Source organism: Macrotis lagotis, chromosome 1, assembly GCF_037893015.1.
Source record: "Macrotis lagotis isolate mMagLag1 chromosome 1, bilby.v1.9.chrom.fasta, whole genome shotgun sequence".
NCBI classification, from domain to species: Eukaryota; Metazoa; Chordata; class Mammalia; order Peramelemorphia; family Peramelidae; genus Macrotis; species Macrotis lagotis.
The window spans coordinates 496174396-496246484 of NC_133658.1; the positions used below are offsets into that span (position 1 = coordinate 496174396).

The window sequence follows — 72089 nt, forward strand, 5'->3', positions numbered from 1 at the left end:
CTATAGTCATTTGGGCCCTGGTGAGCTACAAAAAATTTCCAGTTCACCCATTTGAGACCACTTTATCTTGGTCTGTGTATATAGTCTAGCAGAATAGCCAGCCTATGGCTCATGCCCTACCCTGTTCCATTTGATTTCAAGAGGGTGAGGTCAAAGAAAAGGGCAGATATCAGAGGTGTGCTCTTTCTTTACCTAAGTGGAGAGTTGGGGAAAATAGAATTAGGGGCTGGGGTTTTCAGTCTAGCATAGCACAAACCTTCCAGGTCAGCTCTTCTTCCTCATCTTTTGTCCTCTGAGATGCTAAGGATTCCCAAAGTCCATTGTAAAGGTGACCTGTCTCTCCTACCCTGGGTGACTCTTCCTAATTTTCCAGTTTGAAGTACTTTTCTTTCCTAATCAACTGGATTGCTTTCTTTAGTTTCCTTTTATCAAGACTTCCTCAAGAGAACCTACTGATTTCTATATTTTTCATACAGGATGATATTAAGATAATGGATATCCCTCCAAGGATGCCCTAGCAACCAAATCACATACCCTTACTAGAGGAAGCTTCTACAAGAAGTCCCTTTTTTTCTTTTCCTATTTACTGACTTCCCACTCTCAGAATTATCTCTTAAGGCAATCCTACCTTTTATTCCAGTGGTTTCATGTCTATTAACAAAACATTGCTACTTCTCTCCCAGTCTCTAGTCACTTGAAGGAAGAAGTTTCCCCAGGCTAACAATTCCATGTTGAATGATTCCTCATATGATTCTTGGATAATAAAGGAAGCTGCCTGTTTAGAAAACCCTGAACCTATTCATGCATCAAACTATGTGCTGGGTTATAACCTTATCACCAGGGAGACATATTCATTTAGGTTATCAGGAATGACTGCTTTCTGTCTTAGAGTAGCAACTGCCTCTGTGAGGAACACTGATTGTCTGGAGCAATTGAGGAATCCCTCCAGTGAGATACACTTGTTTGATGGCTACGTAAAGCCATTCTAAATAGAACAGCTTGTCATCCCTGTCCTATCTTCAGAGTAACCCTTGTATTAGTCAGTAGTGAGTGGAAAAGCAGATAAGTCCCTAGAAAAATCCATTCATCTTCCACAATGGGGATAGTTTGGGCACCTTTATCTGTAATCTGAACTGTCCAGGCTTCTAAATAGTGTCCAGAATTCTGCCAGTGTCTGTCACTGATGCTAGTCACATCTCTTTCACCATATATCTGTACTCTTTACACAGTTGTCATTTTACAACTGGGAGGTGGAGGTTATCAGGTAGATTCTAACCTTTTGGTGCTATTTGTGAGTCTGTCCCTAATACTTCCTCTCCTTCCTGGAAGAGAACTTCTACTACTATGAGGAGAAGCCAAGGAATAGAATCTTTGGTTCCCTTAGGGTTGATTCCTTGTTCCTCAGTAAACCATCTTTTGAGAGCCTGGGAGGTATGAAGGGAAAGCTCTCTTGACTGCTTGGGATGCTGCGGATGACCTTGGTGTCTTTGTGTCTGATCAAGTTCTAAGTGCTCCACAGTGCCTGCTTCAGGTATTTTCATGACTTTTGGAACAAATTTTTGTCATTAGCTCATTCTATCAAAGGAAGTTTTCACATGCTGGGGGTAGACATCTCCCTAACTAACCCTTGGTTACTCTCAACCTGATTTAGCCTGTCAGTCAAAACATTTTGTCAGATTGTATTGTCTGTGCATCATACAGCTTCTTGAAGGCACAAGTTAGAGCTGTGTAACAGATAGAGAACAAAGTAGTCTTAAAATGACTTTATGGGTGTGTGGGGTGTTCAGGGAAAACCAACACCTCTGATGTGAGGCATTTGGCTACTGTACTCTATAGGGAAGATTCCCAGTCTCCTAACATTTTCCTAACTCCTCCTTCCCCTTTCTTTCTCCACAAATTAATTTCTGGAATGTTATTTTTCATCTTCTACTTTTGGCATCAATTTCTGGCATGAAGGAGTTCAGATGAAAAATTAAGGAGAGGGGGGAAGAGGAAGGGGAGGAATGTCTATGCTCTGAGACTTTCTGAGCTTGATTTTGTAATTTTAGACAAAAAACCAATATGATACAAATGGAAGTCTGCCCTAATACCTTTATAACCAGCAAAATGAAGGTATTTTCTAAGATAATAATGAGGTTGGAATGCAGAGAAGAGAAGTAGAAATGAAGACAAGAGAAGGAGAAAAGTAAACCTAAATGGTACCATTCTAACAACAGGCTGAAATGGGTACCTGAGGTCATATCAATTAAGCTGGTTTATTTGTTTTTTTAATTAGTCAATAATACTAAACTAGGGAGAGATAAAGCAGAGAAAGAAAACTATCAACCAATATCCTGAATGAAAAGTTGACACAAAATTTAAAATACAAATAGGCTACAACATATTTAAAAGATTATCCACTATGACCAAGCTAGATTTATATTAGGGATACAGGGGTGGTTCATCATAAGGAAGACTATAAACAAAATAAATCATATTAAACCATAATAACCAAGTAGTAAAATTTCATTATTATATCAATATATGCTAAAAAAAGTATTTTGACAAAATCCAACATTTATTTCCATTAAAAACAATACTAGGAAGAATAGAAACATGGATTTTGCTTTAATATAGTAAATAATGTCAATCTAAAATTAGAAGCAAACAAAATATGTAATAGAAATGTTAGTGCCCTGTCCAGATATATTAAAAGTAAATCTTTCTAAATTTACTGCTACTTAATATAGTGCTAGAAATGCTATGTAAAATAATAAGGCAAGAAAAAATATTGAGAGAATAAGTATAAACAAAGAGAAAATAATTATCCCTTCTTGCAGATGATATGATTGCATGACTAGAGTAGAGGTACCAAACTCACTGTCTGCTGGTGGCAAATGGACAGAAAAACTCCAAAGTACAACTGAATGATATTAAAATGTAATTAGGAAATGTTTAACAAGATAAATAAAAAAATAATACAGCATAGATAATGTTAACTCAGGGTTTCCTAAGTCAATGTATAGTCGAAAGGGATCTATTTATATTTGAGCTTGACATCACTGATTTAAAGAACCCTAAAGAATCATATTAAAATGAATTGAAGCAATTAATTTAGCAAAAAAATGCAAGATATAAAGTAAATCAATATGAATTGTCATCATTTTACTATATGGTCAACAAAACCCATCAGGAAGAGGAAAAGAGACAAATTCCATTAAAAAACTATACAATGTATAAAATATTTGGGGATCTATCTGCTAAGACATATATAGGAACTATAAGAATGCAACTTCAAAGAATCCTTTTATAGAAATAGGTCTAAATAATTGGAGAAATATTAATAACTTATGAGTAGGTCATGACAATATGATAAAAATCATAATACTACTTTATTTATTGAGTCTTGTCAAAGTAGTAATGATTGAAGTCATAAGTACTAGTTTAAAAATAGGTTGGTCAGTGAAATGATATAGTGTTTGATAAACCCAGAAATCCATGTTACTGGAGAAAGGATTAACTTTTTGACAGAAATTACTGGAAAAACTGTAAAGTAGTTTGGCAGAAATCAGTTTTACATTGATATCTTATTCTGTATACACTAAGAAAAATGCCAAATGGATATATGATTTAGATATATAGGGTGATGTAAAAAACAAATTAGAGGAGGAAGAAATTCTCTTTCTGATCTATGGACAGATAAAGAATTAATGACCAAAAAAAGAATAGAAAAAAATCACAGAAACAATTCTGTAATTCTGTAATTAAAAGGTTTTGTAAAAAGAAATCTAATACAATTAAAATTAGAAAGGAAACAGGTGAATGGGGGGAAATCTTTGTAGCAAATTTCTCTAATGAAGGTCTCATATCAAAGATATAAAAAGAATTTCAAATGGAAATGAATTCTTTCACTTACAGAGAAATGCAAATTAAAACAACTCTGAGAAAGCAATTCATCAGAATGGCAAAGTTGACAAAAAAAGGAAAATGACAAATGTTGGAAGTGATGTACTATTTGTCAAGCTATAAATTGGTTCAGCCATTCTGAAAAGCAATTTGGAACTATTTCCCAAAAGCCACTAAAATGTGGAATACTCTTTGACCAGAAATTTCATTACTATGCATGTATTCCAAGGGGATCAAAGGAAGGATATAACCCATATATGCAAAATTATTTATAGAAACTTTTTTTTTTACTGTAGCAAACAACCTAGGCAGGGCATAACAATTGGGGAATGTCTGAAAAAAGCTGTGCTCTTCGGTTTGGGAACAAATTATGGTGTGTGTGTATATACATATAATGGAATTAAGTTATTAAATTATTAAGTCATGATAAATGATGAAATGAATGGATTCAGAAGAATGTGGGATGACTTCTATGAACTAATGTATAGTAAAGTGAGCAGAACCAGAGCAATTTATACAATGATTATAGGTTTGTAAAGAAAAGCAGCCTTGAAAGACTTAAGATCACTAACCAACGCCATGAAGACTCTTTCTCATATCTTAACAGAAGTAATGATGATTCTTCCCCAACCACCAAAGAAGGGACTTCAATAAAAATTCTTTTTAAATGTATAAAAATAACTGAAGAAAATTCAGAGGGAGGATAGTTTCAGAACTAAGATGTTGAAGTTGTTATAGACTTTTTTAAAAAGCAGTTAGTAACAGAGATTTCCAGCTTCAAAACCAATCCCTTTTTTCAGTTCTTTGTATATGCAAATGTTTGTATTTTTTATTTTTGTCAAATTAGAAGTTAATTTTATCAAAAATTAAAAATCCAAATCATGTATATATGTATTATATAATATATACATATTATATAATATATATATTTCCCCTTGTACATAATTCTTCCTTTGTCTCTCAAATTTCTACAAACCTGATGATAATATCAGAAAATTTTCAGGGAAGAGGCTAGAAGGAAACACAGACAAGCAGGATATCTTTGATTATATACTTAAAATCAGTATTTAACATGCTAAATGGCAACATAAAAAATGTACCTGAAATTCCTATGAGCTAAAACCTAGAAGCTGGTAAGTAAATTTTGCCAAATTAGTCTGGAAGGATACTTAGAAGGGCATGGCATGTGATAATCCATGGAATTAAGAAGTGATGTACAGAACTGAACAATAACAACAAAGGATAATGATGAAGTCTGTGTGTAAAGGAAAGATTTCCAGCAGCACCTCCTCACTTTGACAAATGCTTTCATTCTTTACTCTTTTCAGAATCAAGACTACATTTAAATGAAAAGAAGTCAGAGTTTTGTTTTTTGTTTGTTTTTTTGAACTTCCTAGATTTCATCTAATATAGATAGCTCCAGGTGAAGAAATGTTCTCAATCAATGCAGATTGGCATATTTTCTCCAATTTAGAGTATAAAAGAGTTGCTACAGGATACAGTGTAGTCAAGTGAGTTTGCTCTAGTTCAAATCACCAGCATATGTCAGAAGTAGCACTTGAACCCAAATTTTCCTGGCTCCCTGACCAGATCGCCATCTTTCAAGAGACAAAAACATGCAAAGGATTTGATACCTTTCCCATCAAAAATACTAAGAAGGACTTGATGATCATGACCCAAACTGTCTTTCACTCCCTTTGTAATTTTCTTGTAACCATTCACCCCATTTTAGCTTCTCTACTTTAATAAGGGAGAGATTTTGGGAAGAGGGTGAAAACTGTACAAAAATATTACCTCTATAACTCATATCATAATGATTAGGCATCTTTGTCCCAAAGAGAGCAAAGAGGAAAAGGACTCCATATGTACAAGAATATTCAGTTTTACTGACAAAGAGCTGGAAACTAATCAGGACACCAATTAATTAAGGACTGACTGAACACATAGCATATGAATATAAGTTGTCAGGGCTAGACTGGCAGAGAGGTCAGGAATGGTTTTTTAATGCCATTAGTTGGAGCCACTAGCAGTGTGCTTCCTCAATTATCAGTTGAGAATCAATGAAGTCAACAGTCTTAAGTAGCTTTTAAAAATGAGTATTTTGAGGTTCTACAATAATATCTGGTACCAAAATATCTCCCCAAAGGTCTATGACCCACTCTCGAACAAGGACAATGAGGATTCAGGGAAAATGAGCTCAAGCACAGACAGCACATGAAGGAAGTAACTCACAACTGATGGCTAGCATTCCTTTTCTCATATTTCACTGAGCTGCTCAAGTTCTCCTTGGGCTGTGTTGGGAACTTTGCTTGGTGCATTGAAGCGCTATGAGTCTAGTTTGTCCTTTACTTCCAAAGACACTACTGTTAGGACACCTTTTAAGACACTAACAGGGGGCAGCTAGGTGGCACAGTGGATAGAGCACTGGCCCTGGAGTCAGGAGGACCTGGGTTCAAATCCAGTCTCAAACACTTAATAATTACCTAGCTGTGTGACCTTGGGCAAGCCACTTAACCCTATTGCCTTGCCCCCCCCCCAAAAAAAAAACCTAAAACAAAAGACACTAACAGATCCAACATCCTCTGGGTCCTTCCAAAGTGGAAGGTCCTTTTAGGGTGGGTGAGAGGAGGCAGGGCAGGGGCCTTGTCAGATGGCAAAGCTGAGACCTCTCCTACTTCAGAATGTTCCTTCTCTGGGGTTTCAGCTACAACTCCAGAAAAGTCTCCATTCTGGAAAGCTTCCCATTCTGGCTAATCCCATGCCAGGAATAATGGCATCACAAAATTCCCAGCCATTTGGAACAGACTTATTACTTCATCAAATGATTTTCAAAGACTTTTCACGCCTAGTCTTTAATGCCAAAGATAGGTTGAGACCATTTCCTCACCTAGTTAAAGTACAGAAGCTAAAATGAGACGAGTGGTTTTTCAAGTGTCATTGAAGATTTTTTTTTTAAATTAAGATGCATGAAAGAACCTGATCATAGCAAGTTACCATGGTGACAGGGAAGATCGAGACACAAACCCTGAAGAAGAGTCGTGTACAAGCAGCTAGAAGCAAAACCTCAAAGAAGAATGCACAGAAGAGAGGGAAGCAAAGACAAGCGGGACATATTGAGTGGAGTATATGCTTAAAACCAGTTTTTTTTTGTTCTACTATATACGTAAAAATGCTTATTTTATTTGGTGTTCACGGACACGATGAACACATTTTTCTCTCCAAACTTTTTCAAAGATGCCCTTAAAGGATTCTCTTTTCAGAGACCTCGAATTCACGTTAAAACACTTGCTTGCAGGGCCTGGCATACTCTGCACTGGCCTGCAGCTGGCGGGGGGAGGGGGCGCTGCCCCGCACCCGCTGCAGCCTCCGCCTGAGGCCCGAGGGCCGCCGGCTCCCTCCTTACGTCACCGCTCCGCGGTCGCCTGGGAGACGGCCCCTCCAGGCCGCGCGTCAGAGCCGCCGGTTGCTCGGCAACGGCCCTCTCGCGCGCTCTCCCTCCCCGCCCCCCGCCCGCTCACCACGCCCCCTCCCCCGCTCGCTCGCGCTCTCCCCCTCGCGCTCTGCCGCACGTCGCTCTGGCGTCAAAGCGACGTCAATGGGAGCGCATTAGTCTGGCCCGGGCCCCGGCCGGCTGGCGGGGGGGGCGGCGGCGGCTAACGTGAGGGGGCGTGGCCCGGGGTGGCGCGGGGGGCGGGGCCGGGCGCGGGCGGCGGCCGCCCTCCGGGGAGGGATGGCGCTGTCAGTGCGCGGCGCTGAGCGGGCGCTGCCGGGCCGGAGCGCCAGTGCTGAGCGGCGGCGGCCCGCACCTCGGCCCCCGTGCGCGCGGCAGCCCCGGCCGCCCCCGGCGCGGCCCGCCTGACGCGCTCCCCCGCCCCGGAGGCCCGGGCTGCCCGCGGCCTCGCGCCGACGCCAGGGAGACCCCGCAGGCCGCCCAGGTGAGCCCCGGCCCGGCCCGGGCCGCGCCCCTCCCCGCGCGGGCTGCCAGCATGGGCCGCCGGCCGCCCGCGGGACGGCGCCTCTCACCCCGCTCGGAGCCCCGGGGCCCCGGGGGGGCCGGGCCGGAGTCCCTCGGTGAACGGCCCCCGGCGCTTATTGTACTTGAAGCCAACCCGCAGACTCTGAAACGTGGATTTCTTTGTGGCGAACAGAAACCTTAGAAGATGCTGTTATTTGGGGCAGATTCATGCCTTTGTGAGGGAATCCGGGTTTGGAAAAGGAAACATTTAGAAGCCGGAGCTTAATGTACGGACAGATTGGGGACCCGGAGAACCGGGCTGAAACGTCACGGATCGCTTGGGTGCCTAATCCGCCTCTTCTCACCTTTTTCTCCTTGTAGGCGCAGGTCGTACCGGAAGGAGATTTTGTGAAAGTTCTCTAAATCTCCCGAATCACAGTCGAAGCCATGGTGATCATGTCAGAATTTACCTCAGCCCCCAATTCAAGTCAGACACAGCAAAGGCCCCTCCGGGTTGGCTTCTATGATATTGAGAGAACCTTGGGAAAAGGAAATTTTGCTGTAGTGAAACTGGCCAGGCACAGAGTCACCAAAACCCAGGTAGGTTTGAAGTTTGTGGCTGATTTCATAGGGACTGACACATTTAATCTCTTTCTTTCCAAGAATTTCTCCCTCTTCCCTTGCAAAATAGTCCGAGGACTATTACATTCATATTATACTCATTTTACTGACAAGGAAACTGAAGTCGCATTACTCAGACCATTAGAGCTAGTACTGCCTTTTTTTTTTTGCACAAATTGTAGCATATATGCAGTATTAAATATTTGAAAACTTCTTTCAAGTGTATCAATTAGCACTTAATTATAAAGTTATTTCGGTTTGTTTAAATTCTTTGGAGATGATCTGTCAGTGAACAAGAATTTAATGTTTTCTATATAATAGATTTTTTTCCTATATGATAGACCCTTTGTGTCTTAGAACAGCAAAAAAACCAAAAAACAAAACATGTCCCTGCTCTCAAGGAGCTAGACAGACTACATGCAAACAATTATAGATGAAAACTATATAACACAGAGAAGGCATTAAAGGGAGTTTGGGAACTCTTTTTATGTTTTAGATTTTTGCAAGGCAATGGAGAAGACATTAAAGGGAGTTTGAGAACTCTTTTTTTTATGTTTTAGATTTTTGCAAGGCAATGGGGTTAAGTGGTTTGTCCAAGGCCACAGAGCTAGGTAATTATTAAGTGTCTGAGGTCAGATTTGAACTCAGGTACTCCTGACTCCAGGGCCGGTGCTCCATCCACTGCGCCGCCTAGGGGCCCTGGGAACTCTTAAAAGATGGGGTTTTAGCTGAGACTTGAAGGAAGTCAGAGAAGCTGAGAAGGAATTCCAGGCACCATTGAAAATACCTAAAGAGGGGCCACTAGGTGGGAGGACCTGAGTTCAAATACAGCCTCATGCAATAATTACCTAGCTGTGTGACCTTGGGCAAATCACTTTAACCCCATTGCCTTGCAAAAAACAAAAACAAAACAAACAAAAAAGAAAATACCTAAAGTTGTGATATGTTTTGTATAGAGAACATTTAGGAGGTCAATCACAGGTTTGAAAAGCATGTAAGGGGAGTGGGGAGTAAGATGTCAAAAGACTGCAAAGGTGGGAGGGAGCCAAATTTAAATGTTAAACAGAAGACTTTATACCTGTGATATTTTAAGCATTTACAAAATTACTTTCTATTTTTTCTTCTCAATTATCATTAATTACTCAGTATAAATCTCAATTATATAAATTGTGCAGTACTGCATTAAGAGTTTTATGCAGTAACATTTTTTCCTCTTTCTCCAATCTACAGGTTGCAATAAAAATTATAGATAAAGCAAGATTAGATCCAAGCAACTTGGAGAAAATTTATCGGGAAGTTCAGATAATGAAACTTTTAAACCATCCTCATATTATTAAGCTTTATCAGGTGAGAAATTAATTTGAAAAACATATGCATAGCAGATAGCGTTGCACCCTATGGTTTTAGTTGCTAGTGGTCTTATCTTCCAAAGAGTTCTTAAATTCCTTGAAGCAAAGGTGTCAAACCAAGGGACCACAAAACTCTGAGAAATGTTTAACCAAATAAATAAATAAATATAAAGTACAGCATAGATAATATTTACATTTTAAAACTAAGTCAATATGCAGCCATAGGGATTCTTCTGTAAAGCTTAATGGTCTTCTTTTTTTGAAACCACTGCTTTAAAGGAAAGGAATGTTTGTCAGCTATTAGTTTCAACAAAGTATTAATGACAATAATGTGGTCACTCCTTTTGAAATGAATAAAAGCAGACATAATATTTCTCTGTAAAATTATGCGACCATTTAAAATTTTATTTTGTTACTGACCAGAATTGTTCAAAGTTAATTTTAGTTTTGGCTAGAAATTCATGTTTTATAGTTGTCTGATTTGCATAAATCATTTTTAAGGAAAATGTTTTTTGTTTTTAGAATGTTTTTGAGTTTGCCCTTTTTATATTCAAAATTGTTGTTTGTAGCTATGGTAATTCCAAAATCTTTATTATAGTATATTTTTATGACTTAAGATTGTTATTTATATTCATGATAATTCCAAAATTCTTATTATAAAGTATAATATATTCTATTATAGAGAAAATAGTTAGCATATATTGATAGGAATAAGGACTGAACTCATAATTTCAAGGATATATAGGTAAAATTCCAGGTGAGGAATCTCCCTCAATCAATGCATCTTCTTTGTAACTGATAGCCTTAGAAAAGAGTTGCCAGACATCAGTGTTTAAGTGACTCCAACACCCTCCATCTCCTTTTTTTTTTAGTACTGAAATTTTTCTGTTTTTTTACAATACATAAAACAATCACATTTTGATGTGTTTTTGTATTTTTAACCATGTTTTGTTAAGAATTATTTTTCAAGCAAAGATTTATGCTACAGAATTTCAGGTTTTAATTTGGTTCTTCAGAAATTTTAAATATTAGATTACTGGCAAGTTGGTAGAAACAGAAATTGTTTTTTACAATTTATAACCTAGAGTAAAATCTATTTGTTCTCCTAAAATTCCATACTTGTATCAAATTTATCTATCATTTCATGCTTCCAAATTAGTGAGGTTGTAGATGTGATATTAAAAAAAACTCCTTCACTTTTCTAAAGTGAAAACATAGACAGGAGTCCTCAAGTTATTTGTTAAAGATAGGACTTAAGGGGCAGCTAGGTGGTGCAGTGGATAGAGCATCGGCCCTGAAGTCAGGAGGACCTGAGTTCAAATCTGACTTCAGACACTTAATAATTGTCTAGATGTGTGGCCTTCGGCAAGCCACTTAACCCTTGCAAAAATTTAAAAAAAAAAAGATAGGACTTAAAACAAAAAAACAACAACCAAAGTTTTCCTGGCTTTGACACCAACTTTCTAGCAGTTTTTTGGTGCATGAAGAAAGGCAAATTTGAACATCCTGAATAGAAGGTTACATATATCACAGACATGTAGAATAAAACTAGAAAATTACATATGTAAATTATGATGAATTTTTGCTCAAATAAAAACAAATGCATTTTCTTTAACTTATATTTAACTTATATTTATTTATTTATATAACTTATATAATTTATATAACTTATATTTATATATTTCTTCAACTTATATTTAACTTATATTTATATGCAAACATTAATATTCCCCTTTTAAGAACATTCTCACACAATAGCTGAGAATATTTCAACCAAGAGCGATGAATTTTTAATTTTATCAAGTGTAGGAATATCTCAAATATTTATGTTCTAATCTTATGTTTCATTTTATTCATTTTTGTTGAAATGAGACTTAAATAATATTTATTAGAATAAAAAAATCAATTTCTAATTGTCCTGGCAATATTCTGTTTTTTAAAAATCATAGAAATCCTTGATTAGCAAATCTTTATATTTGACTTAATATATGTGTAAGTTTCTGTTAATTGTCTTACGTAATATCGTGACCTTGCCCAAGGTCATATCACTAGGTAATTATTAAATATCTGAGGACAGATTTGAACTCAGTTCCTTCTGAATCCAGGGCCAGGGCTCTAATCACTGTGACAAAGCTGCCCCAGAAGGCTACTTTTTAAAAAAAAATTAATAACAATAGTAGAACATTAGTAAGGCTGCTATGAAACTTAAAAAAGAATAGCCGTAAGTTCATGGAGTTGCTCTTGATATTTCTAATGCAACAAAAGTTGATTAGATTTGCCTTACTTATGTTTCCAGGATTCCCTATAACTTATGTTGTTCCAGTTGCTGGACCATAATATTTGTAAATATTGGATTTTTCCCTTGCCCCTTTGTCCATGTTTATTGTATTGAACAAGTGCACTTAATGCAATAAATAAATAGTCTAAAAATGACAGATTTTTCTATGTTGAATTTTCTTTCCTTGTCCCTAATGATGTTCTCTCTACCTGTTGGTTGAGACCTGGCAATTGGAAATAGAACTCTGTGACATAACAGTGACTTTTTTGTTGTTGTTCTGATTTCAACACCAGCTGGCACTTTTCCCAGAACATTTCAGAAATGCCTCACTCTTTCCCTTTAGTATTCTTGAACTTGATGTATTTTTTTCTTTTATTCCTTATTTATTTTACTTTTTTACTCTCCTTAAATGAGTAAATTGGGAAAGCAAAAGCAGCATTTCCTTAATCCTTTTTAATCCACATAGATTTTCCTAGGATGTTGGTTCATCTGTTAAGATTTTTCTTTTCCTTACATTTGCTACTTTGTGCATAAGGAAAATTTTCTCAGTAGGTGTTTTTAAAGCGAGATCTTCATTGTTCTCTATAAAAGAAAAAAAATTACATTCTTCCCCCCCACTTTCCCTAAAGAGTAACAATAATATGTGTTTATACTTAACTTTTTTCAAAGTTATTATTTTTGAATCTTTTTTTTGTTTACTTTATAATTACATTTCTTGTCATAAAGATGCCTCTAAATTTTTATAAGGAAAAATCCAATTCCAGATCAATAAATGGAGACTTAGATGTATTATTGACATTTGCTATTGCCATTGACGCACATTGAACTGTACACTTGCACAAACAGTAAGCTGCTGTTGTTGGCAAAGACTTAGTTTATTATGTCAGCAAAACAAATGGGAATGAAGTATTTGATAGCCATTTTAGTTTGTTTAGGCTGTAAATATCAACCCAGATAATCTCCTGTTACCTGCTTCCTATCCATGATGGGAGCCCTATCCCTATGTAAATTAGGCTAGTTTTTGCTAACTACTATCCCTAAGTCTTGGTTGGCTCAGGACAATGAAGGCTCAGGCTATTGTCTTCAAAGTACAAGCAACTGAAACTGGAAACAGCCATGAATAGCCCTAGGCTCACTCTGGTGGAGAGCTCAGGCAAGGAAACTTCACTCAGCTCAATCAAATCAAGGTGCCCTCAGTTTCTTATGTTTTGCTAGTATATCCCCTTTTGTTAACTACTGAATGACCTACAGGTGTTTCACTTGTATCTGCTTCAATTCTTGATTTTAAAAAAGGAACACAATATTTAGCAGCAAACATCTTTCCAGTGCAGTCTTCCAATTATGGACCTGCTTTTGTTGATTCTGCATAACTTGATTAAATATGCTTTGTCTTCAGAAGTGACAGCATTGTAGATTGTGCTATTGCAAGCATTGCTAACTGATCTGTTGTATTTCTCAGGTTATGGAAACAAAGGATATGCTTTACATTGTCACTGAATTTGCAAAAAATGGAGAGATGTTTGGTGAGTTACTTTTTCTAGTTATTTTTGGTAGGAAGAAATTTTTAACTCATGCAGAAAAACTTTTGTAGGATAAAGGGAGGGGGGAAGAGGCTGACCAATGGGACTCCCATTTTTGAATATATGTAGTGTTTTGCTTATTGCATGTCCATGGGGGGAGACTGGGCATGCCCAAAGGTTCAGGACTTCCATTGGCCAGTTTTGCTATCACTCTTATATAAATAAGATTTTCAGTATTAGAGATATCAAGTTTGTGTGAGTACTTTTTACCACCAAAGTCATTCCTGAGAATTTAAAGACATTTAAATCTGTATATTTAACCTAATTTTTTTTATTGATCCCTAGATTATTTAACCTCCAATGGGCATCTGAGTGAAAATGAAGCAAGGAAGAAATTCTGGCAGATTCTTTCGGCAGTTGAATACTGCCATAGTCATCATATAGTTCATAGGGATCTCAAAACAGAAAATCTTCTATTAGATGCCAGCATGAATATCAAGCTAGCAGGTAAGAAGGCCTAAGTACATTTTAATGTTATGAAAACTTGGATAAATAGCATGTGTCATTATAAAAATGTGATAACAAATGACAACATGTAATATAATTTATATGATGCTTGTTTCTAAGTACTGTAGGTGCTTTGCCTAAAACTTTATATCCTCTGATATTTCCACTTTAAATTATTCTTATTTTTTTTTCTCTATCTCTTTTTCTCACAGATTTTGGATTTGGGAATTTCTATAAGTCAGGAGAGCCCTTATCTACATGGTGTGGAAGTCCCCCATATGCTGCCCCAGAAGTTTTTGAAGGAAAGGAGTATGAGGGGCCCCATCTTGATATTTGGGTAAGTGTGTGTGTGTGTATGTTTATGTGTGGACATGTGTACACACATGTAGTACACTTGTGTATTATGTAACCAAGTATTGCCCTACTGTTAGGTGGTGTGCATAGTGTGACATTCACTGATCAGAGTGTTGTTGATGATTGATTGATTGATTGATTGATGATTGATACTTTTTTGTTAACAGAGCCTTGGTGTTGTGTTATATGTCCTTGTCTGTGGCTCTCTCCCTTTTGATGGGCCCAATTTACCAACTTTAAGACAAAGAGTGTTGGAGGGCCGATTCCGTATTCCATTCTACATGTCCCAAGGTATGTAAGATCTTTAAAGACCTAGGAACTCTTTGATATCTTGTGATAGTTAATTTTGGAGAAGGTGTAACTGCTTGGTTGACTTTTTAATGTATATTTGAGTCAATGAAACCATGTATCCATATATATTTATTATTTATTATATAGATATATACGTACATACAGAGAGAGAGAGAGAGAAAGAGAATGTGCTTCCTTGAAAACAGCAAAGGCAAATAAAATTCACAAAGTATTTTTTGATGCCCATTCTCACCTTTCCTTGGGCATTGTGGCTGTATACCAGTTAAAAAGCAAAACTTGAGAATATGTAAACATGTTTATAATATGTTACAATGCTCAGAATCCCTAATAAAGGTAGATTCTTAGTTATAAATGCAGGCTAAGAATAGCAAAATGAGATGTTTTTTTTTTATATCTAGTTGAAGTTTAAAGGGTTTCTAGGTTGTTGAACTGATCCCTCTGTTTAATAATTGTCCTTTGTGTGAGCATGCCAGTGATAGTGACATTGATCAGTTATTGGTTGATATGGCTCTTTTCATGACAATTTGTCTTTTTCTTTTTCTCCAACATCAGACTGTGAAACATTAATCCGTCGTATGCTGGTAGTGGACCCTACCAAACGGATAACCATTGCCCAAATAAAGCACCACAAATGGATGCAAGCAGACCCTTCCCTTCAGCAGAATCCATCCCTGTCATTTTCCATTCAGAACTACAGCTCTAACCTGGGAGACTACAATGAACAGGTGTTAGGGATTATGCAGACACTTGGTATCAACAGGCAGAGAACAGTAGAGGTGAGCTTCCTTTCCTGGCCTACTTTTGTTCCAGCACCTTTTCATGCTTGACTGGTGACTAATTAAATGTACACAACACATTCTTTTTGAATGAGCCAGCATTATCAGAAAAAACAGAAGTGCATGAGACAAGTTAAAATGCTTTCTAACTGTGTTCCTTTAAGGGTAAACTAGTCCACTATCCTAAAACATATTCGCAGTTACCAGGAATAACCCCAATTAACAATCTCAAAAATAAAGTTCAGCTGATTTCGATTAAGAAATACTAGTCTCATTTCTCCTTTTTTTTTTGCAGAGTTGTTACTTTTTTTTTTTTTATTCTAGCTCTGATGTAGCTATATCATTAAGGTCCTCTATTTTTTTCCTTCTAGTCATTGCAAAATAGTAGCTATAACCACTTTGCTGCTATCTATTACCTCCTTCTGGAACGGCTCAAAGAATATCGGAATACTCAGCCATCTAACTGCTCAGGACTTGGAAGGCTACAAAGATCTAGGAGCTCTGACTTCAGCAATTTTGAGGTGAGTGTTTAGAAAGTTGTTTTTTTTAATTTTTTATCCTACTCCAAATTATTTCTTCTCTTTGCTTGACTCATATAATCCTTAGTACTAAAGATCGTAGAACTTTTGATCTAGATCCACAAACCTGAATGATCAGTTAAGATTTAATGTATTTTGTTAAGAGGAAGACTTAATCTTTTTGCCTTCCACTTGGTGGTTATATAGCATTCTCTTCTACATCAGGGCTGTCCTAATAGAATTTCAGCTCTCTGTCTAGTATGGTTCTAAGTTTGACCAAAGTTGTGAACTTAAGTTCTCCCAAAGATACTCTAGATTTCTCCTGTTTCCCAGGATCTCTACCCTATTAATTTGTTTAGAATTATTATCAAATTGGCCAGTTCACCTTAGAATACCCTCATGTCAGGTAGAATTTGAAGTCAGTTCTAGTTATAAATAGGGAAACCCTAAAAATAAATGTTGATGAGAAAGAATGTTTGTTTGTTTCTTTAATTGATGCACATTATTCTGTCTGAATCCTTTCCTAATGGTGTTTTCCTTTTGTGTCTGCCCTACAGATGCCTCAAGAAGGCCTCAGTAGTGATACTTTCAGATCCTCTTTACTGTATCAGCAGCCTCAAAACTTGACTCAGTCAGTGCAGGAAGAAATGGATTTTGATTTGAACAACCCACTACAAGTGAGTTCTCACAAGTCATGTTCATGTGAGGCAGTTTGTGCATTTGTTGTTGGTGTCCCAAAAAGGACTTAAAAATTATAAGCGCAGGGGTGGCTAGGTGGCGCAGTGGATAAAAGCACCGGCCCTGGAGTCAGGAGTACCTGGGTTCAAATCCGGTCTCAGAGACTTAATAATTACCTAGCTGTGTGGCCTTGGGCAAGCTACTTAACCCCATTTGCCTTGCAAAAAAAAAAAAAAACCTAAAAAAAATTATAAGCGGGTTTAGAAAAGAGAATTATGTTCTTTTGTCAATTCTGGTGACTAATACTGAATCAGACTTGGCTTTGAATAACTTTTATGTATTTAATTTTTTACAGCCACTGTTCTTCTCCATGGAACCCAGCTTCAACAGTCTCTTCCGAAACTGCTCCATCTCTCCCAATAGCCTGCTGGAAACCACCATAAGTGAGGAGGTTAGACAGGATAAAGACTTTGAAGAGGAAATCAAGGCTCAGAACCCCATTCACCTCCCCAGCAATACCAGCAGAAGACATACCCTTGCTGAGGTCACCTCTCATTTCTACCAGTGCACCCCTCCATGTGAGTCAGCCTAGATGAACAAAAGACCCTTTCTTTTTTCTTCAGAAAAAAAAGAGTATTAGAAATTAAGGAGGCAAGGAATATTAGAAATTAAGCAAGGTCCCAGATGACTGAAGTAATTTTATTTTGTAGATTATTGGTGGAGAAATTAAGAGAGAACTTCATTGTTTTCATTTAGTCTTTCATTTGGTTGTAGTGTGTAACTTTTAAAAAAAGTCCACTAAAGGTTGGGGGCAGCTAAGTGGTGCAGTGGATAGAGCATCAACCTGGAGTCAGGAGGACCTGAATTCAAATGTGACCTCAGACACTTAATAATTGCCTAGCTGTGGAACCTTGAGCAAGTCACTTAACCTTAGTGCCTTAAAAAAAAAATTTAAGTCTACTAAGGTGACAGAAGAGGGAGAGCAGATGGGTCACATTATTTTGTAACTGGGGTAATCTCATAAAATTGCTATATCCTTTGTTAGATTTATTTTTTCCCCCATGTATGTGTTTTTGGAAAATATTGTGGAAATTACATGTCTCTCTCTCTCTGATACAAGGGATAGAGCATTAGGCCAGGAGCCAGGAAGACCTGAATTCAGATTTGACTTCAGTCATTTATTGCCTGGGGGCCAAATCACTTAACCCATGTTTGCCTCAATAAAACCTACCTCACAGAATTACAATGAGAATCCAATGAGAGAATGTTTGAAAAAGTTCTTATCTCTGGCCTGGCTCTTAGAAAGGCTATATAAATCTTGTACTCCTCATCCCCCCACTCAATACTGCATGAACTTGCTGTCATGGTTTCACACCCCTGACAATAGCTTCAGGAAAGACTATAAAGAATCATAATCTTTATGATTTAGGTTAAAAGTTGTGGCTCTGACTTAGAAAAAAAGTTGAAAATGTCAACACTTTGGAATACTTTTGCATAAAAAAAAATGGGAAATCTTTGAAGGTTACCTGTTGTATTCCATAATCATGAATATATACTCCTTTCTTAATCTCAGTATCTCTCTTCCTCATTCCTACTCTCTAAAAATTCAAGTAGAATATGATTTTGCAGTTGACAGCATAGATGTTGCCCACTCTGATCTCCAGGTAGATGAGGTCCTCAGAGTATACTGAATGCTATTTTTGAAAGCTACAGTCAACTCAACCCACCCTTTACAATATTGCCTTCTTGTCCTCCAGGTATAGTCATCTCTTCTTGTACCAGCCCAGCAGAAGGGACCAGTTCAGACAGCTGCCTCACCTCTTCTTCCAATGATGGATCAGAAAGTCTGAGCAACTGCCTCAACGACCAAGTGTTGATGGCTAACTCTGCTATTGTCAAAGCAACCTCTCCTTTCCTTGTGGCACAGTCCCATAGCCCAGGCCTGAAAATGGAGGGTTGTCTAGCAGGAGCTGCTCTGTTACCCATCAGTTTTCAAGAAGGAAGGAGAGCTTCAGATACCTCACTCACTCAAGGTAAGTAAGCTTCCTAAATGATAAGTGAAAGATTTTGGGATATCACTCTTTCCTTAGAAAATTTGTTTATACTTTATACATTTTTCTCATTGATGTAATACTATAACAGTTCTCTAGATTGGGGACAATCTAAGCAAAACAGAGCTAGATAAGCTTGTAGGGTTTTTGTTTTGTTTTGTTTTTTTGCAAGGCAAATGGGGTTAAGTGGTTTGCCCAAGGCCACACAGCTAGGTAATTATTAAGTGTCTGAGCCTGGATTTGAACCCAGGTACTCCTGACTCCAAGGCCAGTGCTTTATCCACTACGCCACCTAGCTGCCCCATTTGTACCATTTCTTGAACAAGCAGTAAAAGCAATAAGAATACTTTCAGAGGTAGTTCTTGTCATAGACTTTGATCTCTATAATTTCCCTGCCTCCATAAATCTGAAACTGAAGTGAACTTAAAATAATCTAGAACATATTTCAAGGGAGAGTGAATGTTTGTTTGTTAGAGTAACTCAATATTTTTTGACTTGATTACTAAATTTAAAAAAATCTTTTGAGTAGTTAAATGTTATAACACTGAGTCCTTAAAATAAGAAATCAGGTATATAGTTGTTTCTTTGCTAGCTGTTATAGGACTCTGCATTCTTAGATTCCTCTTCCTGCCTTTTTTTTTTTTGCATTGTTTACAACAGGTCTCTTGGGTTTCCTTGTTTTCAACTTGCTATTTCTTGACATGAGTGTTGTTTTAAATGCTTGTGTAGTGGTCCTTGAGCTCCTCCCAACCTCAAGTAGGCCAGATTTGTAGCTATAATCCAAATCTTTGCTAAATGTTAGATCTTTCATTAATTTGGGGAAAGGTGCGAAGATAAATTCATATGATCAAGCAATCCTAATCTACCCATCAAACAATTCCTGCCTCTTCTTGACTTTTTCCCTTTAGTTTAAAAACTGCCTAAATTATCTGAAATACCTGCAATATTGGACTTAAAAACAAAAGATATTAAGTCTTTGTTTTATCTCTCTCCCTAGGCTTGAAAGCTTTTAGACAGCAACTCCGGAAACATACTAGGGCAAAAGGATTCCTAGGATTAAACAAAATTAATGGGCTGACTCGACAAGCATGTCAAACCTCATCAGGCCGTGCAACAAGAGGATGTCAGAACTCCTCCCAACACTATCAGCCGAACTCTTGCCTATATAGTAATGGGGGAAAAAGTCGGGAAGGTGGGAACACACTAGAGGAGGTTCTTCACCAGCAAAGGTAAGATATCAAAGGAGAGATGCACATTTCCCAAACATGAATCATGTGTTGAAGTTTGTAAGAACTTACCTTCTAGCCTCTCCCCTTTACCTCTATTTTATGTAATTCCAAAACACAACTTCCTTCCCTCAATGGAAACGATGTTATAATCTAGAACTTATTGTCTTTGTAGTAGTATATATACTTAGTATATGGATAGAGATCTTAAAAAAGATGAGAGGAAAAGGCTAGTAGGGAAGGAGAAGGAAATGAGCATTTATATCACTTACTGTGGCCAGGCACCACACACAGCCTGTTACAGATGTCTCTCTTGATCCTCAACCTCAATTTTATACTTGAGGAAATTGAGTTGGGCAGAGTTGCCCTATTTGAACTCAGGCTTATCGCTTTATCAATTGGACCACAAGCTGCCTAGTAGATAAAAAATTACCGTGTTTGGTGGCATATCATGAGTTTCTATGGGAGCATAAGAATTTCAAAAGAATGAAAATGTCAAAAAGTACTTGTGTTAGTTGATTACAGTTATTGCATGTTCTGAACTAAAAAGTCACACACTTCACAAGAAAAAAAATTTTAAATTTTTTAATTGACAAAATGAAAACTTAATTTAACCTATGGTTGAAACATTGAGGAAAAATTCAAGGACTTACCATTAAGTGATTTTTCTCCTCCCTTCTTTCTCCTTTCTACCCTGGTTAGACTGTTGCAGCTCCAGCATAACCCATCAGCCCGTGTGAGTTGTCCTCAGGCTCCACAGCTGCCCCCCACCCAGTATCTCCTTTCTGCCTCTGATGAAGCCTGCCAAATGCCCAGTTCTCTTCTGACTTCAGAGTTACTTCAGGGGAATTCTGGGATGCAGCCTGGAGTCTCCCCAGTGTCCTCTGCAGCCCAACTCCTGCACTCTCACTTGTACATCAAGAGCAATGCCACTCCAGCTGCCACATTCACCCAGCAGCCCCACTTTGCCAGGTGGTCTCCCAGCTATGATCCAGCAGCTCTGCAGCAGGGAGACTGTGAGATGGAAGACCTTACCTCTGCCCAGCTGAGGAAATTTGTCCTGGTTCAATGAGAGACCTCTGTTATTTAATCTTTTTTCCCTTCCTAGGGGACTTCTATTCTCCAGTTGCATGGGATGACTGATTCTTTGAAGCAATAATTTTAAAGTATGTGAAAAGGATTTCAGACTCAGCCAATAACTTTGAATTGATAAAAGCAATACATCATGTGTTTTCGCTTTAATTTTTTTTTTGCACTGAATATATAAAAGGACTGAAAACTTTTTGAAGAAAAAAATAATGCAAGGAAGAATACTCTCTGAGTGGATGGAAAAGGGAAGAAAAGTGGCTAAGCTGGGGTCAAGAGAATGAGTGGTACTACACTTGTCAGACAATGCTGCTCTGCTGTTAAGCAAAACTTCTAAGGCTGCTGTTGGTGCTGACACAGAAAGGAGAAGGCCATTCAAAGAAAATCAACCAATTTCTCTTTTTCACAATATTCATCATGGGTTTGTGAAGATTATTACCTCTTAAAAGCAGTGGCATGCGATGATTATTGCATTGATATAAGCATTGCCATTTGTGTGTGTGTGTGTGTGTGTGTGTGTGTGTGTGTGTGTGTGTTTATATAGGAATTATTTTTTTCTTAGTCATTAAGTTCCTCACTCCCTTAAACATGTACGCATTTGGTGAAAACTGTGAACTTTCTGCTTTATATTTTTAAAAGTTCTAACAAACAGTGCAACAGCAGTTAATCTTCACAGTTACTGGAATTATATCCTCTAAGATCAGGATCTGAGTTGGAGGTTTTTTTTCTTATTTTAGATAAGAAATTTAATGAATTCTGCTCAAAATTGGGTTTTGAAGCATTTCTTTGTGTGTGGGGGGGTGAGTTTTATCATACTTGAGGGATAAAACATAGGGTTTCTGTTTTTCTCAAAGACTCACAGAAGTTATTTTTTAATATGCCTGAGAGATAGTTCTTAGTGCTCTGCATTTTAGTTTTGCTGCTAATTAAGTTTTTATGTATTTCATTATCAGGGTTCAAATAGAACAACTTATTTTGGGGAAAATGTGCAATAACCTGAGGTTATGATTATGTTGACAACTGTAAGGAAAATAGTATAAAATCTTTTTGGAAAGGAATTCAACTTTTTCTGAACAAAACCTATCTTGAAGAGAATTCTATAAAAAATAGTACAACCTTAAGGTGTGTAAATCTCTTTATTTTTTGTTCTAGGTAAATTAAATTAGGTCTTTTTGGTCAGTTTTTAAAAATTTAAAACCCACAACAAATACTGTATGTATATAGACAGAAAAATATATATATATATATATATATATATATATATACACTACTTATTTTTTATATTTTGTACTACATTTTGGTGTTGTTGGTTTGTGTTTTCTTTCCTGTTAGATAAACAAAACTCATTTTTCAAGAATGGTGTCACAGGTAACCCTTATAGTGCTAAGAAACAGAGAAAAGTTCTAAATTTCGGTAGTGGATAATGTACAAGAAGTAAGATAGGTGACTTAACCGCTATCTTAATTTTTAATAAGAAATTGCTGCCTCCATCTCATTAAGTTCTCTTTTTCTCAACACAAGGTGTCTCTATCTTTGGCTTTTTTGCAGCCTGTGGTATTAAACAAAAGTAATAAAAATTTTCAGGCCAAAGATTGATGAGATTAATTGGTGGTAGGGGGAAAAGATGAGTATAAGAGATTGTTATTGTTATCTCCATCATTCTGTAGTTTACCTCTCTTTAATTAGCACACAGTTCTGAGGATTCGTGTTATTTAAGATTGCTGATGTTGCTCAAAGCTTCACTGTGAGGCGAAGATGCTGGAGGTAACTCTTGCTGTTTGACCTGGTGCCTTGCAATAGAGAAAATATCAAAATCTCTTGCTGGGTTGTGAATCAGTCCTTGAGAGTGGAACAGAGAAGAGAGAAGCCACTGGCTTCTGTTCTCTCCCTTCCCCCTGAGCAGCACCTTTGCTTGCCTTCCTTTTTACAAAGCTGGCAAACCATTCTAAACAAAGTAATGATTTACCCATTTAAAAATAATTTGTTCTAATGTCTAGATCAAAGGCTATAGAAATGTTGTTGTCTGTTTGTTTGTTTGTTTCCTGTTCTAAGCAGTGATGAGCACTTTATTTTCATGGTATTTTTTTCCCTGTTGCTGTAGAACCTTTTTTGAAATTGTTTGGCTAATAAAAAAAGTGTCTGTGAATTTTGCAGATTTTCTTGACAGTGTTCTGCAGACTGCAATGCAATAGGATATTTAAAGACACTATGTGATCTGATTAATATATATGTATATATACACATATTGCAAATGTAATATGTATATATGCATATGCTTATATATATATAGTGGGGTTTTTTACCATGACTGAATCAATTGTTTTATTTCTTATCTTAAACTGAGAAATGTATGCCAAAATAATTAGTTGATGTGTTTTTATTTAATATTGAAATAAATATTTGGGGGAAAAAAATCTAAACTCTTTTTTTTAAACCTTGTGATTCTTTCAAACTTCTTTAAATGATATCTTCCTAATTTGTGTTGACTTGGAGTTATGAGAGTTAAAAGGGTTTCCTCATTTAGTCTAATCCATCCTTGCCTGCTTCTGTAAGAATGTTTCATAACTCCAATTTTATATTATTTTTCTTTAAAGAAAAATATTTTTTAAAAATTATATTTATTTAAGGCAATGGGGTTAAGTGACTTGCCCAAGGCCACACAGCTAGGTAATTATTAAGTGTCTGAGGCCAGATTTGAACTCAGGCACTCCTGATTCCAGGACTAGTACTCTATCCATTGTGCCACCTAGCTACCCCTTCTGAATCTACATCCAAGTGATGAAATATTCTGTAGTGTCAATAAAAAGATCAGCAAGTTGGTAATAGCATGTCAATCAATCCATTTATTAAGCACCCACCATTGACTAGGTGCTATTTGAGTACTAGGGATACCCAAAAAAAAGGTAAAAGAGCCTAAGGAATTATTTAACCTAATGGAGATAAAATTCAAATAAATATATACAAATAATTTCTATAAAGTATAAAAAGGAAATATCATAGAGAAGGTACTAGAATTAAGAGGTCTTATAAAAGATAGATTTTAGGTAAGACTTAAAGGAAGCCGAGTTGGTCAGTAGATGGAGTTGAGTAAGAACATAGTTCTAGTCATAGGAGACAGCCAGAAAAAATGCCCAGAGCTCAAGTTTGTAGAATTGTTTATGAGAAGGGTAATGTTAGTGGATCAAAGATTTTGTGGGGGCAGGTAGGTGGTGAAGTGGATAAAGCACCGGCCCTGGAGTCAGGAGTACCTGGGTTCAAATCCGGGCTCAGACACTTAATAATTACCTAACTGTGTGGCCTTGGCCATTTAACCCCATTTGCCTTGCAAAAAACAAAACAAAAAAAAGATTTTGTGACAGGAAGGAAGGTGTAAGAAGATTGGAAAGGAGGAAGGATTTTGACTACCCAACAGGGGTTTGGGTTTGATTTTGGACGTCATTGGAGTTTAGTAAGTAAGGCAATGACATGGTTGGAAAATAACTTTAGTGACTGAATGAAGAATGGATTGGAGTCATTTAAGAATGGAAAGACTTGAGGCAGGCCGACTCACCAGCAGGATATTGCAGTAATGAGAGTCTTCACCAGAGGAGTGATGATGTCAGGAGAGAGAAGGTGGTATATTTCAGAACATTGCAAAAGTGAAGTTGACATGCTTTGGCAACAGATTGGACATGGGAGTCAAGAGTAAAAAAGGATTTGATGACTCCTAGCTTATCAGCCTGAGGAACTGGGAAGATGGTGCTGCTCTCATTAGTAATAGGGAAGGTAGGAGGACTTAAGGAGAAAGCTAATGAGTTCTGTTTTGGAAATATTGAATTTAAAGATGTCTGCTGGACGTCCATTTCAGGATGTCTGAAAGGCAATTTGCAAGATTGGAGGTCAGCAGAGAGGTTGGGGCAGAATACATAGGTATGAGAACTTTAAGCTTAGAAATAGTAATGAAATTCTTGAAAACTGATGTGTTCAGCAAGTGAGGTAGTATAGAGAAAAGGGCACAGGACACAACTCTGTGGGACACCTCTGATATATAGGGCATGATCCAGAAAGGGATTCAGCAAAAGGAGAGAGAGAGAAGGAACAATCAGATAGGTGGAAAAAAGAACCAAGAGAAAGTGATGTCATAAAATCCTGGGGAGAAGAGAGATGAAGAAGACAAGAATTGACAGTGTGAAAGGCTGCAGAAAAGGCAAGAATAAGGATTGTGAAACAGAATAAGTCAATCACTGAAAAGAATTAATATAGGTCAGTTTGACTTCTAGGTCACATGAGCAAGAAGATGGTAGTCTAGATATTTTTCCTGATTTCTACATCCTCACAAACCTCTTGAAAATAGAAATTATGTATCAGAGATAAAGTAACTTAAGCCAACTCCATGGTCTAGGAAGGCCAGAATCACTCCCATCACCCCCACCCCCCACCAAAAGATTAAGAAACAACCGTGAACAGAAACTCTGAAACTAACTTAGCACCCTTCCCACCCTACCCCCAGTGAGGATATAGAAGTAGACCCAAGGACGCAAGCAAAAACTGCCCCAAGCTAGATGTAGACTGGATCTTCTCTTCCTAGGACTGTGAAGTCCCCCCTCCCCCATTTCCAGGCTGGGGAAGTTTGGCAATGACAGCCATTCAGGATTGTTGCAACCTTTAAAGTAGTTGCAAAAAAAATTCTACAGGGACCACTTATAACAACAGCATTGCAGAACTTTTAATTGCAGTCCGCTCTATAGCAGCACTGCTGGGGTGAACAAGGATATCACAACAGTGCTGCAAAACTCCAAATGGCCTGTGCCGAGTCAAAGAATTAAGGGACAGAGGGAGCAGGACAGAACATGTGCATATGAGGTGTTGCCTACCATTCTGGCCTCAGCACATTACCCAGCTGGAGCCAATTCTGACTACCTAAAAAGTCATTTGGGCCAGAGACCTAGGCTGATGGATTTTGAAATGCCCAAAGTGGGAACCACACTTGGAGGAGAGGGAATCAGAAAGTGAGCAACAGGGAAAATAGATTGAGGATGGAGGGGAAGACAAATTACTAATGATTTTAGGAATAAGAAAACTCAAAGACCTTAAAGATAAGCAGATAAATTAAAAAGGAAAGCTAACAACAGAAGGAAATATGGCCTCTTGAGTCTAGTAAATGACTTCAGGCATCTATGAAAAAATACAGCAAAACAAAGGAGAATGATTTAATTCTTGATGAGACAAGAAGACCCTGGGGAATTTTAGCAGAACACACTGTTCTTGAGTGATTCAAAAGAGAAATCAGAATTAAAAGAGCAGAATTTATGACTTGCCCAGCAAAAATAATGGGCAGAATAGAAAAACTGGAATCTACAGTTGAAAAAGCTTCATCAAAGAAACAAAAGGGAGAGCCATAGATGGATAATACAAATATACAGAAGAGAGGGATAATCTAGAAGAAGAGAACCCCCCCCAAAAAGATAACAATAGAAGAAAGGTCTCCCCATGCAGGTAAAACATACTGATAACAAAGATAGGATGTATATATGGCCATTCAAGAAATTCAGAATTTCAAAGCACTTCTTTGTTCCATTGGAAGACCTCAGCTTCTTATAAATATCCTTAATGTAGCAAAGAATTGGAAATTGAGGGAATGTTCATCATTTGGAGAATGGCTGAACAAATTGTGGCATGCGATTATTATGGAATACTATTGTGCTTCAAGCAATGATAAACACGGGGCAACCAGGTGGTGCAGTGGATAGAGAACTGTCTCTGGAATCGGGAGGACCTGAGTTCAAATGTGACTTCAGACACAATACTTACTTATCTGTAGGACCTTATGAAAGTCACTTAACTCCATTGCCTTGCAATAAAACAACCAAAAGAAATAATAAGCATGATGCTCTCAGAAAAACCTGGAAAGTTTACATGAGCTGATGCAGTTAAATGTTCTGTGTACAAAGTAACAGCAATATTGTAAGATGATCAGCTCTGAATGACTTAGCTATTCTCAGCAATACAATGATCCAAAATATCCCTAATGAGAAAAGGAATATTCTTATGTGGCTGCCTAGTTTAGAAATAATGTGGAGCTCTGAAAATCCCAGGCTGAATTCCAGGCTGAAACACAATGTTTATCTTGTCACAAAAGTATCCAGTTAAATTTCACTTACCTTTGTTATTCAGTAAAGACACTCGGGAGCTAGGCAGGTCTCAAAGTTGTGTTAATCAGTCAACTGAAATCTCAGAGCAGTAAGTATTTGGGAAGCAAATGATTGTTAGAATCATGTAAAAAAATCTTTAGAATAATATCTACAAACATCTACCTCCTTTCCCAATTTTAGATTCTGTAATAAGTCAAAAATATTTCCCAGTTCCTAGAACCTCAATACCATAGTTGTAAGTCATCATGATAAACAATATGGTTATTACTGGCAATAATATTTGTACATTAATTGCCATGAATACCAGTATACACGTAAATATATTTTTTCAAATGATACATTTATGGCCAGTGAAGTAACTGGTTATTTCACATAATACAATTCACTCTATCAGTTAAACATTTCACAGTTCCTTTCAAAAAAGCAATTACCAGCATGTAATATATAGTTTTTTTTGACCTGGAGATGGGTGACACACAACCACAAGATAAAGACTCCTTTCTTCGGAATGATACATCTATTTTTTTGGCCAGGGGACAAGTTATTAACACAGTCTTCTTGTCCTTTTGTCTTAGACTCTATGTAACAAAGGTTCATTTATAGGGTAATAGGTGAACTGAATATTGAAGTTCCTGGCTTTCAGCAGCCTTTTTTGATAGTTAACAGTACATTGATTTAGTAATTTTCCTCATAACTGTTTTGGAATCCAATTTAGGTAGGATAAATTTAATTCATTCTAAAATTATATATATTATAACAAGAATAAATTAATTATTATTATATTTAATAAAATCATTTTGTTCAATAACAGAAGAAAAAGATTCCTCCCTCAAGCTATCATTCATTTAACTCTTTTTGTCTTAATAACTAGCATTCATGTCTAACATTAAGGTTTGCAAAAAAGCATATTTCTTCTTGATCAACACAAAGTCCTGTGAAGTAGGACTTCAACTTCAATAATTCAACTACTAAAATGCCTCACACTAATGAAAAAGGTTCTGTAAGCAATTTCCTGGGGATATAGAAGCCTTTAACAAACACCAATTGATGCAAGTTTAACCAGCTCAAAGATAAGATGAAGGTCATTTGAATAGGTACCAGTAATAGGATTTGGAATGCTACAAATCATCATTTATCACCCCTTACATAGTCTATATTTCTAGTTCCTAAGGAAATGCTCTTTTAAAAACTATGTTGTTGTATTTTATAAATATTTTATTTGCTTTTCCAACTACATACAATGGTAGTTTTTATCATTTTTTTGCAAGGTTTTGAGTTTTACAATTATTCTCCTTCCTTCCCTTCTCTCCTGCCTCTCCCTGACAGAAAGTAATTTGATACAGGCTTTACATTTGTAACCAAGCTAAAACATAGCTAGATGCTGAACATGTTGTGAGAGAAGAATCCAATCCGAAAGGAAGAAATAAAACATTAGAGAACAAAATGACATAATACATAAGACAACTTTTAAAAATTGAAGGTAATAAGCTTTGATCTTCATTTAAATTCCACATTGCTTCTCTGGATATGGATACTATTTTCTATCACAAGTCTTTTAAAATTGTCTGTGATTATTGTACTGCTGAAATGAACAAGTCCATCATGGTTGATCATCACCTCATGTTGTTGTTAATGTGATAATATTCTTTTGACTCTGCTCATTTCATTCAACATCAATTAATGCAAATCTTTCCAAGCTTTTTTTGAAATCCCGTCCCTCATGATATCTTATAGAACAATAGTGTTCCACCATATACATATACCACAATTTGTTCAATCATTCCCCAATTGATAGGCATCACCTTAATTTCCAATTCTTTGCCATTACAAAAGGAACTGCTACGAGTATTTTTGTACATTTGAGATTTTTTCACCCTTCTTCATGATCTCTTCAGGATGCAGACCCAGTAGTGGTATTTCTGGATCAAAGGGTATGTGTTTGATTAAGGAATTTTGGTTTTGATTCGCTCCTACAAAAATGACACATTCATACTAACAAAACTAAAAAGAGTATATTTAATAAAGTGATTATAAAACAAGTAGAAATAAATCATTTTTACAGCACAAGTGACCAATAAGTTCCAATATAACAAAAAGAAGAGCAAAGCCTACATAAACATAGATATTAAGAGAAAACATCACCAAATCAGGGGAGCTTCAGTATCTGAATCAACAGTGACTGGGGAGTCTTGGGGTATAGCCTTCAGATTGGGAAGTTCCCAGGCAGAGCGTCCTTAGGCAAGTCACTTAACCCTATTGCCTTGCAAAAACAAAACAAAAACAAACAAAAAAATAGACTAAAGTCTAACTAGATCTTATATAGCTTGAGAACAAAGAAGGCTTCTTGCAATTTTTTGTAGAATAAAACCAAATTTTCCAGGTTGTCTGAGAAGGGAGTCACCCTTCCCCAAACCCCAAGAATTAGGGTATTTACATTCGGGAATGGCTAGTTCCTGAAAAGATAGGCAATGTTAATCAAGTATGGCCTTGAGAGTCTGGCCAGGATCAGTAAAGGACTGTCATTGGTTCTTTTAAATGCTCGAGCTGTTTTAAATATGTGCATGATATCAGTCCTGCTCATCTCCCCTCCCTGTACATCAGGAGTGAATTGGGGGTCAGTGATTCTCTGTACACTAGAGGTACATTGAGGGTCAGTAATTCTCTGTAGCGAAACTATAAGGCCTTACCATAGAAAATCTTATATCCTATGTATTAACCATACGGTATGTACATTTTTATTGTCTTTTGGGTCTAATTCCAAATTGCTCCACAAATAATGCATTAGTATTCCAGTTTTCCCATATCCCCTCCAACACTGATCCTTTCTAGTCATATTGGCCAATCTGAGAAGTGTGAGGTGATACCTCAGAGATATAAAACTATGGTTTTTTGATAATATTTCTCAATTCCTGAAGTCTGTTGAACTTTCTACCAAATTCATCAGACTTTTCACATTTGAATAAGAAATATATTCATTAACCAGAAAAAAATTGTTCTGTCTTCCAGATAAGTCAACTCTGAAATAGTTAAGATCCATAAATCACTTACTTCATTCTGAGCAAAGTTCTAGGGTTCCAATTTTACAAGTGCATATGACAAAAATTGTCTGATGATTCATTTAAAGGTAATCAACAATACAGGTTTATAAAAACCTATAGTTCATTATGCTCAAAGCATAGGCATCAGCAAATTAAAACTCAGTCAGCCCTAAACATTAATTTTAGCAGCCTTATATAAATTCTGGTGACATAAAAAAAGATGGGTATAAGGGAATTTTACAAAGCAGAAAGTAAAGGTAATGATTTACACATCAAAGGAACAGACTACAGAACGGATTGATCCATATTAGGTAAAACAGGAAACACTAGAGCTATAATTGATATCTTAACCTTGACAGAAACAGGAACTAAACAGGCAACACCTCAGGTAAGTTAGTGTCTCAGCTTAATTTTGTAGACTAATCAACTAGTTCTATGATCTTTTCATCTTGAGTAAATGTAGTAAAAAAAAAAGTTAAATTAGAAATTCTTTTATGACAGTCCCCCCCCAACCCCTTTGGTTGTAGATCACATAATATATAATCTTGACTATATCTTTTTGATCTCCTCTCTGGAAACCTTAATATAAATTTCCCGGCAGGCATTTCAACAGATACATGCAATATTGGAAAGTAATGAACACACTAATAAAGCAAAATCAATACAATACCAATTACTAACTTTATATAATGTTTTAAAAAGTAATTTCCTTGAATCAATCTGTTCCTAATAACCAACTCCAAGAAGCCCAGTCAGATATATCCCTTCATTTTAATCTCCTCCAATGCAATTCAACTGCTGGGTAATTAATATTAAGGATTTGTTTAAACACATATATGCAGCACTCAGTTAATATCCACTTAAATGACAATCTCTTATTCTGTCATTTATAGTATAGCTGTTTACTTTATGAAATCATCTGCTTTTCCCTTGAAAACTCTATGTCAAAGGAGCCTGTCTTAAACCATTATTTACAAATTGTACAGTTCAGTACACTCATTGAAAGATATATATATATATATACTTGAATCAACAACATAGTTTCTTTACTATGGTGTCATTTGTTTATAGTATTTGAAATGTGCCTTGTTTCTAGAAAAGTTTTGGGAGATATTTCATTCAGAACCTAGATTTCTAGGTTCCAAGCCACTCTTAGAGGTTTTATAGAGAATGTTTATTAAACCTACTAATTTTAAAAAATTATAATTTAGTAGGGCCTGACAAAACCTAATCACATTAGTCTTCCAATAATTCATGTAGGCAACTAGGTAGCATAGTAGATAGAATGTCAGACCTAGGGAGAAGAAGTTTAGTCTTCATCTGCCACTTCTTTCTATCTTTACCTGAACTTTGTTTAAGATATGAATAATGGGGGGCAGCTAGGTGGCGTAGTAGATAAAGCACTGGCCTTGGAGTCAGGAGTACCTGGGTTCAAATCCGGGCTCAGACACTTAATAATTATCTAGCTGTGTGGCCTTGGGCAAGCCACTTAACCCCATTTGCCTTGAAAAAACCTAAAAAAAAAAAAGATATGAATAATGATATCTAAGGATAGAGAAAGAATTTTAAAATTCTTAAAATCCAGGACCTGACCATATAAAAAAAGTCTATTTGTTTCTTACTATTATCAGAGAGACTTCAATCAATTAAAAAAAAGATTTAAAAGTTTTTTTGACAATAAATTAAAACGATTCTATATGTGAAAATCTCAATCTAATATGAGATTTCATAAATAATTTACTAAAACATATCCAAAGCCTGTTTATTAAGTAATTTTATGACTAGGTGTCCATATATATTTAAATGGACCCAAAAGAAGCTCAGTAGTTCCTTGGTGTTACCACCAGTATAAAATCTAAAATATAAATCCAGTATTAAATCTTAAAATATAACATTCAGGACCATCATCTTTACTTGGTCTTTTCCATTGTTTTTCACTGACACAAGAGCAGAAGTTCTAAAGCTACTAATAAAAGTGCAGCCGTTATTAGTCCTTTAAGTAAACTCTTTTACCCATTGAAAACATTTGAAAGCCAATCACATATATCCCACATTCTCAAGTGGAAACAATCTAAGCTTGTTGATTTCCCAAAGTTTACTAATTAAAAAATCAAAAAGGTTGCATTGTTTGCCACATTACATCTGTATCCTATCCCCAGTTTGAGGATTCATATCATATCATATCCTCCTATTATTCAGAAAAGAACTGGTATTGGGTAGACCTAATATTATGAATAAACATGAAATATTAAATGAAGGAATAAGCAGATGGCAAGTCTAATAATTGGTTTCCCTTTGCTGCTTAGATTAAGAAGTTGATCAAATTCAAAACAATAAAATCAAAGCAATTATGTCCTTTATACTTGTATCCCATTATAGCAGTTCAGAAATGCTTGTTGACTGTAGGAATAAGATTCATTATAAAATTTTTGGAGTTCTCCTGCGATGGTCATAGAAATTTTCTATGAAAGGAGAAAGTCTATAAGCCTAAAATCACAAATTGACCTATCACGATTGCACCAAAGGAAAACTCCTTTGCTTCTATTAATTTCAAGTAAATATACATACATATATATATATATATATATATATATATATATCTCCTTTGTTTTCATTTTCTATTTTTAAAATTTTAATATTATTTATATTATTTTAATAATATTGACAAGGCAAAAGCATATGAGACCCATTATACATATGAAGTCATACAAAACTTATTGGCCATGTTTTGGAAGAAAAAAGAATGGAAAATAAAGGAAAAAAGTTTCAATTTGCAGCCTAAATTCATTAACTCTCTATCATCATAAGCACTTTCATCATTAGTTCTTTGGATTTCTGGTGGATCACTGTAGTGATCAAAATGCAGCATTCAGTTAATATCCATTTAAATGACAATCTCTTATTCTGTCATTTATGGTATAGTTCTATGGTCTGTTCATCTTGAGTAAATGTAGTTAAAAAAAGGTAAATTAGAAATTCTTTTATGGCAGCCCCCCCCCCCCCAACCCCCTTTGGTTGTAGATCACATAATATATAATCTTGACTATATCCTTTAATGCTGTTACAGTGGGTACATTGTTCTAGTTCAGCTCACTTCAGTTTGTATTTAGGTTTCCTCATTTTTTTTAAATAATCCTCTTCATAATTTCATCACAATTTCTTATAGCACCATAGTATTCCATCACATTCCTATATTCTTGTTCAGGCATTCCTCAATTGATAGATATCTTCTCAATTTCCAATTATTTGAAATAGCAAAAGAACTAATTAAATTACTAATTAAAATATTGATAATATTTTTGTTCTTTTCCTTTTGTCTCCTTGGAGGTTGACCTAGTAATGATATTGCTGGATCAAAGGGTATGCGTAATTTTATAGCACAATGGGTACAGTTACAAATTTTTTTTTAGGTTTTTTCAAGGCAAATGGGGTTAAGTGGCTTGCCCAAGGCCACGCAGCTAGGTAATTATTAAGTGTCTGAGACTGGATTTGAACCCAGGTACTCCTGACTCCAAGGCCAGTGCTTTATCCACTATGCCACCTAGCCGCCCCAGTTACAAATGTTTACAAAATGTCTGGGCAACTTCACAAATCCACCAAAAGTGTATTAGTGTATCTGTTTTCCCATACTTTCTCTAGAATTTATCATTTTCCTTTTCTGTTCTTGTAAACTAAAATATATATTTTATATATAAATATTTAATAAATAAAAATATATAAATATTTGACATAAATATTTGATATAAATATTTTTGTATGTATGGGTCCTTTTCCTATTTCTTTGGTCAAGTCTCAAACAAAACTGCAACCAAAGACACAAGTCGAACTACAATTCTGAGAAGTGAGAAAGAGAATTAAATTTTTTTTAAACCAAATAAGAAAAGCATTGAAATAATAAATAAAAGTTCAAACTAGTTTGATGGGAAAAAATAAATGACCCATTGTTTAATTTAATTAAAAAATAGAAGAAGAAAATCAAGCTACCAGATATCAAAAATGAAAAAGAATGAGTGCACCACCAATAAGGATGAAATTAGAGCAATAAATAAGTTATTTTTGCCCAATAATCTGCCAACAAAAGTGATAATCTAACTAATAGATTGATTTTTCCAAAAATACGACATTCAGATTAACAGAAGAAGAAATAGAGTATTTAAATAACTGTATCTTAGAAAAAGAACTTGAAACTCTCTAAGAAAAAAATCTCTGGGACCAGATGGAATTTTAAGTGAATCCTGCCAAATACTGAAAAAATAATTAATTCTAATATGACATAAGAAGAAATAAGAGCCCTACCAAATACCTTCAAAAACATAAATAAAGCTTTGATATCTAAATCAGAAAGAATAACAGAGGACAAAATAGTTACAGACCAATGTCCATAATGACTATTAATACAAAAATTTTAAATAAAATAATAAGGAAAACAATATATCATAAATTTCATACATTCTGACCAAGTGACATTTATATTCAGGGCTGGTTCAACATTAGGACAACCACAAGTATAATTGATCAAATAATAACAAAAACAATGAATTCTTATGATTATATTAATAGATATAGAAAAAAATCTTTTTGACAAAATATAACACCCATTCCTATTAAAACCACTGGAAAACATAAAAAAAGTAGCATCCATCTAAGCATTATTAGTAATGTGGATAAACTAGAAACCTTTTCAATAAAATCAGAGATGAAGCATAGATGTTCATTATTACCACTATTATTCAATATTGTACTAGAAAAGCTAGCTATAGCAATGAGATAAAGAAATTAAAGGAGTAAGAATGCTAAATGAGGAACCAAAACTATCACTTTTGTAGATTATCTAATGATATGCTTTGGAGAATCTTAGAGAATCAACTAAAAAACTAGTTGAAACAAGAACAACTTTATCAGAGTTGCAGGACATAATTTAAACCCACATAAATCACCAATATTTTTATAAATTACCAACAGAGTTTAACAGGAAGACATAGTAATATTATTTATTTATTTATTTGTTTGTTTGTTTATTCATTGTCATACCATCAAACTTCCAAAAGATAACTATAGAACTAGAAAAATAATTTTAAAAAGTTCATTTGGAAGAACAAAATTCAAAAATCTCAAGGATAATAATAAAGAAAGTGGAAAGGAAAGTGGGCTAGCAATACCAGATATCAAATCTGTAATTACCAAAACAATTTAGTATTGGGCAAAAAATAGGTTGATCAGTGGAACAAATTAGTACACAATAAACAGAAATAAATAGCTACTGGGGGTAAGAACTCACCCTATGGCAAAAAGCTACTGGTTAAACTGAAAGCAATCTGACTTTGGATGGTTTCTGCTAGTTTTAAAGCAATATTTCATAATATATACCAGATAAACTCCAATTGGGTACCTGATTTAATGATAAAGAAGGAAATCATAAGCAAATTAGAAGAGTATTAAATAAAATACCTGTCAGATATATATATATATATATACATATATATGTATATATATATATATATATATATATATATATATATATCTGGATATATATGGATATGAAAAACATTCATGCTCCAATAAGAGAGAGGTTTACTGGTATTAAAATGGACAGTTTTTGATCACATAAAATTTAAAAGTTTTAACAAAAGGAAACAACTAAAATTAGAAGAAAAGAAAAGGAAACCGAGGGAAAAGTTTTGCAGTATATTTTTCAGATAAAGGTCTCATTTCAAAGATATATATAGAGAACTGATTTAAATTTGTAAGAATGAGAATCATTCCTCAATTGATACATGGTCAAGGTACATTAACAGGCAATTTTCAGGAAAACTCCAAACTCTCAATAATCATTTTTTAAAATGCTGTAACTCACTAATAATTAGAAAAGTTAAATAAAAACAACTGAGAGGCAGCAACTCACACCCATCAGATTGACAAAGTTAGCAAAAAAGGGAAAAAGACAAATTCTGGAGACACTATGAAGGAAAAAGTTTGATAATGCACTATTGGTGGGACTGTGAACTAGAAAACAATTTTGAAATTATCCTCCAAAAGCTATTCAGCAAACTTTTTGACCCCAAATGCCATAACTAGGACTATTGATACCTCCAAAGAATTCAAAGAAAGAAGACCCATATATACTAAAATATTTATAGGAACTCTTTTGCTAGTGACAAATAATTAAAAACTTAAGGGGATCCCCATCAATTGTGGAATAACTAAATAAATTATAGAAGATTGATGTGATAGAATGCCATTGAACTATAGGAAATAATGAAAGGCAGGATTCAGAGAAACCTGGGAAGACTCATATGAAATAATGCAAAGTGAAGTAAGTGGAACCAGGAAAAGAATTTATACATTAACAGCATCATTGTAAAGACTTTGAGAGATTATAAATTCTTAACACAGAGATCTACCATGATTCCAAAGGGCTCATGCTAAAACATGCTACCTATTTCTAAAGAAGCAGATGATGGAGTCTGAATTCAGATCAAAGTATATTTTTTTGAAAATAGCTAAAATGAGAATTTTTTTTGCTCAACTATATGTTTGTAAAAGGTTTTATATTTCTTGCTTTCTCAATGGTAAGGAGGGGGAAGTGAGGAGAGAATTCAGAACTGAAAATGAGTCAAAGTTGATTTAAAAAAAGGATAATTCCAAAATATTTGCACAAATATCCTCTCATAAACTTAAGTTACAGTTACCCTCATGAGTTTTCTGTTCTCCTATATCTTAAATTTGCATTATTTTTGCAACATTTAAATTCATAGTTACTCTTGTAACAATTAGTTGCTTATAAACTCTTAATTACTGCTTTCACCAAATGATTACTTTATTATTTATGTTTCAGTTTGTTTTGTCTTAAATTGAAATATCATTATATATATATATATATATTTGATACATCACTTACCCTGTTGTGGTTTGAGCAATCTTCTAAGTAAGGTGAGGAACCTAAGCTCTAGGTATGTCACTCAGGTCCTTAGCATAATAGAGTCAAGGTTGCAGTGCTTGTGGCAGCCCTCTCACCCTGGTCAGGGATCAGTGACAATACAGTGACTCTAATGACTGTGCAATGCTGGGGGAGAGGGGAAGAACGACAGCAACTGGGAAAATATTTCTGACCTGGCATAAGATGCTATTGTCCAGTAGTATACCCAGATTCATCACAATGTCTATTTTGGGTATGTGGGAAGAGGGACACAGCCCAGTAATGGCAATGCTGAGCACAAGACAGGTAGTGACAGCATCAGAGTTGAAATTGGGCCCTGGCACAGAGGGTAACACTTGGCATTGACCACAGTCAGAATCCCAGTGAACACTAATAAGAAGAGTTACAGACTCAGAAGCCTGGACATTGATGGGGAAGGTGGCAAAGGCAAAACCACATAGTCATTTGCTTTCTGTAATATGCAACTGATGATGCCTTTCTATTATGTTGCTTTTAGAGTACCCTGTAGTCTTTAAACAACTCCGCCCCCCAGGAAGTTGTGAAGAACATGGACTCACATTGTTGTGACATGGCTTGCTTTCTGATCACAATAGGGAGGTAAAAAGGGGAAGGTTCAAGACATCATAGAAGAAGGGTATTGCATCTGAGACCCACTGTGGTATGAAACTTTAGTCTTCTTTCCCCCATGAGGTTCTCAAAGAAGAGCAGGTCTTAACTTGTAGGTCAGGAAACACTGAAGATCTGGTGGGACAGAGAAATCATCAGTATGAATTCTTGCATTAAAATAGGGTGCATGGCAAGATAGTCCTGACTCCTGCAGCCCTGATTTTTATATTACTCCTGATGCTACTGCTGCTCAGTCACTTTTTTACATCAAGAAACTCATTATGATGTCATAACCCAACACAAGGAATAATCATGTAGGTCTGGGACTAAAAGAGATAATTTGAGGCCTATGAATTCTAGTCTATGTTTCCTCATATTTGATCACTATTTCTTGGAACAGTTACTTTGTTTTGTTTCTGCAGTCTTTCTGTTTTAGTTTTTTTTCTTTTCTGCCTTCAATGTTGTCTGTTAAGTATCTTGTAATCCCTTTGTCAGGGATATGTAGTAATAGCCCTAAAGTCATAAATTGGCAGAAGAACAGATGTTTAGGATCTTTTCTCCAAAGCATAGAGTGTGACACAATATCCTGTATAGAATGGGAGCAATATCCTAAGTCTCTCTCCCCTTGAGAAACTATCATTGGCGAAGGCTCAGACTATTGACATGGTTTCCTGGTCACCTGCAACAAAACTTCCGGGAATGAGAGACTGGGGTTGGGGTAGAATATGGAGGGAGGAGGGGCAACACCATGGTTCTCCCTCAGGCCTCTGACCTCAGATTAGAAGGATGACCAACATTGACACTGGAGAATTATGTTCAGATTAATCAAGGCTGTGTTTTGAAGGAACATCCCTTTCCTGCTCTGAATGCCTTCCCCTTCTATGTATACCTTCTTTAGTTAACTCTTAGATGGTCCATCAGTCTCATTTTTTTCTTCCAATTTTGAACCTAAATTAACCAATGTCAAGCTGAGTTTGACCTAGTCAACAGCATATATTTTTGTGAAGGGGGCTTTAAATTTGATTTTTAGAATTGCAGAAAAATAGGATCATAGACTTAGAACTGAATGGGATCTTATAAATCATCTCCTTCTCATTTTACAAAAGAGAAAATAGAATACTAAAGAGACTGTGACTTGTCCAAGATCAGACAGCTAGTTAGTTGCAAAGATATAATTTTAATACAGGCCTTTGTCTCCAAATTCAGTCCTGAGAATTTCAGGCTTCAGACACTATCCGTATCAATTCACCCCTGAATGTTAACATTAGCAAATAGTGATCCTCTAGCCCATGTTTTAAGACATGTAATAAGGTGGAAGTACTTCCAAAGAAGATTTTTCTTGAAGGAATAGATGAATGTATAATACCACTAAAGACTTCAAGGATCAAATATTATAAATGATGGCAAGGCTTTGTGGAATGTAATTTTCCCTTTCTTCCTAGCTTAAGAGATGTGACACTTTGCAGCATATGAAGGTGGGAGTGTATACTCTCAGCTCCTAAGAAGGGCACTTGAACAGAGAAAAGGTCAGAGAAGCTTTATGGAGAGGATTTTGACTAATGAGCAATGGTGATCAACAAGCTTCATGACCCAAAGTTTCACCCACCAAGAGTGAAGCAGCAGCATCAGTGATTTGATTGGTAGACAAGTCCCAAGCTCAGTAAATGTTTGCTGACCTAAGAATTAGTATTTGGAGTAGAATGGTCTTTTACCTTGCTTCACTTCCTCCTACTTTCCCTTCCCCCTCTTTCTATTTAGTTGGAACTAAACAAAAACCTCATTGTTCCCTATTTTTCTGACCTCCCCCATCCTCTCACTACTGATGGTAGTTTATAAACCTGGTTCCCCTTTTATAAATTAGTGTCTTCCAGAAAACAAATCATTGGAAAACACAATTGGACAAATACAAAATGAGAATAATTCTCTCAGATCCTCAATTGGACAAATACAAAAAAGAGAATAATTCTCTCAGATCCTCAATTGGGCAAATGGAAAGCTCTTTCAAAAATAGAATTGAGGGGCAGCTAGGTGGCGAAGTGGATAGAGCACTGACCCTGGAGTCAGGAGTACCTGAGTTCAAGTGCGGACTCAGACATTTAATAATTACCTAGCTATGTGGCCCTGGGCAAGTCACTTAACCCCATTGCCTTGCAAAAAAACTTTAAAAAATAGCAAAAATAGAATTGACCAATTGGAAAAGGACTTGCAAAAGGTAAATAAAGAAAACTCCTCTCTAAAAAAAAGAATGGAGTCTGCAGAAACTAATGACTTCATGAGACAGCAAGAGCCTGTCAAACAAAAACAAAAAATAGAAAAAATAGAAGAAAATGTAAAATACCTCATCAGCAAAACCACTGACCTTGAAAATAGATCAAGGAGGGGCAACCTGAGAATTATTGGACTTCCTGAAAACATTGAAGAGAAAAAAAAAAAAGCCTGGACTTAATATTACAGGATCTAGTGATGGAAAATTGCCTTGATATCATGGAACCAGAGGGCAAAATAGTTATTGAATGAATACATCAATCCCCTCCAGAAAGAGATCCTAAAATGAAAACACCAAGGAATGCTGTGGCCAAATTCCAGAACTATCAGATGAAAGAGAAAGTCCTGCAGGCAGGCAGAAAGAAACAATTTAAATACCAAGGAGCCACTGTAAGGATTACACAGGACCTGGCTGCATCAACATTAAGGAATCAAAGGGCCTGGAACAAGATATTCTGAAGAGCAAGGGAGCTTGGAATGCAGCCAAGAATCCACTATCCCGAAAAGCTGAGCCTTCTTTTTCAGGGGAAAAGATGGACATTTAATGAAATGGAAGAATTCCTAAAATTCCTGATGAAAAGACCAGAACTAAATAGAAAATTTGGGCATCAAACAGGAGGTTCAAGAGGCACATGAAAGGGTTAAAAAGGGGGGGTAAAGAAAAAAAAAACCCTGCTATCCAATAAGTTGAAACTGGCTATATCCCAGCATGGGAAAAAATTCTCATAATTCTTGAGAATTGTAACTAACAGAATATACCTAGCCAAAAGTGATGGACACTCATGACTTATCCATGAGACTGCTATCCAATGGGATGGATGAAACTGGCTATAACCCTACTTGGGAGAAAAACTCTAATAACTCTCAAGAATTTTAACTATATTAGATAGAATATTCTTAGCTAGAAGTGATGGACATTCAGAATTTTCTATGACTCAGAATGATTTAAAAATACCTCCTCCTTAAAAAGGGGGACAGGAAGGAGACGGGAGGAGGGAGGGGATTGAATTGAGTAAATCTCATTACATTAAGAGGTACAAAAGTAATGGTAATAGAAGGGAAGAAGGGAGGAGATGAGAAACACCTGAATCTTCTCATCAGACTTGGCTTAAAGTTAATTTACACATATACTCAGTTAACTTAAAAAACATCTAACCTTTCAAGTATTACAGGGGGTAAAGGGGAGGGGGGATGGAGAAAGGGAGAAAAAAAGGGAACTAACGGAAGGGAGGGAAGGGAAAAGGGAAAAAGGGAAAGGGGAAAGAAAGGGGAGGGGGTGGATATAGGAGGGCATACACACTGAAGGGGGTGGTGTTCAGAAACAAAATAAATTAGTGTTTTCCCATTGTCTGTGTGTCTGTTAGCTTTACTTTCAGACAGAGTTCTGGGTAAGATAAAGATGGAATGACCCTGAGGTTGAGATTTTTTTTAAATATTACATATTGTGAAATCTTATGAATTTCATTATCTTTCACTATTGTTCACCTAATGGTATTCATATTTCCTAATTCTTGTTTGGTGGTGTTGGGTATGAAAGAGTCTTCCCAGGCTTTCCTGAGTGCAGTTTAGTTTATAAATTATCAAAAGACCAGAACTTTAAAACTGAGTTCAGGTTCACTTAAATTTCCTTTGTAAGGATGAGTTTGTTGGATCCTGCTAAGAACATGAGTATTAGGTTAAACTCTTCTCCTTTTACCCGAAGGGAGGAGGGAGATAGGTGAGATTAGAAGTGAATATCTTTTTTTTTCCCCGGATGGCCTTGTAGGTGCAAGCTGCTAGTTTCATCCCTTTCTGGTTAAGAAGGGGAATGAAGAATGTCTTGGCAGTTGCTCTCAACAGCGACATCCAGAGGTTACACTTAACCTCTAACTTGGAGTGCAGCTGTTTACTTTTAATTTTTGCTTTATATACCTAATTAAAACAAGTCTAAACCTTCTTCTACATGAAAGTCCTTCATAGTGTCAAAAATTAAGAGATGGAAAGAACTTGAGAGATCAATTCTTATCCAGCCTCCTCAATTTTACAGATGAGATAACAGTGCCCAGTAAGGTTAAGCAATTGCAAAAAGTCACATAGGTATTAAATCGCAGTAATAAGAGTTAGGAAAAAAAAAACAGGTCATCTAACTTCAAATATGGAGTTTATTCCACTATACTATACTTTCTTTCTAATGATATGCTATGCAACTTGAATATAATTATCATATTGTTGTCCCCCAACCTCATCTTTTCTTCTCCAGGTTAAACATCCTCATTGACTTTACTAGATCTTCACGTGGAATAGTCTCAAGCCTGATTTCCTTCCTTTGAATGGTTTTCAATTTATGATTTCTTAAAATGTGCTACATAGAACAGAATGAACACTTCTCTAGAAACTGGATCTATGCAACCTCAGAAGACGGTGAGTTTTTGTTTGTCCTATCACATTATATCACTAAAAACCTCTGATCTTTTTTTCTTATGAACTTCTATTTAGCTATACCTCCTTCATTTTGTATTCATAAAGCTTATTTTTGTACAATCCAAATATAAAACATCACATTTCCCTTTTAAAGTTCATGTTATAGATTTGGTTCAAAATTCTAGACTATAGCAATTGTCTTTGTATTTATAGGTTATTATCTAATATACTATCCTGGTTTTGTGTTATCTGAAAAAAATATCATGTATAGCTTTCTGACTGTAGATTTTTTTTATCTATTACAGCATGGTGAAAAAACAAAGGAAAACTAAGCACAAATTTTGGTATTGAAGAGTAATTCATGAGAAATGAGGAAATTGGGAATTTCCCAATTTACTTATTTCTATGAACTCTTCATCCTATTTCAGTTAAACACAGAGATGGTCATACCCTTGATCTTGTCATCATCCAGAGATGTTCTCATTCCATGTTTATAAACTTTGAATTTCCTTTATCTGATAATAATTTTTTTTTATTTAAAGCAATGGGGTTAAGTGACTTGCCCAAGGCCACACAGCTAGGTAATTATTAAGTGTCTGAGGCCAGATTTTGCTCAGGTCCTCCTGACTCCAGGGCTTTATACACTGTACCACCTAGCTGCCCCATCTGATAATAATTTTTAAATCATTCAATATTCCCCTTGACTTTACACCTCCTAACCTTATTATTTATTGATTTCTCTACTTCTCAGTACCTTCTAAGATCATTACTCCTTTACTAGATACACTTCCCTTTCTTTCCCCAAATTGACCTCTTGGTGAACCAGTTTAATTCTACACTATCCTTGGAGTGAAACCAAATAGGCAGAGAAGCAGAAAGAGGTAAGCTTAGCTCAGTAACACAAGTTACTTCCACAAAGACCTGGAAAATGCAACAGATTGAGTCTTTATTTGGAAATCCAAGAAAAAAACACAGTGAGACATTTTCTAGCCTAGGTAAATATAAGGAGACAGGTAGAGAAGTCTATGGATATTGGGGATGGGACTACACAGAATTTTCTAGCATGTAGAAATTGAAAGAGATGCATGGTTGTTCAACAGAACAAAGTCTCAGATACATAGAGGAGGATTCTGATTTTTGGGTAGGATGTGATAATAGTTGCCAATTGTTGTCCCTGTTACCAATTTCAGACATCTCTTCTGACAGGACTTTAGGATATTTTAGACTTTTTTGATTTACTCACCAGGACTCCATGCCATATACCTCTTCAGTTTTTATATGTTGTCTTCTCCCATTAGATTATAAACTCCTTCAGAGCAAATAAAATGTTTATTGACTATGGAGTGATTGACCCTCAGCACTTAATACAATACCTAAATCATAATAAGCACTTAATAAATGTTTATTGACTCACTGTGTAAGCCATACTGAGTTAGGAACAAGCTCGAAGTGAATAGTGGCTATGTGGCTTTGAACCCCAAAATTTAGCAGTCTCAACTCTAACCACCATTCTAGTTTGAAGCTTTCATTGAAATATTAAGGGAAGGAATTTCAGATCAAAGGGAAATCTGCAATTCTGTCATTCTGAATCTACAAAGTTTTCCTCTGAGTGACTGATAGTAGCTGAGTCCAGAAAAAGTTTACTGGAACTTCAAACCTGTGGTAATACCACGGGTACCCCCATGTTGATCATACCCAAAGTCAAGTCAAGAATTTACTGAGCTCAGACCTGTAAATCAGACTTTGCCTCAAACATACCCCTGTGGGAACTCTGAGTGGTGCATTGATGGAAGAATTAAAAATTAATTGGAGGTTAAAAATGTAATCCAAAAAAATGGGTAGATCAAAAAAAAATCACTGAAACAGTCAATAAATTAATTAACAACGATAGCATTAAAGGTCTTTTAGGTCATACAAGCAACAAGATGGTAGACTATACATTTTCTCCAATTCCCATTGATCTGATCCCTTCTGAATCTCTCCAGAACAGAAATTATTTGCCAAAGGTAAAGCAATTTCAATGATTTTTTTGGCTTAGGAAACTCAGAATCTAAAATAAGTTAAAAAAAATAAAACCCAAATCTAGGAACTGATACTCACTTATTGCCTCTCCTACATTAGAGGCAGCAAGATTACATTAGTAAGACACAGGAACACAACATGGGCTTACATCAAAACTGACTCCAGCATGGTCTTCTCCCCAACCTCTTATCAATGCTATAGAGACCCTGGCTTCAGACTGTAGAATGTGCTTGGACTTCAACAGTCAACTTGTCCGTAGCCCTTTAGGAGCAAAAGCTTGCAGTGGCTGTAACAAAGAAGTATTAGTGCTATGAAGTTCTGAACATTAGTGCCCGGTAAAGCAGGTTCTGAACTGCTGGTTCAGAGACCAGAGAACTAAGGAATAGAGGAAGAGGAGCAGGTCACCAGGGCAAGATACCTTGCATGTAGGGAGCTCTGTAGCATTCCACCAAATCTGAGGGAAAGAAAAGAGCATCTAATTGAGGTCAGTTCTGACCACTCAAAAGTCATTTGGGAAAGAGACCTGAGCAGGTGAACTGTGAATTAGCCATTGTGGGAGGATACTGAGATGCTCTGTGATCCAATTCCTAAGGAAACTGCAGTCATAGTGAAAGGAGTCAGTGAAGTCATAGTGAAGGGAAGCAAACAATACAGAAAATAAGGGGAGAAGAAGACTGAAGGTATCAAAGATTTCAGAAATGAGAAACCTCAAAAACCTCTAACAAATATATTAACAAGAAAAATAGTAATAGAAGGAAATATGACCTCTAGATCTAATCAAAGAGTTTAGCATCTATGAAATAATACCACAGAATAAAGGAAAATGATATAGCACTTGATGAGATAGAGGATTCTGTGGAATCTGAGAGGAAAAAATGGAACTACAGCATGCTATTACTGATGGTTTAAAAGGGAAATGAGAATTAGGAGAGCAGAATTGATGGCCTGCTAAGTAAAAATAAAGAACAGAATAGAAAAAAATTGAATTTGGAATGGCAACCTAGAAGAGAAGCAAAAACCCATTAAAATTAAAAGAAAACATGCTCTCTATACAAGCAAAACATACTAAACTCAAAGATAAAACCTTTTTATGCAGATACAATCATAGGTATCCCAGAAGAACAAGACATGACTAAAAATTTAACAAAATAATGAAGCAAAAATAGAAGAAAACTTCCAATTAATAGAACTCACAGATTGTCTGAAGGAAAAAACAAAACAAAACCAATGCTGCCAATTCCAAGACATATAGTCATTAAATTTAATAATTGTAGAATTAATAAATTCTGTAAGCTACCAGTAGAAAGTCTTTCAAATATAAAGGAAAGGAGAGTTGAAGGTTTCAAGACTATTCTCTATCCTACTAGAAAAAGAGGGAAGGAAATGGAAGGAATAATATGTCCTGAAGAGCAATGGAGCTCAAGATGCAGTCCAGAGCAGCTAACCTGCAAATCTCAGCTTAAACATACAGGACAAAAGACAAAAATTCAACAATAAAGAAGAGTTTGAAACATTTTTAGAAAAAAACAGAATTGGAGGACAGCTAGGTGGTGCAGTGGATAGAGCACCAACCCTGGAGTCAGGAGTACCTGAGTTCAAATCTGACCTCAGACACTGAATAATTACCTAGCTGTGTGGCCTTGGGCCCCTTAACCCCACTGCCTTGCAAAAAAAACAAAAAACAAAAAACCTAAAAAAAATAGAAGAAACAGAATTGAAGAGATTGTTTACCTCTTTAACACCTCAATCAACAGAAATGTAGGAGGAGTAAAAAATATAGTAAGGACAGCAATAGTAACAGAGTCAACAGGATCAGTAAGAGACCTCTTTCTTAAACTACACAAGGATTCAGAGTTGAAGGCAGAAATCTGGAAGAGGGAACAGTGACGAGGTGGACAGCGAATATTATAGACAAGTTTTTTCCTATAGGACTATATTACAGCATGGGAGATATATAAAAGGGGAAGAGTTGACAGAGAAATAATGAAGTAAGTGGTGCACTGGAATCAAATCAAAGGTAATCATTAAAAGGAAGGTGACCTCTGAATCTCAAAAAGAGAAGGGCCTACAGGGAAATAGATGAGGAGTGGGGAGATTAAAAAAAAAAAGAAGGGATGGGCGGTTAGGTGGCGCAGTGGATAAAAGCACCGGCCCTGGAGTCAGGAGTACCTGGGTTCAAATCTGATCTCAGACACTTAATAATTACCTAGCTGTGTGGCCTTGGGCAAGTCACTTAACCCCACTTGCCTTGCAAAATCCTAAAAAAAAAAGGGAAAGGAAGGAAGCCTTATTTTGGAGGTGGGAGGGAGTTCCACCAATGAATACTTCTGTGGGAGGAGAGATGGTTGGTGAAGGGAAGTAAGGACCTTATATTGGAAGAGGACAGGGGTGGTGGTTGTGGGGGGGTGTTGGTGCCTGAAAAGTCTACTTCTCCTGGGAGACTTGGGACCTCTGGGGGAAACTGGCACCTGGAGAAGTGTTCTTGCATAACTTTTTCTGACATCCCTTCATCCCCATAAGCACTTGTCCTTTGTTACTTCTCTATTAGTCTTTTTGACAAGCTTGTTTGGCATTAGAACAACATACCAGCCCATCAAAGTTGTACTTGACATAATAACATTTGAATATTTGGCAGTTTTGTTTGAAAAAGGATCTCAATATCTGGTATCTTATAGATATCCTGATATAGATTTTTATGTATAGTTATATGCAGGAGAGAAAAAGGAATTAATAAATGAAAGGGAAAGGATATCAAACAAGGAGAGGGAATCAGGACTGAAGAGAAGTGAGCCAGTAGAAACAGTCACCTTAAAAAAATTTAAGAAGCTGATAGAATATAATACAGAGTTTACAAAAGAAGAGAGAACTTGAAAGTGAAAAGCTTTTATGTAGACAAAATAAATGCATATAAGAAGGAAATTAGACAAATGGGAAAGAATCAATATTTAAAATTAATAGTAACTTCCCAATAGATAGAAAAAGTAAATGTATTTGAACAAATAGTTCTCAAAAGGAACTTCAAAGTATTCACTACCATTTGAGAAAATGCTTCAAATCATGAATAATAAGAGATATACAAAACTAAATAAATCTTAAATTTCACCTTACATCCTGTGATTGGCACAAATAACCAAAAAAAAAAAAAAAAAAAGATGTAGGTTGGTGGAGCCGTGATATGGTACAACCATTTTGGAAAGCAATTTGGAATTATACCAATATGGTGACTAAAATATCCATACTTTTTGAACTGAAACTTTAACAAATCAAAGAAAAAACTCCAGGACTAGATTTTAGCAAACATTCTAAAAATGATCAATTTAGTATCACATAAGCTGTTTGCAATAAGAAAAGAAGACACTCTTCTAATCTCTCTTTTTTTTTTTGCAAGGCAGTGGGGTTAAGTGGCTTGCCCAAGGCCACACAGCTAGGTAATTGTTATGTGTCTGAGACCAGATTTGAAGCCAGGTACTCCTGACTGCAGGGCCGCGCTTTATCCACTGTGCCACCTAGCCACCTCATCTAATCTCTTTTTGGGATAGAAATATGGTCTTGCTATATGAACCAGGGAAAGAGAAACAGAGAAAGAAAATATGAACATTAATGCAAAAATTTGAAATAAAATATTAGCAAAGATATAAAAATATACATAGAAATTAAACATTATGATTAGATTGGATTCATACCAGGAATATTATATTCACTCAACATAAGGAAAAATAAGTATAGTGAACCATATCAATAATAAAACTATATGATTATATCAATAAATGCTGAAGAGACTTTTTGATGGAATCCATCACTTATCGTCATTAAAAATTTTAGAAGTTGAGAATAAATGGATGTTTCCTTAAAAGAGTAAATAATATTTATCTAATTTCAAAAACATACATATTTTATATATATATATGTAAATATAATGGAGAAAAGCTCTTCACCATTTCAGTTCAATATAATGCTAAAAATAAATTGAAGGAAAATAAATTGAAGGAAAAAATATAGGAGAAAGGAAATAAAATTATCTTCTTTGCAGTTTCTATGATTATGTATTCAGAGTCTCTTGAGAACTTAAAGAATGTTAGTCAATTAAAATTAATATAAATTAGAAGCAGCTCAGTAAAGTAGAGCTCTGGATCTGGAGTCAAGGACACCTTAGTTCAAATATGATCTCAGACATTTAACTAACTGAGCAACTATGGACAAGTAACAATTTCTATTTCAGTTTCCTCAACTATAAAATGTTATAATATTAGCATCCTCTTTGCAGGGTTATTTTGAGGAACAATGAGATAATATTTGTAATGTGCCTGAAACATATTAGATACTATATAAATGCTTTTATTATTAAATAATAATTCCAGCAAATTTGAAGAATATAAACCTACACAAATCAGTATTCTTGTATTTGTGTGTGTGTGTATTTCTGTACAAGTATATGTGTATGTGATTTCTCTTTCTAGCTCTTCCTGTTGGTTTTTTAATCAGAGATATATATATGTCATAGATAAAGCAAACACCTTCTTATGAATTAGTTTATAATTGCCTTTATCAATAATCTAAGAGAAAGAATGTCAGTTAAGTGGCAGAGTAGATTAAGTGCCACACCTGGAGTGAGGAAAATTCATTTTCCTGAGTTCAAATCTGATCTTAGATACGTATCAGTTGTGTGACCCTGGGCAAGTCATTTCACCATTTGTCTCAATTCCATATCTAAAGGAAATTGAAAACTATGGTAGTATCTTCTTTTTAAGGTTTTTGCAAGGCAAATGGGGTTAAGTGGCTTGCCCAAGGCCACACAGCTAGGTAAGTGTCTGAGGCCGGATTTGAACCTAGGTACTCCTGACTCCAAGGCCGGTGCTTTATCCACTACGCCACCTAGCCGCCCCATGCTAGTATCTTTGCCAAGAAAATCAAAATCAGGTCATAAAGATTCAGATATGACAGAAATAATTGATTAATAACAGCAAATGGAGAAAGAATGTTCTTTTTAATAACAAGATATTCCATAAAACATGGCAATGTTTGTATTATAATCATCTTCTGATACTAAGGGATAAATGATCTTTTTGAGTAACAGTATCTACTGTAGCCCTTGACTTGAAGGTCTATTTGTATAAGACTGTTCTCATCAGTAATTAATGTTCCATATTGAGGGCAGAATTGATGAGAATTGGAGAGAAGAGAGATCCTGATCTCCTGATTTCCAGTTTCAAGAGAGGAGACTTGTGGTTCCAGATTCTCTTCAAGTTTTAGAAGGGAGAGAAAGACAATGAAAAAGTTTAGATGTCAAAGAACCAGCACCTTTGTTAAGTCCCTAATGCCAGTTTACTATACTAGAAACAGGGGGATTCTCGGTTGGTAAGATTTGAGACTCTTTTGGTTGAATTGAATTATAACTCCCAATGGGAGAGTTTAAGTACTCTATATATTGTCTTATATATATTCTCCTATGTATGCTTTCTCTGATTTCCACTTGTTCTCTATTTGGATAAATGAGTTTATATGCTATTCAGTATATGTGTTCATTGTGAAACTGACATTTGGTAGAAAAGGAGCTAAGACCCTGAAAATTATTTTCCATAGACTAACAATATGTAAGAGAGCAGGAAGATATAATTCTAGTTCAGTGCTCCCTTTGCTTCCCTAACCTCTTAGAAAAAAAAAATCAAAGACTCCCTTAAAGAGAGATAAGGCAAGGAGACTCTAAAATTATCTATTCTTGGAGGCACATCTACGCAGACCCACGTGGACTCACATAACTTACCTGGGCAAAATGGACCACACATGCTTTATATACAAACAGATCATTTTTTGGAAACACACGGGAGATTTTAAATATATTAAGTAATAGTAATAAAGAAATCTACATATAGTTTCCCCCTTGAACACTGAATGAAACCTGTCTAAAGAGAAAAAATAAGTATAATTTAACTGAAGATGTTTTCCCCAAAAGTCTTGAGATTAGTTGGATATATGTTCTTGATGAAGTCATGTTATTTCTTTGCAATTAGAATGTTTGCTTTTATAACCTAAATTCTTTCTTGGAAGATGGAAGAAATCAAAACAGAACTGACTCTGCTAAGTGTAGCTAAGAATCTTGAGAACTGAAGTCTACACAGCCTGGGAGAAACCAGGGATCTCTATTGAGGACTGTGATCTGGAAGATAGAGTTTCTATCACAGTGGAAATTTAAATCACTGGGCAACAAAGATAGAGAGAAGGAAAACTGGTCAAAACAGCTGCACGGACAGGTGGGTGGTAAAGGCAGGAGAGAATTTGGCTTCCACCAACAGGATCAGTGTCTTTGTCCACAAGATGGGGCAGCTGGAAATAGAGCAGTATTAACTTTCCTCTGGTCAAGAATCCAGGTGGCTGGTACAATAATACATTCTTTTTTCTCCTTCTGTTTCTTCTCTTCTTTTAGATCCAAAATGACAGATATTTAAATACAGTTAAGATTATTTGCTGTTTGAATAGTACTTTTAAGCTGGTTTTTCTCTAGATAAAGTTATACAGGTCTGAGTAGAGTGTAAATGAAAGTAGCTATTAGCTTATTATACATAGAAATTAACTATGCATAGAGCTATTCAGATAGCCAGGATTTCTATTTTGACTTGGGGGCTGTGATATTCAAAACAAATTATAGTTTATTATTTTAATTTTTATTGTAATAATTTTTATTGCTTGTATTTTTAGGTTTTGTTTTATAAGCTCCCTGAAATAGCAGACTCTTATGGACTGAGAATTGTGATTCTTGCTTCTAGGCTAAAGTGAGCTAATTGTTGTGGCTGAACAAATGAAGGAGCCTCGGTTAAGACCCTTGGCCTCACAGGTAAAAGAAGAAAAGGAATATTTTAATAACCTAGAAGAAGATAATAACCCTGAGCTAGCCCAGGGGGGAAGAGAAAATTTCAGCTTTCTAGGAGGGAAGGAGAGAGAATAAAAATAGCAGGGGTGATCAGCAAGCCAACTTTGTTTCACAGTGACATCTGCTGGTTAGAAGTGAAAATTTTGTTTGGATTCTTTTAGGATAGCTGGGAGATTAGAGAGTTTGGGAGTTTAGATATCATTCCATTTCTTCCCTTTGCTTCTTTAAATGCAGAATTTTCTTCATTATTGTAACATGTATTTAGTATACCTGTACTACCTTTGAATATTTTATGAATTTTCATTATTAATATTTCATAGTAATTCAGTCTTAAATTTACACTTTAATTTTAAAATTGAATTTAATCCAGTATTGTTTACTTTTTTTTTTTTTTAGTTTTTGCAAGGCAATGGGGTTAAGTGGCTTGCTCAAGGCCACACAGCTGGGTAATTATTAAGTGTCTGAGGTCAGATTTGAACTCAGGTACTCCTGACTCCAGGGCCGGTGCTCTATCCAACTGCGCCACCTAGCTGCCCCTTAGTATTGTTTACTCTTTTATTTTCTTTTTTCTTTTATTAAAGATTTTTTTGAGTTTTACAATTATTGTTTACTCTTAAAGACAATTATTGGATGTTGAAATTTCCTTTAATTTTTAATTTTGTAATCTGAATTTTCTTTCTTTCAATATTGATATACAATTTTCTTTTGAAGCACATTTTTATTTCTTATAATGTTTAATTTATTATTTGTCTAATTGAGATTATCATTTGGAATTTCTTTTGTTTTTAATTATATTTTGTTTCTCTTGTTTTTCTTTTAAATTTAATTATTTTTCCATTTTTTTTATCTGTTTCAGTTTCCATTTCTGTGAAGCAAGGCCCTCCTATAATGCATATAAACAGTAATGCTTATTTCGTGATGTTAAAGTGAACACTATTATATAATTTTCCTGTTGATGTACTAGTAAATACCATTGTTGTTTTAGTTGGAGGTTGGCCAAATTGTTTAGTCAATTATAAATTGCTCTTTGGTGACTTGATAAATTTCCCATTCATGTGCCCAGTAAACTGGAGGAATAGATATTTTCTCTGATCCTCCTGACCTCTCAAACCTCACTAAAATTCCAGAGATAAAGCCATTTTAGCTGTTTCCATGTTTTAAGACATCAAGAACCCAAACAAGCTGTAAACTGTATGATGAGTAGCAGAGAACAGCAATAATCCCTGATGTTCCCTGCGTACCTGCTTTCCCCCTGCCCTAGCATGAACCTGGCAGCAGGACCGCACAAGTAATCCCAACAGACCTTAACTCTGGACCACATTCCTCTTGCTCAGTACCACAGAGATCGAAATGTCAGAAATTTGTTCAAGTTGTATTAACAGTGTGCCAGTGCTATAATAGAAGTCTGCCAGAGAACAGAGGAAAAGAGCTGGAAAGGGCCAGGGCAATGTTAGTATTTCGACAGAGTTTGTCACTTCACTCTTGTCCCCAAGAAGCCCACATTCTAATGGATGAGACAATGTTTAGTAACCAGAGAGATCTGAGATATATTGATAATAAGTGGAAAATCACTTTGAGAGGAGAAGGCATTATCAACTGCCTCCTGGGGTAGAAGGGGCTTGAGCTGAGTCTCAATACTCAGAAAGTCAGGTAAATCTAACATGCAGAGGTAAAGGCTATCGAACTTTCTAGTCATGGGGAATAGCTAGTACAAAGGCACAGAGACTGGAAATGGAGCATCATGTTCAAGAAACTGCAAATAGGTCAGTGTTGTGGAAGAGGGTGAAATCTAGAAGACTTAGGAAAACAGGAAGCAACCAAGCTTTAAAAAGTTTTAAATGCCAAACAAAGAAATTTAGGGAACCATTAATACTCCCTGAGCAGGAGGGTGATGTAGTCAAGGCTTACCCTTTTGAAAAACCCCTTTGGCAGTTAATTAAAGGATGGTTTAGATTAGAGTGGCAGAGAGATTGGTTAGAAGACTTTTTGCAATGGGGTGGCTAGGTGGCGCAGTGGATAAAGCACCTGCCCTGGAGTCAGGAGTATCTGGGTTCAAATCTGGTTTCAGACACTTAATAATTACCTAGCTGTGTGGCCTTGGGCAAGCCACTTAACCCCATTTGCCTTGCAAAAAAAAAAAAAAACCCTTAAAAAAAGAAGACTTTTGCAATAGTTCAGGAATAGGTTAATGAGCACTTGAACTAGAATTGTAACTTTATGACTAGAGAGAAGAAGGAATGTACAAGAGATACATTGTGAACACAGAAATGATGGTATTTGGCATATCTAGGATAAATGCAGATGTGGATTTGAAGATGATACCAAGCTCGTAAACCTGGGTGACTGGGAAGATGGTGGTGTTCATGGAAAATAATAGCAAAATTGGACAGAGGGAAGAGTTTTGGGTGGTGGGTAATCAATTTCGTTTTGAGAAGTCTGTGGGATGCACCTTTTCTTTTCTTTTCTAATTTAGTTCTTTTCTGTTCCAAATTTTTCCCTTCCTCCTCCCTTCTCCTACCCATTGAAAAAGTAAAAAGTTCCAAACCATTAAAATATGTATAACTGCAAATTTCCATATCCATGCCCAGAAAATGGAAAGAAAAAATGAAGGAAGGCAAGAAAAGGAAAAAATACACTTCAATCTGCAATCTAAGTCCACCAGTTCTCTCTCTAGATGTCATTAGCATGTTTTATCATGAATCCTTTGGAATTATTGTTGGTTATTGTATTGATCAGATTTGTTTAATCTTTCAAATTTTGTTATCTTTACAATATTGTGGTTATGGCATGTTTTCCTAGCTTTGCTCACTTTAATTTTTATCAGTTCATATACCATCTCCAAGGTTTTTCTGAAACCATCCCTTTGATCATTTCTTATGGCACAATAGTATTCTATCACATAGATCATAATCTGTCTAGCTATCCCCCAGTTGTTGGGCATCTGCTTATTTTCTCATTCTTTGCTACCACAAAACTGCTATAAATATTTTTGTATATATGAGTCCTTTTCGTTTCTTTGATCTCTTTGGATGTGTAGTTCTAGTAGCGGGATTTCTGGAATAAAGAGAGAGAGCACAGATTTAATAGCTTTTGAGGCATAGTTTCACACTGCTTTTGAGAATGTTTGGACTAGTTCCACCAACAATGCATTAGTATACCTATTTCCATAGTCCCTTCAGCTTTTGTCATTTTTTTTAAATCATCTTAGCCAATATGATGTGAGAGGTTTTTTCAATTTGCATTTCTATCATTATTAATGATTTAGGGCATTTTTCTTTCTATAGTTGTTGATAGCTTAGATTTCTTTCTTGAAAACTGTCAAGTCATATCCTTTAACTATTTATCAACTGAGGAATGACTCTTATTCTTATAGATTTGATTCAATTCCCTCTATATTTTAAAAATATCAATTTTATCTGAGAAACATGCTACAAAGATTTTCCCCATTTTTCTATTTTATAAATTTATTTATTTCTTCAGTATTATTAGCTTCTGTTAAGTCTTTTTAGCATCTGTTAAGAATAAATAGTTGAAATGAGAAACAGAGCAGAGAAGACTGGAAGGGGGATTCTAGGGTCAGTCAGGAGAGTTTTCTACACAAGAAGAGAAAGAGGCTGTTGATTTTTTAGCTTGCCTTGGTAACCATTTCTCTGTTGTCTCTAAGTGTCTTTCTCTCCCTGCTCCTCGTCACTTCTTGCCCACATATCAAACATTATATTTGTAGGATTCCAGGCAGACACAATTAAGAAATTTACTGGATAAAGCTCTTCTTGCTATATACTTAATTTCCCTGAAATTGTAATGACAGACCCAATAATGTTTGCCTGTCTGAGTCATATCTATTACTCTAATGCTGCATACTGTAGACATTCAGAATTTAGAGCACATTTAAAGTGGGAGGGGAAAAAATCTGGAAAATGGGAAAGACAGCCTGGATTGGACATTCTCCTTATCTTTACTTTAAGTGATATTACACATCCATAATTCCAAAGGCCCAAACTTGATCGCAGGTATGATAGAGAAGGGTTAATAGGAATGCAAGGCATTGAAGGCATCATTTAGAGATGAAAGATTGGAGCAGTTGTGGGCTTATAGTAGAAGGACAAAAGTTTAAATTTATTTAGATTCTAATTCCTTGTTTGAACTAGAAATACAAAAGGTCTGTGATTTCATCTGTGGAAATAATTCTTCTTCCTTTTTAGTAGATAGTCCCTCGTTAGAAACAATAGGGAAAAAAAACCAAGATATTTCTTCCAGAAATTCTAATTGAATTTGTGTCCGAAATGTGTTTTGCTTTGAGGATTTGTTTGTAGATATTTGGGATTCATTCTCTTCTTCTAAGTCTATCACCATCATAACTTTTTTTTTATGGTGGGTGGAATCCTTTTTTGTTTGCTCATTCTTCCAGATAACTTCTTTTCAGACTTGAGATAGGGCTAGATTTTGAGCAATTTTGGAGGGAAGTTCTGGACTATTGCTCCTATTTTCTTGGGGCATTGAATTGTGCTATTCCAGGTTCTTAGGAACAATTCAGGTCAAGAATTTGTAAGTCTTTGCTCCTAAAGTGATGCAATCTGGGGCAGAGTCTGACAGCTATTCCTTTGGTCTGAGTCCTGCAAGTTTCTGACCTGAGTTTGATTCTGAGTAATTGTAGACCTCTGTCATCCAAGTGAGAAGTTCTGCTGGTCCAGATCTGATTATTTCTCTGCAAAGGATTTGCATAATGAGCTAGAAGTTGTAACAAGACCTCATCCAGGTCCTTTGGTCTGAGCCACACCACAGATGCTTGCTTCTAACCTTGCTCCTTCTCAGGATACTACCCGACACTTGCTACTGCTCCCCACCAAGGAACTCTGGATCTGCGACTTAGAACAGTCTCCTGGGCAACACACCTACTAGTTAGAACCTGTTCTTTCTTGGTGCTCTGGTATGTGCTTGGTGATGTCCTCTCTCTGTGCTGAATGCTCTGTTAGTGTAATGTTCTTAGCATATGTGTGTATGTATGTGTGTGAGTGTATGTATGTGTGTGTATATGTGTATGAGTTGTATGTGAATGAGCGTGTGTGTGTGTGTGTATGTATATATTTGTGAGTGTGTGAGTGTGTATGTATGTGTGTGTGTGTGTGTGATGGGATGCTCACTGTACTTATTCCTGCTTCTCTGCCAACTTGGAGGCCCCATTGTTATGTTGTGATGAGCCACTCTCTAGTGGTTCTCCATGCGTTCAAAAAATATTACTCTTAAATTATGAATAGTTTAGTATTCAGGGGCAGGGGGTGCAGCTAGGTGGTATAGTAGACAAAGCACCATCCCTGGAGTCAGGAGGATCTGAGTTCAAATTCGGCCTCAGACACTTAATAATTGCTTAGCTGGGTGACCTTGAGCAAGCCACTCTTAACCCCACTGCCTTAAATAAATAAAAAATAATTTAGCATTCAATTTCTGTTTAATCAATTACTTCAATTTAGAGACAAGGCTAGAAGTACAAACATTTCCTCAGTCCCAACACCTCAGAGGATCTCTATACCACGTTGATTCCTGGGGAGAGTGGGCTCACATTTAATACTGATAGAGATACAATGGACTAAAGCAAAGGATTTGGAGTCAGGAAGTCCTGAGTTCAAATCTAATCTTATATACTAGTCGTATGATGCTCAGCAAGTCATTTACCTTCTTTTAGTCTTGTTTTATTTATTTGCAAAATGGGGATAAATAACCAACTACTACCTTACCAGTTGATGGGGGGAATCAAACGAGATAACATACATGTAGTGTTTTTGCAAACTATAAAGCATCATATATTTGCCAATTACCATTGTTATTGTTCTATATCACTGGTCCCATCAAGACTGGTAACAAAACCTGACTTGAACTTGACTCCAAGACTTTGGTGACTCACTCTCTTGACCTTTCAGACGTACAAGGCCATAGACACCCCCCCCAACTTCCTTCATCTAATATGAAAGGTCATACACTGAGAAACTTTTGGCAAAGATACTGGAGTGCTTTCTCCAAAACTTCTATTAATGGGACCAAATTTTCAGACTCACAGGAGGAGGGCCCAGAATCTCTCCATCTATATGGTCTCTGATCAGATTTCCTAAGATGGGAAGCAAGCTGAAGACAAAAAAGTCAAACCAAGAAAGGAGAAATTAAACTGATTTTTTTCACACTTGTGAATGTCCCCCTCCTCCAGTCTGCCATCTAGACAGAACCAACAAGAGGCACTTGCTTACCACATCCTTATTAGACCATAACCAGTTACAGAATGTTAAACATACTTCAAAGTTTCTTCAATACTTTTATTACAAGTCACTGTGACTCTCTTGCAAAGAGACTCTCCAGCTTTTTTTCTAAAAAGGATTGTATCAGGGGCAGTTGGTGGCACAGTGGATAGAGCACTGGTCCAGGAGTCAGGAGGACCTGAGTTCAAATGTGACCTCAGACATTTAATAATTACCTAGCTGTGTGGCTTTAACCCCATTGCCTAGCAAAAAACAAACAAACAGAAAAAAAAAGAATTGTTCCAGTCTTACTCACTGGGCCAAGGGGTCAGTCATTTGTTTCATATAAAGATACTGCACATTCTGCTGATCCTAGAAAGGAAGTGAAGGAAAAAATGCTGTCGTTGCCTTTATTTTTTGAAAGAATTACAACATTTGCATATGATAAGTTCAGAAATAAGGGCTAAACAATTTCAGAGATAATTAAATTGTTCTTGTAGATATTTCCTGCCCACTCTTAAATGGACAAAAACAAGAGAATGAAAAATCATAGAACTGTTTTATAATCATTAGGCAAATAAACATTACCTGGTTTATAGGCTATTATTCAGAGATTAAAATTTGAGAAGTGAACATTTAGGAAGTCATCATAAGCTAAGTTGAGGTCTCTGACTAGGGGAATCTAGTTTAGTACTGGATGCTAGGTGGCACAGTGGTTAGAGTGCTGGACCTGAAGTTAGGGAGGCTCTTTTACTGAATTCAAATCTGGCCTCAGATACTAGCTGTGTGACCCTGGACAAGTCACTTCAACTTGTTTGCTTTAATGGAAAGAAAATGACAAAGAACTCCAGTATCTTTGCCAAGAAAACCCCAAATGGACTCATAAAAAGTGGTATATGACTGAACAATAACAGTTCAATATTTGGAAGGAATATCAATAGAAAGTCTAAACTCAAAGGCACTAACTTGTTCTATTTGCTCCCTAAGCCTTAGAATCTGCCGATCTGGAGATGAGGAAGATGAGGAAATAGTACTGGAGATACTTTCTGCTTTTCTCTTGGTGCTAGGGAAATGTTTCACTTGAACCAGAAACTGGAGGGTATAGAGACTACAGTCAGTCTGACTAGTCAAATATATATTCATACATACATACATACATATATATGTTATATGTGTATATATATATATATACATATACATATACATATATATATATATATATGTATATTACCAAAGAACACTGGGCAAAATTAAGCAATAAAAACACAGAGCATATGGGGGAAACAGGGTTGGAACACACACTGACACTTAATCAGTGATACATTTAAAAAAAAAAGATGGGAACTAATAAATATAGCAGCATAGTTTTATACTGCAAAAATGCTACATGCATAAGGGAAATAAAATAACAAAAATTCAAAAGTAATACATATATATTAATAAATACAAAAAAAGTAACCTTGCTGACATTAGACACAAGACCATGGCAGAAAAGGTTGAGGGAGTGGTGGTGCAGATCAGTTCTTCTCAATTCACAATTCCTATTGTATCAGAAGATATACAATAAATGTGGCACTTTATCTTGATAAAGATCTGAACTTTGCCAGTGGAAGTAGGAATCAGGGGGTTTCAACTTGTGAGTTGTGAAGTGGTAGAGTTTTCTTCATTCTTGCTATTTTTCATAGAAGAAATCTTGTAAAAATAAACTCAAAATTCTTATTATACCCAAAATGTTCTCTAATATATAAATTGCATTGGAATAAATTCACATTTTTGTAACATATTATCACAGTTCAGCTAAGCAGCACCCAGCAGTGACCAACAAAGGGTTCCATCTGCAGTCTAAAGCAGACCCAATGAACCAACAAAAGTCCAGCAGAGAAGCCATCCCTAACAAGGATCAAGACAGGAACATCACCAGTATATACTGATGTTTGATGTTTGTCCTTCATTTTTTTTTTTAGGTTTTTGTAAGGCAATGGGGTTAAGTGACTTGCTTAAGGCCACACAGCTAGGTAATTATTAAGTGTATGAAACCAGATTTGAACCCAGGTACTCCTGACTCCAGGGCCGGTGCTCTATCTACTGCGCCACCTAGCCGCCCCCTGTCCTTCATTATTGAAGAAGACCATGACATCAGGGAGATGATGCCACAATAAGTACGTGAATTGACTTTGAGTGGGGGGATGCTGTGCTAAGTCACCAGCCTGGGTCCAGTGCCAGATAAGAACCTGGACAACTGGAGATGGCCCGGGATGCAAGGCAATCAGAATTAAGTGACTTGCCCAAGGTCACACAGATGGTAAGTGTCCAGTGTTTGAGGCCAGATTCGAACTCCCATCCTCCTCACTTTAAGGCCAGTGCTCTATACACTGCACCACCTAGCTGCCCCATCACCAGAATATAACAGAGACTTGGCAACATCAGGGTCATAAATTATCCCTTCCACATATATTTTCTAAATATGGTTCTTCCATGAATAATGTCTTTTCTCTTAAGTGCTGATGGATATATTTTTGAGTGAGCATGTCCTAGGAATATTGGGGTAATATTCTATAGTATATCTTCTTTTCATTCTATTTCATTAAATATTTTTGCTTTGAGCTAACTTTGCTCTATCATTTACTAGAAAAAAGATGAAAACCGATGGAAGTTTATGGGTTATTGTTTTGAGTGGATTTGGACCCAAAGAGTGTCTTAAACTTGAGAGAACTATACTAGGGAGAGTGAGAGGGCAGTGTGAATGGGCAGTATTACATTAATTATGGCCAATACTAGTATATGTGATTTTTTTTGTTTTTGCAAGGCAATGGGGTTAAGAGACTTACCCAAGGTCACATAGCTACGTAATTAAGTGTGTGAGGTCACATTTGAACTCAGGTCCTCCTGACTCCAGGGCCAATGCTCTATCCACTGTGCCACCTAACTGCCCCTAGCATATGTGACATTAATAGTGCACAACCATTTTCAATATTCTGTACTTTTAAATGTATATGAAGACTACTCAAATGATACTTCATGCATTCGCATCACTCCTTTAAAATAGGAATTAATTTCTATTTAGTATTACCCCCAAAGTTTTTTCCCAAATAATCTTTTGTCAGGAAGATTAATTGATTATATTTGAGGGCAATAGTCCATTTAGGGACACCCTAAATAAGGGACTCTCCTTATTTCAGTTATTTACAAGACAACTCAGTCTGTTTGTGGGTTTTTGTTAATACAAAATAAAACACATAACCTTGAGATTATGCAAAGTTTGTCTAATATTTACATCTCTCTAACTTTCCCCCTAAAAAATCTGCTTTCAACAAAAGGATACAGTAAATCCATTATACACTAATTTACTTAAACACATTAAGGTATAAAAGTTATATTTTCTGAAAATCTTCTGACTCCAGGGCCAGTGCTCTATCCACTGTACTACCTAGCTGTCCCCTTGCAAGCTTTTTTTAAAAAAAATTCATTTAAGACAATGGGATTAAGTTACTTGCCCAAGATCACACAGCTAGGCAATTGTTAAGTATCCGAGGTTGGATTTGAACTCAGGTCCTCCTGACTCCAGTGCTGGTGGTCTATTCACTATGCCACCTAGCTGCCCCTTTTTCTTAAATTCTTCTAGGATACTGCCACTCAATATGAGGGGCAGAAGGGCCTTTCTACTTTCTTTAAAATTGCTAAATATTTGATTGCTTACTTTAAAGATGGGTTTTGCTTAGGAGATTTTGATCATGAATATGATGGTATAGCAAAGGATGCTCTCTCCTCTGAAATCGAGCACTATCACAAGGAACTGTCAATACAAAAATAGAAGAGCGAATGCTTCTGGGATTTTGTTCTAATAACAAATGAGCGTTATTTTACTACATACCCTGAAGATACAAATTCAGAGGTAAATGGGAAGTATGATGTCAGAGCTAGAACTAACAATTGACTAAGACAATTCAGCCAAGGTAGAAGGGCGACCTCATGACACTACCTTGTGGTGGAAGATTAGAAGAGACCCCAATACTCTTCCTACTTTATCTCGTAGTCCAGAAGCAAACTAAAAACCAAATATTTATGACCAGAATTATGACACAAATTTAGAATCTAATTATACTTTTTAGTCTCCTTGGCTGGGTCCTCAAGCATAGTTTACCACTCTACAGCATTGTTGCCTCAAAGCTATATCCTAAGCACTTTTTCCCTTCTTCTTCTAATTTCTCCCTCAATGATCCCATCAACTCTAATGGTTTAAATTTTAATTTCTATGTGGATAACTCCCAACCTACTCTCTCTTCTCAGTTCCAATCCCATTCTTTTGGATGTCCGAGTGGACATCCTAAAGGCATCTCAGATACAGCAGAATTCTTTATCTTTTCCCCAAAGACTGCCATTTTCCCTAATTTCCTCATTTCTGTTTATCCATATAATCACCTGGATTTATAATCTTGGCATTATCCTCAACTCCTCATACTTCTTTACCCCATATCTCCAATCCCTTACCAAATCTTGTCATTTCTAACTTCACAGCATCTTTTGCATCTGGTACCTTCTGTCCACTCATACAGTCACTACACTAGGTCCTATATAATCCTTCAATACTCTCCTATTTCCTATTTCTCACAACATTTTACTTCTTGTTTGATCCCCATTTCTGGAATTCACTTCTTTATCACCTTTACCTCTTTAGAATCCCTCATTTCCTTCAAAGCTCAGCTCAAATATAACTTTCTATAGGAGGCCTTTCCTGATTCCCTTAACCAATTTCCTCTGTGTGAGTGTGCATCTATGTACAGAATAAAAATAAATTACCTATTTACCTTTGTACATATTGTTATAGTTTCATTTTTGTCTTGATATCCCCAACACCTAGAAAAGCATCTATGCATAAGAGGCTATTAATAAATGTTTCTTGATTGTTTGATTTAATTGCATAAATCTTGGAGTACCTAAACTATATCTTGACTACACAAAAGAATAGATATTGATGCTCTGTTTCTAATTAAGAGAAATAGTTTTATAATTTTTACTTTTGCACTCAGAATTTGAGCCTTATTCTATTTTCCTACCATTGCCTCCAAGTTCTTTTATCTCTATTCATTTCTAGATTTTAAAATTTTATTTTGCTCCCTTTTTGTGTGTTTTCTTAAATATAGTAGTTATGTAGCCACCTCTTGCAAGGAGGAAGTAAAGACATTTACTATTGATATCTATTGTTTCGCAAGGTATTTTTAAAAAAATAGTGGACATGTTACTTTGTTCCTCTAGGTTACCATTCCCTCTACTTCTATCACTCAGTAACCTCCTTCAAAGTTCTAGTAATCCACATCTACAACCCAATCAAAATCTCTTTCTTGCCAAACAAAATTGTCTGCATTGTCTACAGACCTCCAAGTCATTCCCCTCTCATCCTCAGTGAGTTCAGGATCTGCTTCAGTCTTCATTTTCTCTGCAGTTCTTGCCCTCATATAGGGGGTTTAGACATTCAAATTTAGCTTTCTTCAAATCCCCTATCCTCCTAGGTCCTCAATTCATCATTTCCTGTGACCTACTCTAACTTTATCTCAGTTTTACATAAAGATGGTGATAACTTTGATCTTACCAACTCCTACAAATGGACCAAATGTATTGTTCATGAGCTCTGAAATTCCCTTATCTGATCTCAATCTATTGGCATTCTGACTCTCTCTCCCTTCAAATACCAAATCCTGCTCTTTGTCCACATCATGACCTCCAGCACTTCATCCTCTCAATTCTTTCTTAGGATATCATCCTTGTTCATGAAGAACTGGTACCAAGTTAAGAAAGGGAATCTGGCCTCCAGGCAGACATACTAAGAAAAATGGGGTCATAGTGTTGGTTGACCCTCTATATCCTTCCTTATTCTACCCTTAGGGTAGTCTTCTACTCCCTGCCTCTCTTATTAGGTTGCTTTTTCTCTAAAAGAGGTTTGACAAATCCATTCCAGAAAAGACTTGAGAAAACATGGAATGGAATTTTGGGGTTGCCTTGCTTTTCTAATGAAGTGAAATGATTCTTGCATAATTAATGTGAAGGTATATTTTCTGGAAGAAAAGGAATTCTTTAGCTGATGAACAATCCTGAGTCATGGGTGAAGAGTAGAGAAATTCATTTCCCATCTCCATGGAAGAAAGGGTCAGACCTTCAGCAGAATCTTCTAAAAGGGAAAATATTCGGCATCATTCTCTATTATGGAGCTCTCAAGGAAAAGGAGAAACTAGTCGGTAGGCCAGGGTATATTAACTGAATGGAAGTATAGAGCAAGTGTAATCCATCTACTCCAAAGCAGGTTGAATGTAATAGACTCTTAACTATCTTGCTATCTTGACCCATGATAAAGATCAGTTTTATGTTGAAAGTATCACTGGGGCAGCTGGACAGTGGACAGAGCACCAGCCCTGGAATCAAGAGTACCTGAGTTCAAATTCTGCCTCAGACACTTAATAATTACCTAGCTGTGTGGCCTTGGGCAAGTCACTTAACCCCACTGCCTTGCCAAAAAGAAAAAGAAAGTAGCATTGCCTGTGCTTTAGCTCTGTTGTTTCTCTCCTTGCTCCTGCTTGCTGTCACCCACTTTACATTGGAATTGTCAAGTTTTTAACCCATTAACACATAGACTTGATTTTAATAGGACCTAGGACTTGACCTTTTTTAAGGGATTGGGTGTAGACTGAGATTTCCATTTTTTTTTCTTCTCCATAAGAGTCAATATGGTATAGTGAATATCTGCTAAGAAAATCTAAGGTCAAATTCTAAAGCTGACACATACTGGCTACATGACCTGGACAAATTACTTAATTTCTTATGTTTCAGAAAAAGTTTCAATTTGAATTCTTAGACTCTCCTCATTTAAGAATTACTTATACTTATTACATCATAAGTCTAGCCTTTTAAGTCTCCCTATTCTGTAGAAGTGGGGTCTCTGTTTAAGGTTTGATTCTCTACTCTTTCTTTCTTGATGACCTTACCAACTCACACAGGTTTGATTATCATCTCTATGCAGATTTCTCTATTTGTCTTGCCTTACTATCTCTGCTCAACTTTAGTCTCACATAATTAATTGTCAGTGGATATGTCAAAACTTCCAAAAGCATCTCCAACTCTGCATGTTCACAACAGAACTCATCTTTTCCCTTAAATTTACTCTTCTTCTGAACTTCCTTATTTCTGTCAAGAACACCACCATTCTTTGAGTCACCCAGATTTACAACTTCAGAGTCACTCTTGATTCTTTTTTTATTGTAAACTCAATTATCAAAATTACAAATATTTCAATATTCAAAAAAGAATGATCAAGAGACATTAAAAACCATGAACTTTTATATAATCATTTTAAAAAGAAGCATATATATACATATCAGCATGAATATATGAATTATATTATGTGTTGTTAAGTTACACATCTATGAAGGTATTAGCAAAACTCTTCCAATTTACTTATATTTCCAGTTTTACTTTTTCTTTTGTGCATTTGAAAAGCTGATTGATGCACTTTTTTGCATATCTATCACTACCCTCCTACCTATCACCTTTACTTCTTTCCATATAAAATACCTCCCTTATAAGAAATATGTACAGTCCAGCCAAGCATATCAATACCTTGACCATGTTGGAAAATATATATTTCATCCATCATCTCAAGCCCACAGATTCTCCTTCATGACGTGGGATATAAATTTCATCATCTTTTGAAACCATTAATTGTTTGCTTCTTTGATCAGAATTTTAAGGTCAAAGTTTTCTCTTCATATTGCTGCTGTCAGAGAGTAATTGTTCTCCTTATTTATTTCACTCTGCATTATTTCATATGTTTTCTTGTTTTTCTGATTTCATCATATCTATTATTTCTTATGAAGCAGTAATACTTCATTACATTCCTATACCATAATTTATTCAGTTATTATTCCCAAATTGACTGACACATATTTTGTTTGCTGTCCTTTGCTACAACAAAAAGACTGCTTTAAATATTTTTATTTATATGGATACTTATCTTCTATCCTTGATCTTCCAGGTAGGTATATATACTTGCTAGTAGCTTGGTATATCAAAGGGTATGAATGGTTTAGTGACTGTTTTGATATAATTCCAAATTATTTTCCATAATGTTTAACCTAATTCACATCCGTACCCACAGTATGCCTCTTTCCCACAATTTCTCCAAATAATTGCTCTTTTTCTCTTTTATCATCTATCCCAACTTGTTGAATGTATAGTTGAAACTCAGAGTTATTTAAGTTGTAAATCTATTATTTAATAATGATTGTGGACTTTTTTCATATGATTGTTAATAATAAGCATATCTTCCTTTAGGAACTGACTATTCATGTCCTTTGGCTAGTTATTTATGGAAAAGAGCTCTTATATAGTTGTAGTAAATAAATCTTGCATATTAAACTCTCAGAGAAATTAGCTGTAAAGATTTCCCCAAATTGTTCCTCCTAGTTGTATTTATCTTTCTTTTATTAAAAAATTAATTTCAAGTAATTAAAATTTTCCTATCTTTTTTGGGTAAAAATGAATAAAAACCCTTTTTCTGTCCATAACTGTGAAAGATATTTTTCTCTCTTCTCTTTTAATGTTTTTGTGATATGACCTTGTATATATGGGTCATGTATCCATTTGGAGTTTATTGTAGCATGTGATGTCAAACACAGTAGGAGAGATAGAAAAGAAAAACCAATTAAAATAACTATAAACTATGTAAAGTATCTAGGAGTACACTTTTTTTAGGGTTTTTTTTTTTTGCAAGGCAAATAGGGGTTAAGTGGCTTGCCCAAGGCCACACAGCTAGGTAATTATTAAGTGTCTGAGACCAGATTTGAACTCAGGTACTCCTGACTCCAGGGCTGGTGTTTTATCCACTGTGCCACCTAGCCGCCCCAAGGAGTATACTTAATAAGAGAAACTTTGGACCTAGAGAATTAAACTATAAAACATTCTTCATGGAAATAAAGATATAAATAACTGGACAAACATATATTATTCATGGTTAGTTTCTTTTAGGATATGAGTTGGATAGGCTGGTGCTGAGTGAGCTTCCTTACAACTCTATGAAATTCTGTGACTGTGATAATCTTTCTGTACATTGTACCCCATTCCATATGCTGTCATTCAGTCAAACTGACCTATTTGCTCTCATATTTGACAGTCCATCTCATATCTCTATGCCTTTTTAGAGCCTATCCCTATTAGGTATATATTTCATTCTCACTTCTTGGAATCCCTCATTTCCTTCAAGGGTAAGTCCAAGGCTACCTTAAAGTCTTTTACAATCTATCTACTTGTTAGTGACTCCTATACCTGAAATTGCTTGGTATTTATTTTGTACATATTTTTAATTCATATATGTGCATACTCCCCCCCACCCCCTCTCCATCCCCAATAGAATGTAAGCTTCTTGATGATAGGAACTGCTTTATTTTTGTCTGTAACCCCATTATCTAGCAAAATGCCTGGCATAGAGTAGGTATTTAATAAGTGCTTATTTAATTGATTGATTATGATTGAAGATGCAATTAGGTTTAATGTAAAAAATTGGAATTGGTCTAGTAAGGAGACATGGGTTCTAGTTTCAGACTTGATAGTAACTGGCTGTCTGAACTTGGGTAAGTCACTGCCTCTCTGAGACTAAACTTCCTCATGTATAAAAATGTGTTGGTCTAGATAATATGTGAAGGTTCTTCTAGTTCTAACCTTCTACAATTCTATTACATGACTGTTTGGTGTCACATTGGGAAAGCCAACATGAACTAAGCATTTGACTCTTTTGATTGGGGTCAAATTTGATTGTTAGTGCTTAGAAAGAAACCAAAGGAGAAACATGAACTTGCGTATAGTATACATTTTTAACAAGCCAGGTTTTAGGTCTTATTTTCCTTAGAAGGACACTTAGGAAGCACAAAATCTGAGCTAATCTTATATAAATAGTATATAGATCCCTTGTAAATCTGGCAAGTTGTATATGTGTTGATATGGCATACATTTATGAAACATGCATTTGGCAATCATATTTCTCAATCTAGGAATCAGAAACAATCAATCAATGAATATTCCTTTTACAAAGTCTTATTAAACACACAAACACACACATACACACATACATACTTTATTTCATTGACATTAAACTGGTTCCAAATTTAGAGGTCCATAAGTATGAAATATAGCACTTGTCATGCTTTTACCTTCCTGATCCCTGAAGCTAAAGATAACATTTGCTAGAGAATTCAGAAAGTGTGCCACTGAGCTTACAGGGCAGATAAATAGCCTCTTATCCTTTTCATTACAATATTTGCTGGCAGGAAATGTACTGGACAGATTGAGATGCCTTCTGGGAGGAAAGGAGCGATCAAGCCTTTAGTTACCAAGGATATTGTTCATAAAGTGGGAATTTGGGACTGAGACCATGCAGCTATAGTGAGAAAAACTACTTAATCACTTTGTTATATTTCTATTTGTGTCTTTGTCTTTTTATCCTATAGCATGGAACAGTCCAAAGAACTTTGCATTTTGTATCAGAGGTCTTGAGTTTGATTCTCAACTCTGCTATGTCCTATTTGTGGGACCTTGGATAACTCATTTAAGGAAATTGCTTGGGAAACTGAGCCTTATTTTCCAAATCTGTAAAATGAAAAAATTGGAATAGGTGTCCTCCAAAGGCCCTTCTCTAACCTTGATCCTACCAAACTAAGCTACTTCATGAAGATGGGACCTCTGTCTTAGCTAAACTTTGTAGCTTCTTAATACCTAGTGGTATTTTCTTTAAGGTAGGCTTTTAATAAAGACTGGTTGAAAGTTCACATTCCTTCCTGAAAGTCCTAAGAGAATAGATTTTTGAGTTAGAGGCAAACTTACAGACCATCTAGTCTAATATCCTTTTTTTAAGACCTTCAGCCTTGGGATTTAGGAAATGAGACCAGATTCCAGAAAGAATAAATAATTTGCCCCAGCTCACTTGGGAAGTAAATGACCAAGCCATGATTTGAACCCAGGTCCTCAGACTCCAAATTCCTAACTTTTTCCACTGACTTCTATTGCATCACTCTCTCCCTAATGTCTCCTATGAGGTATAACTTTCAGGAGGGCACAGTGATCTTTAATTTTCTATTCTAAATTCTTGGGAAGTTTTGTCATATAATTTTAGGGACTTAAAGGAATTTTGAAGGAACTAGTTGAAAGGGTTATACTATGGCCATCAGTAGAAATACTTTGCTTTGGTTTTTATCTCTGATCAAGTTACAAATCCCAACAGAAAATTCTTTGAGATTTGGCCTTAACGTTCAAGCATTTATACTAATAAAGAGAATTCATGAATAATGAAACTGGGAAAGAAATTGCAAGTGATGTTAGAATCAGAACTCACATCACTGCAAATAGCCTTTATATATTAATTTTTCTTTCTGGACCTTCCTTTATGGGGAAGATTACATAAAAGCATTGAGAATTAGAAAAGAGCAATTTGAACTTAGTAATTTATGTATTCTCTAGAGGTATAATTAAAGGAAAACCAAACTAACATTATAGCAAAGTATCATAACAGACTAAAGTCTCCCCTTTGGATAGGACAGCTTTCCTGCATACAGATGGACAAGGAATCTGGCAACTTCCTTGAAATGTTCTCTGACATAGTTTCCAGCACTGATGTCTTTCTTTGGGTCCCAACTAACTGATTTGGGGAAGAAATCCACCTGCTTATGGCTCCAAGCTATTGGAGCAAGGGACCTTGTTCAACCTGAGTGACATCAATTTGGATGATGTGGAAGGAACAGGTTCTGCCTGAAGCAATCAAGTTGTTGACCCATTTCAAGCTACTTCTCCTTTTTTCAGTATTTCTAAAGAACATAATTTTAATTTTTTTATTTTTGACTGTATAACTGTAAGTGGAAACTGCCTGGGAATAGGCATAGTTTTGGCTAACAAACTTTAGAGCTTGGAGATGGAATGTCCTTTTAGGCTTTTCATAACCTAGTCTACCTCTACCGTGCCATCCTCCTTGTACTTTACTCCCCTTCATAAATAAGGTCCAGTGACATTGGCCTCCTTAAGGCCAACAAAGTCATCTTGAATTCTTATTTCTTGAAAAAAGACATTCCGAAATATGGAAGTAACTTTTGTGATGGACTTATCATAAAGAATGTGATCTACCCACGACAGAGTTGTTGGTGTTGGAACAAAGACTCAAGCACATTTTTTATTATTATTACTTGGGGGGGGGTGCAGGGCAAATGGGGCTGGGTGGCCTGCCTGGGGCAGCATAGCAGGGTGATTGTTGGGTGTCTGGGGCCGGATGTGGGCTCAGGTGCTCATGGCTCCAGGGCTGGTGTTCTGTCCATTGCACCACCTGGCCATACCTACAATTATTACTATTTTTTTAATTTTAATTTTTTTCTCTCCCCTTTACTTTATCGCTAAAGCAAGTCTATATTTATGGGGAGGGATGGGGTATTTCATTTACTCTTAAACAAGAATATTTTATTAATGTATAAAAAACATTATTTGTACAAAATGAGAATAAATATTAAAGAAAAAAAGAAAAAAAAAGAAAAAGACATTTCCCAACTCTGAACATTTTCAATAACAATTGCTATACCTGGAATGCTCTTCTTTACCTCCCAGATTTCTGATTTCCTTTTAGTCTCATCTAAAGTTCATCTTCTGCAAAAAGCATTTCCTAGTCCTCCTTAATATTAGTGCTTTCTTCTGAAATTTCTTACCTCCTCCCATTTATTCTGTAAACATTTTTTTTGAACAAAGTTGTTTATATGTTGTCTTCCCTTTTGAGCAACTTTCTTGAGAGCAGTTTCCATCCCCCCCTTTTATATACCCTCCCCCAACCCACTATATGTACTAGTTGATTGACTTACCAGTTCTTGGTGAGAGAACAAAAGGAACCAGGGAAGGGTGCTAACATGATTTGGTTCCATCACGGAAAGTGAACCAACTTTGAGTTGGCTCCAGTTCTATGCTCTTGGAAGTCATTTGACAACAACAATGACTAACAACAGATCATGGTCTGAGGTTAATGAAAGATGAATTCCCCAGAAGGACATCTCCTAATTCACCAACAGGGTTAAGGCCTGTCAGTTACCCTCAACCTGGTTTAGCCCATCTTGTGAAGATGGTTTACCAGTGTGTGTCCACTATGCATATAACAGTTTCTTGGAGCCATAGATAAGTACTGAGTGCCATATAGAAACCAAAGATGGATGAACAGCTCTGAAAAGGATCCAGCAAGCTCATATACCATTAGTGCTAGCTCTCCCTGAGCACCCTCTACACTAAAAGGATAGTAAAGAGTTGAACTTATTGAACAGGGATTCAAGCCAGGGAGAGGAGAAAAGGTAAGTCAGTGAAGGGCTGATGACCTAGGAAAGAACCAAGAGGTTAAGGAATTGAATATCACCATGAAAATGAAGAACAGAGGTAGGGAATCACAAACAAACATATGCTGGAACCTACTTGACTTAGCTTATGAGAGCCAATTATTCAATTTTTCAATGTAAGTATTTTATACTTCACATCAACAAATGCTACAAATCAGTTTGTAGATTTGTTGATGTCTGGACTTAAAGTGATGGAGAAATCTTAATGCAAATTAAACTTAAAGTGTGTTGTTTGTACATTTTTGGGAAGGTGGTGAGAACTGGTTGTTAAACGTTTGCCATCGCAATCTGGTTTAAGGCATGGAGTAAAACAGAAATAAAGAAGAAAATGCTTTCTTCATACTATACGCTAAATATAGCTATTATGGTTGTGGTTTCCTTAGCTTCACCACTTGGTTTATTACAAATAATTCCAATCTTTTTAGAGCTAGACATGATCAGTGACTTAACTAAAGTACCCAGTGAGGGAAAAAAACAAATAAATAAAACAACAAAAATTATCTATGGCTAGAAAAAAAGCCCTATCTTCTAAATTTTATTGAGTGTAAACCATTTTTTGCCTGGAGGTAAACTGTCTGTTCTTGGAAATGTGGTCAATGGTTTTCAGTCCCCCATTTCTCAAAGGAATAACTTTCCTTTCAAACTCAACTCCACCAAAAATGACTGATATTAACACATACTCACCAGTCTATACTTCCTCACCAGCTCATTTCTAGGAAAAGCTAACCCCCAAATTCATATGCCAGATTTTAGCAGTTTAATATTATAATCCTACTTTGTCCTGATGACTCTACCTCCTCATCAGTTCACACTGATGGAGCCTTTCATGTCTGTAGAATAAGGAACAGTCTGCCTTATCCTCTCTCTATTTATGTCTTAAATAACTTTAATACAAGCTAGCATTTCTACCAAGCAATGGAGTTTCATTGTAGTAATTAAACTCTAAAGTGAAAGCAATGGGTAAAAAACAGACAAGTTTGCATAGTGAGGTATGAGTGACTATTCTAGGAGTTGAAGAGATCCCTGGTATTCTTATCCCCACATAACTACAGATCCTTGGCTTGGATTTACTTTTACTCTTTCCTAGTCTAGATGTT

General features: G+C 36.0%; 1 protein-coding gene and 1 long non-coding RNA gene across 4 annotated transcripts; one reads left to right on the forward strand and one right to left on the reverse strand.

Moving 5' to 3' along the window:
- The first annotated feature begins 7768 nt into the window (after positions 1 to 7768).
- Positions 7769 to 21679, forward strand: SIK1 (salt inducible kinase 1). 3 transcript variants are annotated; one of them, XM_074213880.1, is made up of 14 exons: positions 7769 to 7820; positions 8222 to 8440; positions 9692 to 9808; positions 13548 to 13611; positions 13954 to 14115; positions 14328 to 14452; positions 14637 to 14760; positions 15334 to 15557; positions 15929 to 16078; positions 16633 to 16752; positions 17109 to 17331; positions 18511 to 18786; positions 19802 to 20033; positions 20733 to 21679. In XM_074213880.1, exons 2-14 carry the CDS (start codon positions 8288 to 8290, stop codon positions 21100 to 21102), a joined length of 2340 nt encoding a protein of 779 aa, XP_074069981.1. In that variant the 5' UTR covers positions 7769 to 7820; positions 8222 to 8287; the 3' UTR covers positions 21103 to 21679. The 3 variants fall into 3 exon arrangements, with proteins under 3 accessions (XP_074069981.1, XP_074069982.1, XP_074069980.1); XM_074213881.1 differs by lacking the exon at positions 7769 to 7820 and adding an exon at positions 7925 to 8127; XM_074213879.1 differs by lacking the exon at positions 7769 to 7820 and having other exon boundaries at positions 7925 to 8440.
- Positions 21680 to 37674: 15995 nt separating this feature from the next.
- On the reverse strand, positions 37675 to 45058 carry LOC141520481 (uncharacterized). The gene is made up of 3 exons (XR_012477625.1): positions 44934 to 45058; positions 44664 to 44801; positions 37675 to 37963 (listed from the first exon to the last, which is right to left on the reverse strand). It is a non-coding gene; the product is annotated as an uncharacterized LOC141520481 (long non-coding RNA).
- Between the last annotated feature and the right edge of the window lie 27031 nt (positions 45059 to 72089).

What these genes read in the sequence shown, in the direction of transcription:
- SIK1 (XM_074213880.1), top strand. Translation starts at nt 8,288, where the DNA reads ATGGTGATCATGTCAGAATTTACCTCAGCCCCCAATTCAAGTCAGACA. An exon ending in TCCATTCTACATGTCCCAAG is followed by an intron (nt 14,761 to 15,333) that starts GTATGTAAGATC and finishes CTCCAACATCAG; the next exon opens with ACTGTGAAACATTAATCCGT. An exon ending in GAGGTTCTTCACCAGCAAAG is followed by an intron (nt 20,034 to 20,732) that starts GTAAGATATCAA and finishes TACCCTGGTTAG; the next exon opens with ACTGTTGCAGCTCCAGCATA.